A 72,089-nucleotide genomic window follows, 5' to 3' on the forward strand; every position below is an offset into this window, starting at 1 on the left:
TGAAGGGAAGATCAATGATTTTTCTAAAATAATACTTATAACTGTTTATGATTTGTAAACTTTAAGCTGCTGGAAGTCACAGTTTTCAAAAACTTGACCTCTTCGTCTACAATCTTAAATCTATGGTTGGCACGGCCTGCTCCACTCCATTTTTGTAATTTCCATTGCATAATGGCGTTACAAGCCAATGAAATGTTTTAAATATGTATTTTTTCCAACGAGATTGTCTTCCTCTGGCTGCATCGCTAATTTAATGGCAGATGTAAGAAATTTAAATAAATCAGGCCCTGGTTTACATAAGCCAAACTCTTTAAGTGTTATTTTGTATGCCATCATTTTATCAAACAAAATACAACACTGCACTAACACCAGGTTTATACAAGTAATGGCTTAAATTATAGTACAGCAACATTAAATAAAAACAAATGAAATCCATTATGCTTAAATAATTGCACCATTTGCCATCACTGTCTCCAACAGAGTGTTTAACCCCTCCCCATCTTGACTTCACAAAGACTCAGCCACTCTGCGATGCTCTTTTCATAATCAATGATATTCGGTTTTTCCAGCTTTAACCCTCTGGGGCTATAATTGGCCGATTTTGACTACTTTTGATTTTCTCTTTATATTTCATCTTAAAAACTGTTTATCTGGCCTTGTGTGGTATCATTTTTCAACACAACCTCACATATATGAATTTACAATTATTATTTCATTTTGACATGCTATATTAATTTTAAAAAAATCCCCCCCAAAAATTATAAAATCCGAGTATAAATAAACACAAACCTGAATAACAAACACTTTTCATAACTTTTGATGCAAATATAAATTGTGATCTTCAAAACTTATTTACAAGATTTACAAACAACAATGTTATATACAAGTATTTACACTAAAATACAGGCAATTCCTCAGGCGTTTTTTATGCAACTATTTACCGAACAATCAGGTGTCACAATAAACAAGTTATTTGTGCCACTCCATGAAACAGTAACTGTCCATCACAAGACAGAGAGGCACATCATGACCTGATTTTCAATTTGCGTGGATTTTGGCGCCCCCATGTGGACAGGTAGGTGGTGACTAGTCCTCTTTAGAGCCTCTCAGGGCAAACAATAGATTCATTCGGTTCATCCTTAAATGTCAACTGAATCACACTTAACATTTTAACTGCTCAATGATTAATAAACCTGTCATTCTTGTTTTATGTATGTTTAGGTGACGTCTTTTGTTGACCAACTGGTACAACGTCTCCAGGGACGGCACGTCAAGTGTGCATGTACGTCATCAATGCATTCAACCACCCCAATCTGAGATTGAGAGACGCTGTTGAATATCGTCTCCTGTAATCTGACTCATAAAAAAACATTCCACCTTTAAAATGTTGACAACAATCACAGTTCTCACCTGCAGCAGGTTCCTGTTTATTAGTATGAAGAACAACACAGTCAGCAGGAGCACGATGACACCGCCCTTCAGAAGCTTCATGTTGACTTTGTTACTTATTAATCCTTTTTTCAACATGGTTAGTCCTCCTCTGGTACTGGAAGGGAAAAAATGAGAAAAGAGAGTCTATGTTAAGTTTATAGTATTAATTTTCTATCAAACTACATCTATTCAATCAAGATGTTAGAATGACTGGTGTACCCAAACAGATTATTTGTGCTTGAGGTTTGACAGGAACGTCATAAAACTAAACTAAACAGATTTTTCAGTCAGGTGTACTAAGTTCACATGTCAGAAAACCTGATGCTACGAAACGTCCTAAAGTTTTTTGGATAAAAGATTTGGCGTGAAGTAGGATGAGGTTCCATGCAGGAAAAAAGTAATGCACACAATAAAGGAAACATGGGCATTTAGCCGAACTAAAGAACGACTTTAAGAAACCTTTTTAACTGGTACATTTATACTTCTTTATAATTCTGTTCAATTTATTCTTCAGTGTTTTTCTTCACATTCACTTGTTACTTTCTTAATCTAAAAACCAGTGAGTCTAAAAATCATGATACCGTAATTAACCCAATCAACTCTGTGTCTTTCAACTTTAATACATTGTCATATACAAACATGGAAAACAGAGAAAAGGAGGAGGAGCCATTTGCAGAAACTTAAAAAAAATATTAATTTGAACGAAAAGGCAAAACAAAATGTACTTTCAAAAAGTTCAACAAAAAAAATCCAAACAGTAAAACACGGGGAATCCGAAGAAGACAACTACCAGACTGACAACAAACATTCACTGTCCAACAAAGATGATCTGACACAGAGACTAAATAGACATGGTTATCAGACACAGTTAAGACTAATGATGAGGGCAATCAACACAGGAGTGAAACACACATCCAGGACAACTACGAGCGAGCGAGCGAGCGAGCGAGAGAGAGAGAGAGAGAGAGAGAGACTTTAGTGGTCTGAAATTCAAAGTAAATCATGGAACTATGAAGACACTCAGAGAATTGAATAATGTAACAAGACACACTAGAACATAAAGAAACACAACAATAACTAATGACTCAATAAAACAGGAAACACTGAAGAAGAAACTAGGAAATACTAACACACACAAGGGAAACAATCATTACTAGGATAGACACTCATCAAGTAAGACAACAAAGCAGCACTATGTAAGACTGAGGATTCACTCTCTGTTAAAGGACAGCAGCTTGTTAACATGAGCTTGACTTTGCATAAATGCTGCTTTGATAGGGAAATTTGACTCACCAGGTGAAGGTCAAGATTTGTCTCCAGATTTTTTTTTTTTTTCCTTTCAGAACTTCCCAATGACTATTTCAGAAAACAGTGTGTCCTGCGATCTCCTGGCTGACTGCAAGTGAAGCCGTCAATCAGGTGATTAGCTCACCTAAAACCTTTTTCAAACCAACCCCTACACACTCCCCCTCCGTGTCCGTCAGAAGTCACACATCCAGGTGTAGGGTAGAAATACAGCAGCAGGCATTGGGACAAACTTCCCTCTCTCAGGTGGAAACAGGAAGTGTGTGTTACCATGGTTTCTCAGCGGCATGGCTTAGTATTAATGTAGGCCTACGTTATGTAAAAGTCTTTATGTAGATTATTTTTCTCTAGTAAATTATATGCTATAAGTGTAGACTTATAGCAAAACGATCAGATGGAGCCCACATTCTTTATTGTAATTTATAATTTAATGTTTAGTTAATTTATTGTAATATCAAAGAACAAGTTGTCTTAAATGAAAGCACAGACAAGGAGACTATAAATGAACATCACAGCAGCAAAACGTTGATTTTTTTGTTGTAGCCGAAATTAAGTTTTACAAAGAAATCAAAAGTAGAACAATGATGAATAAGGAACAGTGAGAAGTTGTCTGTAACATGATTTAATATTCTTTAGTTTTTGTAACAGTCCATTTAAATATAAAACACGTCAACAGAAGGAAGTAAAGAAGAGGAGGCTTTTATTTGAACCTTTAAAACAATAAACGGGTGAAGTTGTAAACGTCTGTATGACAATATTAAATGTCCATCTTAGTTGGAGCAGTGTTTTGGTTTGTTCAAACACTTACACACAGAACTTACTTTAGTACAGGTCACTCCTTCCGTGACTACCGGACGCAATAGGCGTTACACGTGATCATCAAGTGGGCATCGGCGCAGACTCGCTGGCGGAGGGTTTTATGGCCCACTACCACTCCCCGCTAAGTGGTTTGAGACAGACTTAATACGGCGGGCCCTCCGCGTGGACGCGCAAACGGAGGGGTAGTGGGTAGGGTGTAGTGGACGGTTTGAAAAAGACCCCTAGAGTAAGGGAGGAGATGTTGGCTGCTCACTGCCTCCAATTGGCTCAGGTAATTTTATTGACAGCTACTTTGGTCCAATTGTAAGGACTATTTTTCCCTGGCCTAGCAGACACGAGAGATAACCCTGCCATGGTTCTTGATGATACATTTAAAAACACTGCGTGCTCTGTACATCAACCTCCCAGCGCCAGCTGTCCTCTGGAGGGACGTGACGCAGACATTGACCATGCCGCACGTAAACAAAAGTCTGATTTTCTTTAAAGGAAAACCATGCAAAGAGAATTTGGAACTTAAAGTCTAAACCAAAAGGAGTTCATGGTGGTCTCTTAAATATCCAGAGTATTGAGATCAAGTTCAACATCTCCTGATGGACTCTTATTTGGATTTCCTCGCTGTGGGGGAGACCTGGTTAAAGAGTAATATTCAAACAACTATGATTAATATCCCTGGGTACATCTGTAACAGGAGAGACAGACAATCCAGTAAAGGAGAGGAGTCCTGATTTATATATAATCCTTTTCTTCAGGGGAACACACAGTATGTAGTTTGTAATCTGCTTTTCCATCGCCGGCCGCAGCTTGTTAGAAAGGTACAGAAATGTTTTTTTAGACAAACTGAAGTTATGTACCCATTGTTTGTTTGTGTGTGTGTGTGTGTGTGTGTTTGTGTGAATCCTGGGACGACCACATCCCACCACTCATTGGCTCAGCTGAAGGCCCAAACTGTTGGTCTGCGGCGATGAGTAGCCAGTAGTTGAATTCCCTGGAAAACACAAGTTATTAGTACTGATAATAAAACAAATGAATATTTATTAATTACAATGTGAAATTATATTAACAATTCAATAAATCATAGCATGCATTTCTGAGTTAGTCTACTCAAATAAAGTGTCACTGCTGCAAAAACAGGCTATATTGTGGTATAACTGTTGCTCAAAATGAGGAAAAACTACATAACAAATACGTTTACTTTTAATAGTTTCGTATTGCATTGATCAATTGAAGATTTGTCAGGCAGAACAGGAGTACATTGAGAAACTTGAGAAACACATTGTAACTAAACGAAATGAAAGTAAGCTTACCTTTCTGTGTTGTCGTTTCTTTCGAGCCAATGTGCCGTTTAGACTGTTTACATTGGAAATCTTAAGTACCATGTCCGAAAGCTTTCTTGTTAATTTGGCTGTATTTCTACTCGCGGCAAGCAGCCTTCTCTGAAACAAAGCATATTGTTCTAGAGAGAGCCACATGCAAAGGAAAAAGATGCATTCCACTCTGTGTCGCGCTGCTATGATATCACGCTATTACGTAGCTGACGCCGTATATATATACTGTATATACCTTGTAACCCGGTATAATCCCCCATTATTGCAAAGAGTCTTTTTTTGTCATTATTTAAATTAGTTGTTTAACATCTCACATGATCACATTGATTTTTTTTTTTTATTATTATTTATAATTTTTTTCAATACAAAACAAAAACCTTGTGCACCACTTACACATACAGCAAAAATATACAAAGTCATTACATATGACGGTAGCACACTTATGCACACACAAACACACACTTTGTCTGCCCCACGGGGAGATAAAAAATGAGTGAAACCAAAAATGATAGAGTAATTGACTGACAAAGTGCATTACAAGCATTGTTTATACAGACCGGAAGGAGGAATTCCCAGAGATTTAAAATGATATATCCACAAAAATTACCAAGATAAATGAATACATGAAAATACATACTAACATGCTGGTGCTGGGGGTAAGAGGCTGAGAGCTCCTGACAGCTTGTTTAGTGATGCATTTAAAACTCACTGAAACGTTCTATAAATGATCTCACTTCCTGATGTCCGAAAGAAGAAACGACTAGAAATCCAATACCACCAAAACCAAAAAATACCATACACATACCAGAGCTGGACTCACTGGTGACGGTGGTGGAGAGGAGGACTCTGGACAAAATGCTCTCTATCATGGACAACACACACCACCCTCTGCACAGCACCTTCACCGGGCAGAGGAGCATGTTCAGTGACAGACTGCTGTCACAGTCGTGCTCCACGGACAGACTCAAGATAGATAGATGGATAGATGGATAGATGGATAGATGGATAGATGGATAGATGGATAGATAGATAGATAGATACTTTATTGATCCCGAGGGAAATTCAAGAACTCTTTTGTCCCCCTATAGGCCACAAGACTGTACAACACTTCACTGTCACGGCAGGGAAGAAGCACACGGTGAATCCTGGACTCATTTTTCACTTTTTTTCTCACTCCTCATCTGCACTGCTGACCTCAGAGTCAGCCTCCAGTTGGACACTTTAATGCATATTGATAGTCACCTTACTGAGCACTGGTCACATGGTTGACATGACCACCCTAACTAGGTCAAGTTTCACTCTATTGTCTTCAACACTTAATGCTAATCTGCTCCTCAATAGTTGGGTACTTAACGATAATCACCCTAAGCACTCCTGGTTTCACCTTATTGTTTTGGACACTTAATGCTAATCACTGCTCCTTTAAGTTGCTGAGCACTTTAATGGCCCAATTTGCATTCCTGCATTGACTGTTTAACAACTGTACTCACACCTCTGGCACTACCTCGAACACCTCTGCACATACGCATGCAACTAGTTTCTAGAAGGTCAGCACTTTGTTTCTAAGGCTCTTTAACTGTTTACAGGTCTCTTTTAATCAGCACGTTTTTCTCTCCTCACAGGTTATGTACATTATGCTATATAAGTTTTAAGTCTAATGCTAATGCTAACTGCACAGGTTTAACCTGTAATTATGTTTACTCTTAGTCACATAGGGGCTGCTAAATCTTGTTTGGGGGATTATTGTATATAGAGGGGGGGGACAGCGGGTGTGTATTGTAACTAATGTCTCGTGTCCTGCCTGTCTGTATACTGCTACTGGATGCCTTGAATTTCCCCCAGGATCAATAAAGTGTCTATCTATCTATCTCCCATGTGTTGGGTGTAAATGGAACCAATAATGTTACAGTTAAAGGTTGAATAATGTAGAACTCTATTTGATTTATTTAGTAGCTTGGACTGATAATTATCATAGAAGGAAGTTTTGTGAGCAGACAGGAATTTGTTCATGGCCTTGTATGGCCTTGTAAAAGCAACAAAGGCTAGATATTGTTCTTATAATAAATCAAGCTCATCCAAATGACATTCAAAACACTGAATCTACAGTTCTGTCATGATGCACAACATGTCAGTAATCTGAGACATGTGAAACTGCATATCCAGCTGTTAATGCGCAAGCTATGATTATACATTATATTAAGGCACATACCTTTGATCGTAATGCGTCTCCAAAAATAGTTTCTTTTTTTATTCACAGTATCAGAAATGAAAGGCAAAGTATGAAAGTTGTTATTGCATGGTTAGAAATGACAGAAAGGTTTTTGAATCTCTCGAAAGATAAGAACGTATTTTAATTGAGTACTTACTGTCTGTTTTTCTCTGAGTACTCAAAACAGTTGGCTACAGAGACTACTGTGTATTCTTTCCAACTGGGCGTCGACTTAGTTTGCAACTTGAAACCAGTAGAGAGTGGATTACACTATGATCCACCCACACACATGCTTAAATGAATGAGAGCTAGTTAAGGTTAAAGGACAACTGCAATGAAGACTGTGCATGCATCTAGAGTCAATGTGGCAGCACAAACGTCTGCAACAGTGACTCTGTTATCAGTCTGCAACAGTGACTCTGTTATCAGTCTGCAACAGTGACTCTGTTATCAGTCTGCAACAGTGACTCTGTAATCAGTCTGCAACAGTGACTCTGTTATCAGTCTGCAACAGTGACTCTGTTATCAGTCTGCAACAGTGACTCTGTTATCAGTCTGCAACAGTGACTCTGTTATCAGTCTGCAACAGTGACTCTGTTATCAGTCTGCAACAGTGACTCTGTTATCAGTCTGCAACAGTGACTGTTATCAGTCTGCAACAGTGACTCTGTTATCAGAAATATTGCAAAGTTGTCTGTTAGACACAACATTTAATAGTGTTCACCAACAGGTTATGGAGGGTCTGGGGATCCCCCTCAGAACATTTTGGACACCTAACATTATTTTTCCTGCATTCTGATCAGTTTTATGCCTTTTCTGAATTATTATGATCCAATATTTTAATTAACGTTCCAAGTGTTCATCGGATACAAGAATGCATTCATTTGAATACCTCCCTAAACATGTTGACTGGAGAGCTGTCATTTTTTGGGTCGGGATCATTCTTATATCAGACACACTTGCACTTGCCTGCATGTGCACTGAGCGTTGATACGGCACGGAAATAACTGCCAACAGTCAGGATGCACTGAACACAACGAGTGTGTGGCCATTTGAGGAAAAAAATCTGCACTTTGGAATAGCAACTTTAATCAACACTAATTCTAAGACTTCTAAATGCGCTATTGGGGACATGTGTGGGACAATATAATGTTAACTATATTCTTTATTATGGGAGGAAGTGGGTGAATGTTGTGAGGAAGGTGGTGGGCCAGAACCATCTCCCAGGCATCCACCAGATGAACATTAAGTCCTTTGAACACAGCCCTGACCGCCTTGTTCTGCTGCATTGCATACCAGTCATTAAAGACAAATACATAGGCAAGATATGAGCCTCTGAGGTTTGGAGTCCTGATGAACACCAGCGTGTCTGGAGCCCTGTTCAACAGACGAATCACCGCCCTGCGGATGCTCTGTAGCCTTCTGATGTAGAATCGAATTGGGAAAGGAGTGAGGTGAGCCCAGATGCCAAAAATTACAACTGTGTTGGGGCCACCAACTACATCATCTATTTCATTGGCAATATAATGAAGCTCGCTGACTGGGATATTGTCGGAAATACTAATAGGAGGACCATGGAAGTGGAACGTCACCAAGGTGTTTCTTGCATTGTCCCATGTCATGTAAGGTCCTGCTTTCCTTGGTTTATCCCGGTTTATCTCCTTAGCATCTGAAAGTGTGACAGAAAGAACAAGTTAAGCTGTGATATAAACACAATTAAACTGTTACCTGAAATCTCTGTGGATCAGCTACCTTTTAGTGAAGCCTTGAGGTACTCAAACCACTGCCTGACGGTGGAGTCTCCATACAGGTGGACCACCTTTCCTTTCAGACACTGAGTGATGGCAGAAGCGTTGAAGTGGTTGACTTTGGTGCCACCTAGTGATCTCCACATACCCTGGTAGTAATATCCAGAGGGTCCAGACGTCCCACTGCCTTGACTGACTGTGGACTGCTCTGAGAGTTACAGGTCAAAATAAGATTTAGTTTAGAAGAAAAATACACATTATGTGCTGTAGTGATCAGCAGCACAGCGTACGTCTCTGGTGCATGTATTTATTGTGCGGATGCATGACAGCCAGATTTCATGATCTCCGCTCTACAGCGAGGTTGGACACTGAAGCAGGCGCTCTGTAAAGCCTCCCAGATTTATTGTGGTTAGGTAAATGTTACCAAATGAATCTTACATGAAAATGTTAATTATTTAAAAGGTAAACATTTAGAGATGTTAAGTAGTTTAGTATTTTTAATAGCACACTGGTAATGAAAATTAATCTAGTTTTGAGTGTGAATGAAGTAAAGGCTTGCAGTTCTATCTCAGTGTTGTATAGAAGCTGGTTAATTTATTGATTGTTGCCTTATAATGGTATATCCTTTCTACAAGGCAAAGACAGTTCCAACAATGCTCTCGCTTAAAGAGGAAGGTTGAATGCATTTTCACATTTTTTATTTTCAAGGTCACATTGAGATTTCTTTCATAATGCAAAGTCACATCATATGCAGCAGTGCCAATGTGTGCAATATGTTTTATACCCGTCTTTTGTGTTTTTTTTTTTTTTGTTTTTTTTTACTTTTGCATCTCTGGCATTGTCTCAAGTGCTGTTTTATGTTTTGAGGGAAAAAAAGATACGTTTAGAAAAACTGTGCTTTACCTTTCTTTTCAGGCAGCACAGTAATATTGGTCGGTCCTGAAGCCTGAATGAAGACTTGCATGTTGACGTCACTGAAAAAAAAAAAAAAAAAACACATCCCATGATAAAGTACCTCTTACACTAACAATACAATATGAAAACCACAGTGAAATGGGATTTAAATGACTCTGCCTCCATATTTAGACTGAAAAGTTACACTTCAGATTTGTGGTGATGAGAGTCAACTTTAATTGTTCAGACTAAGTAACTGATATATTATCTTACACTGTAAACATCTGAAGATTTTATCTTTGCCTCCTGTAGTTACAAACTCAACATTTTCCACCAGGTGATACTTTACTCTTTGTTTACACTCATGACATGTAAAACTAGATGCATCATTTCTATTGCTCCGATCCCTCACCTTCGGAAAAGCTTTCCTTCATTGGCCTTTTGTCTGTTAGTCAATCCACCATTTATGTGGTTCATCCTGGCATCACAGCTCAGCGTCTTTGGCTTGTAGCAGAACCACGGGTCACCTGTGCGGAGGTCAGTGTAGTTGCACTGTGGCTGGCTGGTTTGACGAAGGCAAACATTACAGATGGTGCTTTCAGAGATATTGCCTGAGCGAAAGAGGCTCTTGTAGATAGCCCTATCAGGATGTTCTCTGTTTAGCCTATGAAGGACTGTGACAGCCTCGCTTGAGTGGACAAGCGTCACCTGATAGAACAGAGAACAAGAGTTTTAAAGGTATTGCATACAAGCCATGCCTGTTATTCATGAACTTAATAAGATGTCATTGTATTTTTTGGTGTTAGCTTACTGAAGTTGTTACTTTATTTAAATTAAAAGCTTAAGAGAGATTAATAGAAATTGCCAACTCCCCACTTGCGGGCCAGTAGAACCTGTTTTCTTCAATAACCAACAGGAAATGTTTGGAGGAGAGAGTAAGGGGATGGCATTCAAGGCAAAGGTCAGTTTTGAACATCAGACCACTGCAAAGAGGACTATACCCTTAGCCCAGCAGATAAGTGAAATATAGAAAAGGATGGTGGTGTTATAGATAAAAGCATGAAACTTGGCACACTGTTGTTTGTCCTGTGGGAGATTTGTATGACCAAGATGGCGGCGCGAGCGCATCGCGAGGCCCAGCGTCTCTCTCAGATTTGCAATTTTGCAGTAATTCTCCTGTTAATTTCCGGCTTGTTCGTACGGAACAGCCTCGCCTTAACATCCTACACCAGACAGGAACTTTTGGATATTGGAATACATCTCCCTGACGATCCAATCAACAATCTTCGACTCATCCCCGAGATCGCCAAAACACCCGAGGCTACGCACTCTCCCCGGCCGGGCGGAAGTGCTCGCAGGCGGCGTCGAGACCGTAAACAAAGGCGGGGGAAGTGCGGAGGTATAAGGGCTAAGCTAAAGCTAACACCGCACCGTCTCCCGTTACCCAGCATTTTCCTCGCTAATGTGCGGTCTTTGATGAACAAGATGGACGAGTTACGACTTCGCATCATGCACAGCAAGAGACTTATGAACTGTAATGTCATGATCTTCACAGAAACATGGCTAAACAATGGAGTACCGGACGATGCTATCAAGCTAGCCGGTCGCCACACACTCCGGGCAGATAGAACAGCAGAGGACTCCGGTAAGACCAGAGGAGGAGGACTGTGCATTTATATCAACAAAACTTGGTGTACAGACTCTGTCATTATTGGGAGACACTGCTCAGTTAACATTGAGTTTCTCATGGTTAAATGTAGACCTTTCTATCAGCCAAGGGAGCTCAGCTCCACTATTGTAACTGCAGCCTACATCCCCCGATGCAGATGCAAAAGCTGCTATGAAGGAACTTTACACAGCCATTAGTAAACAACAGACTGCTCACCCGGAGGCTGCATTTATAGTTGCAGGTGATTTTAATCACTCAAACTTAAAGACAGTGCTCCCTAAATTTCACCAGCATGTTTCCTGCAATACAAGAGGAAACAAAACTCTGGATCATGTTTACACTAACATTGCAGGAGCCTACACCACGACCCCCCTCCCCCACCTGGGACAGTCAGACCACCTTTCTTTGTTCCTCATCCCCAAGTACTCCCCACTCATCCAATGTGTGAAGCCATCAGTGACAACAATTAAAGTGTGGCCAGCGGGGACAGACTCTGTACTTCAGGACAAGTTCCATCACACAGACTGGAGTATGTTTGCCTCTCAGGCTACCTTGGGCTCTCACACAGACATTGACACCTACACTTCTTCTGTGCTGGATTATATCAACACCACCATCGACAGTGTGACAACATGGAAGCAGATCACCACGTACCCAAATCAGAAGCCATGGATGAACAAGGAGGTGCGTCTCCTGCTGAAGGCCCGCAACACCGCCTTTAGATCAGGTGATGCAATGGCCTACAGCGTGTCCAGGGCAAACCTGAGGAGGGGCATCATCAAGGCCAAGCACTGCTACAAGCTGAAGGTAGAGGAACACTTCTCCAACTCCGACCCCAGACGCATGTGGCAAGGCATCCAGGCCATCAGTGACTATAAACCCAGCAACTCCACCCCGATGACCACAGATGTCTCCTTCCTGAACGAGCTAAATCACTTTTATGCTCGTTTCGATAGAGACAACAAGGAGACGCAGACCACGACCAGACCTCCTGCAGACAACCAGCCCCTCTCATTCACCACCACAGACGTCCACGCTGCACTGAGCCGGATCAACGTCCGAAAGGCTGCTGGTCCAGACGGCACCCCTGGGCGCGTGCTTAGAGCATGTGCGGAGCAGCTCACTGGGGTTTTTACGGACATCTTCAACCTGTCCCTCGCCCAAGCAGCTGTGCCAGCATGCTTCAAAGCCACCTCCATTGTCCCAGTGCCGAAACACTCCAGCCCGACAGGCCTGAATGACTACCACCCTGTAGCACTCACACCCATCATTATGAAGTGCTTTGAGCGACTGGTCCTAGCACACCTGAAAATCTGCCTCCCACCCACACTGGACCCATACCAGTTTGCCTACCGCAGCAATAGGGGTACAGAGGATGCAGTCTCCACTGCGCTGCACTCTGTGCTCACACATCTGGACAATAACAACACATACGCACGAATGCTGTTTGTTGATTTCAGCTCAGCATTCAACACTGTCATCCCCTCCAAGTTGAACACTAAACTTGGAGACCTGGGCTTCAACACCTCCCTCCGTCACTGGATAATGGACTTTCTGACCAACAGACCCCAGTATGTTAGGTCAGGACACACCTGCTCCTCCACCATCACACTCAACACAGGCGTACCACAGGGCTGTGTGCTGAGCCCATTCCTCTACTCCCTCTTCACCCACGACTGCAGACCTGTACATGGATCCAACACCATCATCAAGTTTGCGGACGATACAGCGGTGATTGGCCTCATCAGCAACAACGATGACACAACCTACAGGGAGGAGGTACAGCATCTGGCCACCTGGTGCGCTGGCAACAACCTGCTTCTCAACACCAGCAAGACAAAGGAGCTCATCGTGGACTTCAGGAGAGAAAAGGGAAGCACGCACAACCCCATTCACATCAACGGGATGGCTGTTGAACGTGTCTCCAGCTTCAAGTGCCTGGGGACCCACATCACAGAGGACCTATCCTGGTCCACTAACACCTCCAGTCTGGTGAAGAAGGCTCATCAACGCCTCTTTTTCCTGAGGACACTGAAGAGACACCACCTGTCTTCAGCTGTACTGAGGAACTTCTACCGCTGTGTGATTGAGAGCATCCTAACCAGCAGTGTCACAGTCTGGTACGGAAACTGCTCTGTCACGGACCGTAAGGCGCTACAGCGGGTGGTTAAAACAGCCCAGCGCATCAGAAGGTGTCCACTTCCTGCCATTGAGGATGTCCAGAGGAAACGCTGTCTGCGGCGAGCTCACGGCATCCTTAAAGACTCCTCCCACCCTGCCCACAGACTGTTTACCCTCCTGCCCTCCGGTAGGCGCTTCAGAAGCCTCCGGACCAGAACCAGCAGACTGAGGAACAGCTTTTTCCCCAGAGCTGTCTCCCTACTGAACTCTACCCCCCGAACTCTGAACTCTGTCTCTCTCTCAAACTCCGCCCCCTCCTGACCCCCCCCCCCCAAATGGCAGCCATTATATTTACCGGTATCTTAGGTTCTAGACCCCCTCGGACCTTTAACATGATTAGGTCTTTCAAATAGCCTACCAAATCTGATTTGGTACCAGTTCTCAGCTTGCCCATTTGCAACAATACCAGCGGGCATGTCTGGTTTTTATTGCTCAACTTATTCATCCAGACTTCCTTCATGTATCTGTGATGCAATGTCCAACCAACAGAACAGAGAACAGTCATTCTTTAGGGACGAGTGCTTTTTTTGGGAGCTGGACTTCTCTCAGACTGGAGCCTAGCAGATAAAACGAGACTGCTCCTCTTGATGGGATCTTTGATGGGCTTTGTTTGGTTGGTGAGGTACTCACTGGCATAGGAGTCATATCGGTCCTGTCAAATTCAATTCATATAGTGTAAAACGTATGTATGGAACTATGATTGTTTATAGAATTAATTTCAGTGAAATATAGTGTTTAGTAGGAGAATTGATCTCTTTATGGGCTGATCACCACATAAGGTCTGATCCTAAACTTGTCCCTGCTCTGGAATACAACATCACAAGGACTTTTTATGTTGGATATTGTTGCTTGTTAGCAAAAGCAAGCCAAGGGGAATGATTTATATTTTACAAATCAAGTGATCTACAGGACAATAGCATTGCAATAGGTGAGTCATTTTGCTTTACTTGTTTCACAATATAATTTTAGAAGAAAGTCTTGAACTCTACCTCAACCTGTGCGCTTCCTTCCCAGAGTAAAGGGAATGCAGCAGAGTAGGAGCCATTAAGGTGATCCACCACTCGTCCAGCTACACCTGCTTCAAGCGCTCTGTTGTGCAACCGGGCAATTAAGAAATCTCCTCCAGATTTCTTGGGGTTACCTTGGAAGTCGTATATTTGTATAATGACGTCCAGCTGGTCTCCTACGTGCCGCTCTACTCCACCCCTCCCTGGAAGAATGGTGAAGGTGCTGTGGGCGGGATCACTTGTCCGGTTCAATAAAAAAGGAGCTGGCAGAGGTGGAGTTTCAGGCCAAGCAATGGAGTCCAATATGAGACGTTCCTCCTCAGCATCAGCAGAAGTCAGTGGCTTAAAGGTGCAGAAGACATCAGGCACGTGTGGAGCAGTGGGAGGAGTAGTGGGAGGAGCAGTGGGAGGAGCAGTGGGAGGGGCAGTGGGAGGAGCAGAGGAAGGAGCAGTGGGAGGAGCAGTGGGAGGAGCAGAGGTCACTTTCTTGAGGATGGCAGGTGTTTTTTCATAATTTAGCTGGCAAGGGGTTTAGAAAGAAAGATGGTGACAAAGACACATTAAATTAATTTACTGAACAAAATTATAATTTTATATTTAATTATCAAAACTTGAATAGTTAAATGTAAGCTGCTGGAAGTCACTGAAATGTTTCTAAACGATGGATAAAGACAATGGTCTTTTATGTTTCCTGATCAAACTGCATCATTGACCTGTTGACTGACATATTTTTAAGCAGCATGACCCCTTCTCTTTTCCTCATCTTAAATTCCATTTACATTGTATGAGCAAATGCACTGATACTTAACTGTAAGTCCCTGTGAGGCAACGATTATCAAGATGGTATTCTCTAATGTATGCACATCTTTTTATCAAACATGCGGTGCTTTAAATCGACCATGATGTGCTATTAACTGTAGACCAGGTTTGTTTAAGTGAAGTTGTATCATGCACTAAGAATGCAACTTAAATCACATTCCTATACAGTACTCAATTTCTAAGAGTCCCAGCTGTGAATCTTTTTGTAATGTTTAAAATGCTGGTGTTGCGACCAATTTTACTTTATATTTGCTTTCTCTGGGTAGTATTATGAGGAAAACGTCCATAATTGTTTATTTTTATGCAGATGATACCCAACTGTATGTATGATGGAAGCTTGAGGAGCCCAATCTGTAATGTAAACTAGAAGGATGCCTTGAGGACATTAGATATTATATTATAGATATTGCATATACATGAAGGCATACATACTTAATGGACAATATGTGGTGTCTTGCACATTTGAAAGATGCAATCCTGAGTGTATTAGTAGTTTGCAGGTAAAATCAAGTTGATACACATCTCAACACACAAATCAGGCCCTTTCACACTGCTCCTCACAACTACTTGGCTAACAAACCATAAAGTTTATTTGATTTAATATCCGACCTTTAGAATAGTAGTTTAGGATTGTTGATCTATGTGGACACTCAATATCCCACCACCCTCCCCCTGGGCAAACCGCTGTTTGTTTGAACAAGTAGATTGGAACACAGACATGAATTGGTCCTGTCATATCGAGTATGAAGCCATCAATATCCTTTAATTAGAGGATTTAGAAAATCACTGAGCAAAATGTTGTAAGCAATATAACCATCAGTTAAAATTGTTAAAATGTCTGCTGTAATCTGACTATCTGACTCAGATTCAAACATTCAAACTCCACCTTTAAAGTGTTACCAACAATCACAGTTCTCACCTGCAGCAGGCTCCTATTTCTCAGTATGAAGAACAATACAGTCAGCAGGAGCACGATGACACCGCCCTTCAGAAGCTTCATGTTGACTTTGTTACTTATTAATCCTTTTTTCAACATGGTTAGTCCTCCTCTGGTACTGGAAGGAAAAACATGAGTATGTATATATATATATATATATATATATATATATATATATATGTATATATATACGTGTATATATATATATACAGGAACGTCATTTAAAGCAGTGCAATGCCTGTTCAGAATGTGCTTGTTGGTAATGTGCTTGGTCAACATGTGGCTAGATACAATATGTAGTGTTGTGCTCAGCAAAAACAAACTTCACATGCAATATAGCACATCTTTAGTCACTGGAAAATACACCTGCCATGATATAGTGTATGTTCTAGCATTAGTAGAGGGTATGTGTCATGACAGGACAGACAAGTGGAGTTGCTAAGATTTAGGTGCAGTGATTCAAAAATATTAGAGTTGGACTGCATTGAAAATATGACATTATGGAGGATGATCTTATATACATAGGCTAACAGAAGGTTCACGATTCTGTTTAGAAAAGAAGACAGCTGTAAGGAAAACAATAAATAACAGCTAAGCTGTACTGTACAGTGTCAAATTAGCAAACAAAGTTACACAACATTGGCCGAGTGATTTCATCCCTCTTATGTTAACGATGGTTAACTAACATTAGTGGAATTTTAAAAGCTTGGCAGACCAACGTTAAATATTCAAAGTGAAAATGAGATACTTTTTACAGTCAAAGGGAAAGTCAGAGACTTTTTACTAAAGATGGCGTCTATTGGCAAAATGAAATGGTAACGTTAAACTTACGTTATAAGTTGATGTATCGTCGATTGTGTTGTGTCCTGTCCAGTCAGCTCAGTGACGCAAAAAAAAACTGGCCGAATGTCTCGGTGAGCAAATGTTTTATAGAAATCTTTTACTGAACTGACTGTATTGACTAGGTACACTGAAAACATTTACTTTGCCCTCCATATCCTCTCTGCATCAAAGGTGGATATCTATCAGGGAGAACAACTTTTTTAGAGCATTTCCTGAGGGGGACACCAAACTTGTCATAAAAAGTACTGTTTGTTGTGATATTCTGCATCCTTAGGAATACCATAATTAACAGAATTTTTCCAGTTAATGTTGAAAAGCATTAACTCAACCTTTTAAGTGAAAACAGATCTCAGAGAGCTCCCAAGGACTTGGAAAACTGATAACAACAGGATGTTGATTAACAAGCTTTCCTACTTTCAGTCAAAGACCAAACCAAGTTATTTATGCTTTGAAAGCTTTCCACATCCCAAACTTTGGACAACCTCTATCAATCCTCAAAAAGACAACCAGATATGCTTTGGTCCAGCAGACTGACTGTCTCTGTCTTTCTCAGTCAGGAGTTCGAGTTCACTTAAACCTGTTGATGTCTTCCGGACTTCCCGGAAAACAGAATAGTTAAACCATTATCTGTCTATATGATAAATGTATATGTTCGAGTGTCTAATATTTGAAACCATGCCTGTTGTTTGTCTAACTGTTCAAAGGAGAACAAAATTGAACTTTTCCCCTCCATCTGTCGTAAAGCCATAAAACTAGATTGACCTTTCATCAGGTCAAGATGACCATCTGGGAGTAATTAAGAGTACTACAGTCACTGTCCAGGACTTTGAAAAACTCCAATGTTGAAATCTGTATTAACGAAATGCAGATACATCTTTTCATATAGATATTCGAAAATGTCATTTAAAAGCAATTAAAATTATTCTTTTTTTTTGGTCGAAATCCGATGTGTAATAAAGGAATTATGCATAATTATTTTTTTAATAGGAATTGGACGTGGAACAACATTGCCATCAAGTGGACAAAAACCATTGTGGAATTGTGTAAGCTGTGTAATGCATAATTATAGATTGTGTTACAGAAGACGTTATTTAAAGACACTAAGTCTTCACATGTGATTAATCTGCGTTGTTAAAGGTTTTCTTATATAAATATTATTTTTCCAAACTTCAGGATGAAATGTATCGACCGATGATAACCACTCCTTTAAACCTGATATATGAACCTAAAATATATGATGTAACCTATATTGATGTGAATTTGAAAACAACTGATCCGAGTCCAAATTAAATCCCAGATTCTTTAATCCAGTTTATTCTTTATTCGGTTGCCGTCTAAAATACTTCAAACAATATTGCGTTGTATCTCGTTACTAAACAAATAATTTCACCATACAAGTCAAGTTATATATATAGTGTTCAGTATTACTTTTCCCTGCCATAACAATATATTATTTTTATTTTGTTTTATATTTGTTTTGTTTTGTTTCATTATTATCATTTATTAAAATTAACATAAAATTTAGTACTGTGTTCCGTGTCTCTCTTGATACGAAACTGCTCTAGAATTCACACTTATGATATGAGATTGATTTAATTAATAACTAATTAATTATTCATAATTAATATAGTTATTCCTGGAAAAGCCAGGTGGTGCCCTATCAACGAGGAACGTATTAGACTTATGTTTAATACACTTATTAGACTTTTACATATTTCTGAAGCATCCTATGTGAGGCTAGGAAATATTGTCTAATCAATTAAAATACGCAACATGTTTATCACGAAAGGCCGAACAAAGTGGTATTAAATGTATAGAGAGGAAATGCTGATTTATACTTTTAAAGTATACTGAATAATTATTGTCTACTTATCAGCTGGTCGTCTGTTTCAGAAAACTTAAACAATGTCCAATAAGATGGAAAACAAATAATGGGAGGGGAAATGTAATTATTGTAATATGCAAATTAAGTTTTTTGGAGCATTTTTCCTCCACTTTATTCTGTCGGACTGAATATAGTTGTAGCAATAGTGAACTGTAATCTCTGCAGACAGAAGAACAAACTGTGGTCTGTGACTCTGACCAGTCTTATTTCAACAGTAGTTTGTGTGGCTTAATGTTTTTAAGAGTATTTTTAACACGTTCTGAATCTGCAGAGCGTCAGCTTTCTAAAGAGACCTTAGCGGGGCTTGTAGTCCAAACGGTATAAGAACAGCGGTGACTTCCTCGGAGAAAGTCTGCAGAAAGTTGGCTATCATCACCAATGTTGCCAGTTCTCGTGAGAGAAACAAGCAACCAGCTCTATGAAAACAAGACCAAAAAAAGTGGCTCAAATGAATCAGATAAAACCCACCAGGTGACTTAACGCAGGGGTTCCCAAACTTTTCAGCCTGCAACCCCTAATATAACGGTGCACCTGCCCCCTCAGATGAGATTAATTTGGAGAGAACAAAAGAAGTAAGTAGTAAAAGGCAAGTGGAGGCAATTCAAATAATAATAAAGTGCACTCTTACAGAAAAATTCATCACAATGAGTTTTAGAAAACAAAAAAAAAAGATTAATTCTATAATCCATTTAGACAAACTATCATAACAGGAAGCATTAAGAAGTGAGGTGGAAGCAACACAAAGGCATTTAGATTCAGATGAAGATGTACAAGAATGTTGCCTCTGGAGAATATTTATCAGGGAAAGAGCAGCAGAATGTGCTCAAACGACAGGCTGGACATCAAACCAACATCCCAGTTAAGATAAAAGAGCCTTCAACTAGATAGTAAATTCTGTCTATGGTGTTTACACCACCAAACAGATGAACCTACCCTTACTTGTAATATTCAGAAATAAACATTCAAGTCTCAAGAAACGTTATTTCCATTCAAGTTCACAACATAAACTTTGCTCTCGTCCAAATATTGATCTGCTGCTGCAAGAGTCTTTCACATACTCTTACATTGATACAGACCTAAAAGAAGAATTCCCTTACATGGTGCATCTCATATTAACAGTGTACATGGTGCCTATGACAAGTGTAGAAGGAGTGGAAACAAAGACCAACAAGTACCTTCGAAAGTAGATGTGAATCCATCGTAGCTTAATTTATAGATAGATCAGGGATGCAGATTTTTACGACTATCTAAGGATGCAAGTGAGCAGTCAACACCTGTCACACAAGCAGCGAGCATGCTGATCGTGAAGTGTCGGTCGCGAACGAGCAGGTTCAAAGAGCCAGCTCTTTCAAGTAAACGATGGGAACCGGCCGCGAGCCATTTATTGTTTTGTTTTTTTATCAATTAATACAAGGCAGAATGCAGAAAGTGTTGAATTAAGCTGTCATATCGATCAGGGTCCACAAATAGAACTGTGCATTCAGCAGTTCAGTTGGAAGAAAAAAGGCAGGATAGCGTGCCTGCTACTGTCATTAGGGGTTTCAGAGAGGATCTGTTAATGGTACACCATTGCCAACAGAAATTTATTGATATGTATTTTTTTACTTTTGAAAACTTCAATATAATGGATGTATTGAATAACTTTAGTGGTATACAGTCTGTATACACACAAATCATAATTCAGAACAGCACTAAATTTGGCTGCCTAGAGATCAGCTCCGATCGTCGTGGCATTAAATTTTGTACATAAATAGTGTTTGAGCGGCATAAAGTTGATTTACTCAGAGTCTACTACAGACCTGACTTTGACAAAATGCCAGGCGGTAAAAATACTACAGGGAAAAGTTCGACGGCAAGGACTACCACCGCGTCTGTCTCAGAACAGTGACAAGGTGCTAAAAGCTGACCCGCCTGTGCCCCGGAGTGAGCTGGAGCTGCTCCACCAGCGGGTGGATGATCTTGACTCCCGAAGCCGCCGCAACAACCTTTTCTTCGTGGGCTGTCTCTGAACCGGAGAACTCCCTTTCTGCACAACTTAAAATGATAGATACATTCTCTCGCCTAACAGGCTATAAAGTTAACTGGTCGAAATCAGAAGCTCTCCCTTTAATATTAGACTGCCCTAGGAAGATCTTTTTGGGTGGAAATTTTTCCTGGCCTCGCCAGGCATTAAATATCTGGCTATCATTATTCCCCCTAGACTAGTGGACCTAGCTAAAGTCAACATGGACCCCCTGCAAGACCAACTCAAAGCAGATATTGTAAGATGGGTCCCTCTAGCTAATGTACTGAAAATGACTTGCGCACCCAAGATTTATTACCTTCTCCAGGCACTTCAATCAGAATCCCCCTAAAATATTTCAAGCAGCTAGATGTGCTTTTTAATAGATTCCTCTGGAATAGTAAGCATCCAAGGCTTCATTTATCGAAATTACAAAAACCAGTTGTAGAGGGAGGTTTGGGCATCCCGAATTTACTATTGTACTCTTATGCCTTTGGCCTTCGACACCTTGCACACTGGTGACTTCCCCCAGAATGTGTCCCTCCCTGGTTTCACATTGAAAAGGACCTTTGTCATCCAATGCCTCCCATCCACCTCATCACAGCTGCACTCCCTGGGGAGGCTCAATTCTTATGAATATGCAATGGATCTGGAAAAGGGTTTCTATTAAACTTAATATGAATCCCCACCTGAATTTGTCTGCAAGTCTCTGGTTGAATCCCAAGCTAAAAGTAGAAAATAAGCCATTCTTGTGGAGGCAGTGGGTGGAAAAAGGTATTCTGGTGCTCTGAGATCTATATGAGGGAGGCATACTGAAATCTTTTACAGCAGTTTGGCCTGCATTAGCAGCAGTTCTGGAGGTACCTCCAATTACGACATCTCCTTTCTTAAACCTTTGGTTCCACTTCAACAGCCCCCCCAAGCTCCAACATTCTCTCTTGTATAATAAAAATATTTGGTACAGGCCGAGAGGCCTCCAAATACTACTCTTTATTACTTAAAAGCACTACTAGCAAGAGCGCTAACCTAAAGTCGGCCTGGGAGTCTGATCTTAGACTGTCATTTACAGAGGAAGAATGGAGCAGTATTTTTAAAGAATTGTAAGAAGACATCGCGAGAACTTAGAACTAGACTGGTACAATTCAAAATACTAAACAGGGTGTACTGGTCGCCCTCTAGGCTGCATAGGGTGAAATTGAGGGATAGCCCGGATTGTTGGAGGTGTGGGAGGAGTATTGGTACACTCCTCCATATGTTGTGGTCCTGCCCGCTGGTACAAACATTCTGGCCAGCTATTCATGAAAACATTAAACTGATCCTCAAAGTAAATATTCCCTGATCCTCAAAGTAAATATTCCCTTCTACCCGAGCCTGTTCATCCTAGGCGATCCTTTCCCTCTGAAAGCCCTCCCTTCAGCACAAGCAGAGTGGGTACAAACAGCCCTCATGCTGGGAAGGAAACTTATAGTCACAGAATGGAAGACGACAACATTACCACCGGTCAGGGTGTGGTTCTCACAGTTGGGCATTGTGGCAGCTCATGAGCGTCTCTCTTTTAGATTACTAAACCAAGTTGAGAGATTTGGAGCCAAGTGGGAGGATTGCATCTCATTTATCAAGGGACCCTGACATTAATGTAGGCTTGATATCGTTTTTTCCTTCTTTTTTATTAATTCTCATATTATCTGCCATTTGTGTTGTGTTTTATGTAGTTTGGCTTTCTTGATGTGCGTGTATAGGCGCAGGTACATCGGTATGCCTATGTGTGAGCACTTGTATGTATTGTACATGCGCAGGTGTTTATGTATTTGAAAACTTTGTCATTTTACTTTCAGGTATGTTTGTCTTGTTGTATTGTTCATTGTTGGAAAAAATTGGAAAATGAATAAAAACTTTTAATCACAGAAATAGTTCATTAACATGGGCATGGACACAATCTCATAACATAGTGTATGTAGTGCAAACATAGCACAACGGATCTGAACAGTAAAGCCAGGTGAAAATGTCTTATCATATAACAGTAAAATAATTCATGTTTGAATGGAACGCATGTAGGCTACCCATGGGTTATAATCATTACAGGCAGGAACCAGCCTTCATTCATTATTATTGCAGAGACTGTGGGACTGTTTCTGCAGGATACAGTGCACAATGCACCACGAGAGAATCTTATCTTCATTCTCTTTAAAACACAAGTAACGAACACAATTATTGTTTCTTGCTATTTCCAAATGTGACTTTTATTGTCATCATGATTTAGCCTATGTTTTGGTTTAGGTGATATTACTGCAGCTTCTATCTCAGCAATCTAACATGGTGACACTTTGAATCCTACTTTAACATTCATGTGGACAGACAGCTCCAGTGTGTTGCTGGATGTAGGTTGTACTCTAGATGAAAGAGGTAAAGTCTGTCTGTGACTCGAAGACACACAATGTTTACATCCATTGTGGTATTCAGATAGCACAGATGTCATGAGATTAAATCCTTACACATGCACACACACACATGCACAAACACACACACACACGCACACACACACCTTGTCAGACCCATGGGGAGATAAAAAATGATAAAGAGTAATTGACTGACTAAATGAGTGAGCGTATTGTTAAAATATTCTTAAGGGATTTTACATAAAGTTACATTTCTATGGACCTAAAAGAGGACATTTACAACTCCTGAACAGAGCGGTAAACATCGTAATGGACAGCTGTCATCTGATCGACACGTTGCCCTATGACAGAGCTCAGACAAACAGGTTCAAGGACAGCTGACAGCTTCTTCCCCAGTGCTCACCCTCCCATTCTCTCCACACACACACAAACACACACACACACACACACACACACACACACACACACACACACACACACACACAAACAAACAAAAACACACAAACAAACAAACAAACAAACAAACAAACAAAAACACACACACACACACACACACACACACACACAGGTCCATGCAAATTGAAACAAATGCAATGCAATCTAACCTTTTCCAATACAAATACTCTATATTACCTGTTGCCTGGGATGTGCAATAACTACTTATGTATTTATTTAGTATCTGCAATCTGGCAAGACACTTTTTTTAAACTAAACCTCCGACCTAAGTAAATGCTGTACACATATGCAAATACACCTGGAGGAGAGTTTTTGGTGATTTTGTGGATGACCTTTTTGAATTTCCTTGTACAAATACATAATGACAATAAAGACAGTCTTTTCTACCTAGAAGAGTAACTCCCATATGTGGGAGACAGATTTAAAATGTTATATCCACAAAAATGACCAAGATAGATGAATACATGAAAATACACACTAACGTGTGTCGGACGGGCTGAGAGCTTCTTAAGTGATGCATTTAAAACTCACAATAAAGTAAATTATAAACTATATCAATAATCTCACTTCCTGATTCACAATCACTCGACAACAACACTTAGCTGATTTCTCTAAAGAAAAGAGTGTATTCAGGCCAGCTATGAAAAATCAACACAAAGAAAAACAAATATTTATGACACGATTGAGAAGAATGTCCACCTACCTCTCAGCCTAAATATTGACTTTGATTCAACAGGAATTTCAGTTCAGAGAAGGGGACAGAAGACTCCACAACCGCTCCGAAGTGCAACTTCGAAGGAAGATGCTACATCTACCTGGTATCCACAACCTGCATGAACCCTTACCCAGAGTCCACACCCACTATTCAAATATAATAGAAGATAGTAGAAGTCATATCATTGTGAATGATTAGTGTTGAAAGATCAGAGAGAGTGATGCATTTGTTGAATATGTTTTTTATTTTATTTGTTTTGTTACCATTTCATCCTTTTGTCGTTTTCATATTTAGATTTTATTACCATTTAATCCATTACTCATTTAACCTTTATATTATATAATCATAACTGCTTTTTATTTCTTTTACATAAACCATGATTTATGCAAACATATTTTTTGAATCCTTTACCTATGGTGATATAAAATGGATAAGCCTGGTACACCTGCTATAGCTCAAAATAAACCTTTTAGCTCTGCTGCCAGCAAGGCGCCTTCGGAGGTGTGAGGTCTGGTCAAGTGTATCATGTCTTGAACCAAAAAACACAACAAACCTGTGTGTGTAGTTGGGTGCATAACTGCTGTTGCAAATCTTCATGTTGATTGTTCTGCATTTACGGTTTGGTTATAAATAGGTATTGAAATGCTGAAATGCAGCTCAAATGAAGCGATAAGAAATGGAAGGGGAGTGGCCACTTTATTCAATAACAACTTCCAATGTACAGCTGATCTTTGGCATCTTTAATTCCTTTGAATATATTTAACACTTTAGCTGATATCCACCTGCCAAGTAATACTGGTAAATATCTACAGGAGCCCCAAGCATAATGCACACAGCTCTTTTATCATTTTACCAAACGTCTCTTTGTCATCTGCATTGACTTTCGTTGTGTTGTTGTAATTGGTGATTTATTTGGTGTTCATTTCCACCCGCTGCACGTTGTTGTGTTGTTGTCAGTGCTTAAGGAGGCTCGCGGTTGTGTTTTCTGCTGTAAAAAGAGTCCCATGGACATAATTTACATCTGACAGTGAGTTTCTTGTCATCTTTCCTTTGACAAAACTAAAGTCAGTTCATGTTGATTTGTGCTGCCTAACCTTTACTTCATTCACAATCTCCTCCATTTCTTCGTCTACACTCCGTGATCTGTGCCCTTGTCTGTATGAATTTTCATTCACAGGCTGCTTTGCATTGACCGTTTATGGAGGTTACAACATGTTGCTAACCACCACCATCCCCCCACTTCAGATTCTCTCGTATTCACACTCTGTCAAAGTCAAACAGATCAGTCGGGAACCTCTTTTCCATTTTCATCTTTCTCCTCGACTCTTGTCTCAGCCCATACCTCTGATAAAACCTATCAACTCTACGTATGCAGCTCAGGTCTCAACCTCAGGACAGGAAAATGGCGATCCGTTTCTGGTTCCAGAAACAATTTTCACAAAATGTAACGATATCAGTCTCACAGCTCAGATCCATTTGAATCGGACTCTTTTATGGGCCGTGATCAGTTCGGGGCAGAAACACGCTTGAGACGGTTCCCCCACTCTGAGTCTTCCTCTGTCCTGCAGTCACTTCATCCTTCCAGAGCAGCCAACCGACAACGTCCTCCTCCATCATAATCATTACCTTAGCATATCTACGTCAATGGTTGTGGCGTGGTCGATGCTCGTAAAGTAAAGTTTAATGATGAAACTGGAAATGCTGGCTGGGTGTGTGTTAGGGTGGAGGTTTCTGTGCACAATGAACTTCAGGAACATTGTGACACAGACCGTGGGTCATCTTAGATTTATTTAGCCGTGGTCAAACAGTGGTCCATGCTTGGCCAGGATCTTACAATGACTGTCAACATGCAAGTATTCATCTCAACAGTGTTGCTTATATGCTGCAGGAAAGTACAAACTCTTTACCCCTTGTGTACTTCTTTATTAGTGTAGAATAAGGACAGCACCTTGACTCATAAACATCAGACATCTTAGCAAATCTTCTCTTACAAAAGACAATTGGCTCTAATCCAAAGGTAACTTTACTAATGTAAGATGTATTTTACTCATATCAACCAACTTTATTTTTAAAGCACTTTTTATACAGATAAAATGTAATACAAAGTGCTTAACATTAAAATCAATGTAGTGAGAGACACGTATTAAACAGTCATTGTGTTAGCATGTCCAAACTTATGATTATAACAGGTATCTGTTCGAGTCAATACTAAGTATGAAAAAACAAATGAAAACGAGAACAAGCAAATTAAAACCAAGTACAGGAAAAACAGGCTGCGTAGTATTCTGTTACATTTGTTCCCAACATAAGCATCTTCTCTCAGGTTGTAGAGAAAACTGACAGATATGAAGAACACCCATCATACCAGACCTTCTTCATTGTAATGTCACTTAAACATTGCCCAACATGTGTGTATAACAGGCGTGCTCCCTACTAAACAAACCAATTACATGAGTACACCAACAAGAGATCGTCTTATGGAGAGCTAGGATGTGTACTCTGGGGGGGGGGGGGGGGATTGAATATTGATGCCTCTTACATTTTCTTGCCGTAACAATAAAACTTTACTGACAGATCCCTGACATCCTAATCAGTCTGTTACTCATATCAACCAACTTTATTTTTATAGCACTTTTTATACAGATAAAATGTAATACAAAGTGCTTAACATTAAAATCAATGTAGTGAGAGACACGTATTAAACAAGGTGTACTTAAACAAAATATGAAAAATGGAAAGGGCCACATTTGGGGGCCGTCCACAATGGCAGCGGCACAGCTTCTGACCAAAGGGGGGCGCCACCCCACAGACCCCCTTTGCCCAGGAATATCCCACAGGTGTCCAGAGCGGAGAGACCCGAGGAACCACACCACCGGCGGGGTAGCAGGCCACTGCCAGTGTAGTGACCCCCAAGTATTGATGCCTCTCACATTTTCTTTCAGTAACAATAAAACTTTACTGGCAGATCCGTGACGTCCTCATCATTGAAACCAACAGTTTTATTTGGGCTATAGAATACGTGCGCATGTAGTGAGCTGTTTTCAATAAGTAACATCCTGTATGACAAAACAAACATAAAGTAGTCTGTAGCTGTGCATGTGTGTGTGAGGGTGCCGGATCGGGTGCGTAAGCTTCCAAAATCAAACCCTTTTTGGCCGCTGAGAGTCTAAGGTTGGGTCCTTTGATTTCCAAATTTGTGACGCGCCAGGAGGTTATTATGACAGATCACGCTGAGATCCAGATGCGTTTGGTGCATTTATTATGAACAGACACAGAGCCGGATGGATAAACATAAAAAGGTGATGAAGTGAATGAATAGCGCTAGGTAGCAAGGCGTGGCGGTCAACAAAAATTATGGCTTCTAATCCAACCCTGACTCTCTCATCTGTGTGACAGGTGAGTGCGCACCTGTACACACACACTTGCACACGCCTACTCCCACGTGAGTCATCGCCTCTACAACACACACACACCGTGCAACTCATCCCCAACCTGTATGTCTCCTACCCTAACCAAGAAAACAGGGTTGTAGACGCCAGACAGTTCCTGAAAAAGGACAAACTAAATATCCTGTTTGTGTTTCCAATCAGTAGAAGTTCATACAGGGAGAAAAGCAAGTCCAAATAAGCAACTACACATAAGAAAACAAGACCAAAAACCTGCAACCTGCGACTGAAGATATTTTCAAGCTACTTTACAAAAAACTAGAACAAAGTAGCTTAAAACAAGCGACTTGGCAACACTGGTTTGCACCTGTAGTTATTCACGCAAATAATCTTAGTTGATCACCTGCAAAACGCCCACAAACCAATCCAGCATTTTTTTTGGAGTGAACACGCACTTTAGTACTCTTTAGTTGTGGATACATCTTTTAACATTGTCAACCATGTGAGAGTAATTCTTTTAGGTTTGTGAAGCTGTATTACATACATGTGTAAGAGTCAAAACCGTAGCAGAGTTTTCTTTGGTTTATAGCCAACTGTCTGTTGTCTGAGAGGTTTTGCTTCACATAGATGTTTGACATTTGAATCAAGGAGATGAGTTCTTCATGCCTCACACAGAGTCAAGTATGTGTAGGCTTTCTTTCTATCAGAATATAAGGAACACTGTGAAGAAGTATACTTTGCCAGTGACTGCAGAGTCCTGGTTCAGCATGCCAGTGACTGCAGAGTCCTGGTCCAGCATGCCAGTGACTGCAGAGTCCTGGTCCAGAAGGCCAGTGACTGCAGAGTCCTCGTCCAGAAGGCCAGTGACTGCAGAGTCCTGGTCCAGAAGGCCAGTGACTCCAGAGTCCTGGTCCAGAAGGCCAGTGACTGCAGGGTCCTGGTCCAGAAGGCCAGTGACTGCAGGGTCCTGGTCCAGAAGGCCAGTGACTGCAGAGTCCTGGTCCAGAAGGCCAGTGACTGCAGAGTCCTGGTCCAGAAGGCCAGTGACTGCAGGGTCCTGGTCCAGAGACCAGTGACGGCAAGGTTCTGGTCATCAAGCATGTTTAAGCTATTGACTGTGATGTAGTTATGTTATTTGACTATGGCTTAATAAGTCTAAGATGATCCACAGGTCTGTTTGACAATGTTCTCCTCATTCATTCAACACAGATATAGAAACCCACCTTACAGTAAATCAGGTCCAATCAGTCTTAAACCCAGTCGTGTCTTGACATCGCCACCATCTAATCTCTCTCTCTCGCTCTCTCTCTCTCTCTCTCTCTCTCTCTCTCCATATACAATACACTTAATAATTATATTAGTATTTAATTAATTAATTTGAGACTGATATTTTAATATTCGGTGGTATCCAGATTTCAGGGTGGTGTCCCTATAGGTTTGTTAAACTCAGCTTTTATATATAATTGTGTGTATGTATATGTCTGTGTTAACTATATAATTACATCCAAACAAAATAATGAATAATATGACTTACCTTATGTCGGTAGAGATTACTTTGAAGTTCACAGTGGTGAAGTCTTGATTGGATGTGGTGGGAATCCAAAAAATAAAACTTTAGTAGAAAAATAAAATAACTCACAAACATTCGACAGACAACCTAATTAAACATGATCTACAAGGTTGGCTCTGACAAGAATAAAGCCTCCCTGCAGTGATGATTCAGATATGTTTGTATCAACTTGTTCTACTTCTCCCCCTCCTTCTTTTCTTTTCTGTGTTTGTTTTTTTTATTGCTGCAGGTGTGTGAGTAGCAGGTTGTGACGCCGGTTTCTCCCTTCAGCTGTAGACACCTTCGGAGACCTCTGAGGTATCTGAGTTTGGAACAACTACATGTTTAAATCTGAACTCATTGAGTTACATGAAATATATACACTTGAATAGGTTGCCTTGGAAGAGAACACATCATAACTCTGAAAGACAACACTGGCATTAATTGCCCAAACCACAGGGAGGATTTGTACGCTTTTTTTTTTTTAGGAGTTTTGCTCAGCAAAAGCTCAACAATGTTCTTCTCCTACGTTTTTTTTTCTTTCCACAAGTATATTTATTGAAGTTTTTAGTGCGTGACAGGTTACGTAATAATGTTAGCTGTGGCTCAGTTGGTAGAGTTGTCGCCGATCCCCAGCTCCTGCGAGCAACATGTCCGATGTGTCCTTGGGCTCCCCCTGCTGCGTCTGGGGCGTATGAATGTGCATGAATGGATAGATACTGGATGGGCCACATATCCAGCCCATCAGTGTGAATGGGTGTGAATGGGTAGGTGTAAGAAGCGCTTTGAGTAGTCGGAAGACTAGAAAAGCGCTATACAAGCTCAAGTCCATTTACCACTTCAACATTCAAGATGACTTTATCGCCTCATAAAGTCATAAATGTGTCTTTAGCCATGCTGCAGCCATAAAAAGACAATGATCACCATCATTCACTTTAAACATTTAACGATAAAATGATTAAGAAATATCCAAACAAAAATGAAGGACACCAATAACATCCTATCTGAAGCCTCATTTATCAACAGCGCATACATGGATCTGTGCATAATGAGTACGTTGGAATTGATCGACTTAGTTAGAAACGTGTGTAAATGTAAGCACGTGGAGTCAGTTGGCTGGAGCCAAAAAGACTCGATCAACATTTTCAGAACCTTTTTACAGCCAATCGGTCTCTTTGTCTCTAACCTTCGAAAAACCCCTGTCTAAGTGAGGGTGCTTGTGTGTGTGTGTGTGGGGGGGGGGGTGTGTGTGTGTGTGTGTGTGTGGAGGTGCATCCATATCACCTTCAGGTTGCATGTGCCTGTGTTCAAGTGCTGCAGATGCAGGTACACTCAGGTACATTCACACCTTGATGCCACTTAAAGGTAACATACCTAAACCAAAAGCTCACCTTAAGGTCATTCATGCGTTTCCTGAGTTCAAACTAGTCAAACGGTAAATCTCAAAACCACACGGGATCATAAGTGTGCTCGTATGAGCAGTTATGATGATATGATAGGTTGAAAAGGATTAAGTGATTATCAAAATACAGAAACTGCAAAACAAATTCACCAAATTGCATAATCTTGTCTTGTTGCATTTTCTTTCTTCTTTCTGGAGGAGAGCGGCACGTAGGAGACCAGCTGGACGTCATTATACAAATATACGACTTCCAAGGTAACCCCAAGAAATCTGGAGGAGATGCAATAGTTGCCCGGTTGCACAACAGAGCGCTTGAAGCAGGTGTAGCTGGACGAGTGATGGATCACCTTAATGGCTCCTACTCTGCTGCATTCCCTTTACTCTGGGAAGGAAGCGCACAGGTTGAGGTAGAGTTCAAGATTTTCTTCTAAAATTATATTGTAAAACAAATAGGAAACGAAAGGACACTTTCACCAACACTTAAATGGTATTACTGTCAAATAACATTGCAGAAGAAAATACAATCTCACCAAAAATAACCTACATTTCATTGTAAGGCTGCTACGTTAAAACACATAGTTACTAACATTAGCTAGAAAACACCAGGAGGCTAAATCACTATGTTTTGCTAGTACTTAGGTATGTATAACTGATAATATTTGATATGGACACTTAATACTGGGCTGATGCTCTGCAGACTCCTGCTTCTCTAAAATCGTCTGTGGGCCAGTGATTGGTGTCTGGATTGTTGTTGGTTTTACACTGCAGAGTTGATGGTTGTGTTTAGTAGTAAAGAACTAGTTTTACTTAGACTCTGGGTATTATGTCTTGGTTTCATTTACAGAGGCTATAGTCCTTGTTGCAGCGGCCTGGGATTCAAATATAACTGTGGCCCTTTGCTGACATCCCCCACTCTGTCCTCCCAACATTTCCTGTCTGTCGTCAACTGTCTTGTCTCATTGGCATGGCTTGTATGTTTTACCTTTAAACTCCTGTTCTCTGTTCCATCAGGTGACGCTCGTCCACTCAAGTGAAGCTGTCACAGTCCTTCGTAGGGCGAACAGAGAACATCCTGATAGGGTTCTCTTTAAAAACACCTTTCGCTCCGGCAAAATCTCTGAAAGCACCATCTGTAATGTTTGCCTTCGTCAAACCAGCCAGCCACAGTGCAACTACACTGACCTCCGCACAGGTGACCCGTGGTTCTGCTACAAGCCAAAGAAGCTGAGCTGTGGTTCCAGGGTGAGCCACATGAACACAGGATATGGTTGTGATGTAGTTATATGACATGATATGGTTCTGGCCCATTACCTGCCGCACAGCATCCACCCATCGCCTCCTATCATTAAGAACATGGTTGACGTCCTGTTGTCCTACATATGCCCACAAAAGAAGACCTAGCTGTTAATTTCAATGAAGGAATATGGAGCAGTTAAGCACTGCAGAAAAACAAAGTTCTTGTTGGTAAGGGTTTGGCTTCTTGTGTGATATTAACATCAAGGGTATGATCGGATTGTCCCTCCTATCTACTTTCACTATCCACTTTACCTTAACACCGTGGAAAATGTCATGTGGTTGAGGAAAGGTGTTAGGAAAATTTCCCTTTGGTGACGTAATAAAGCCATGACGGTAGAGGTTAGTGATGTGAGTCTGCCGTGGTGAAAAAAATCTTTAACCCCGTGAAAACGTCACAGGGTTAAGGAAAGGTGTTCAGAGAATTCATAAAGGACCTAGGAAAAGGCGATCCCATTGTTTTGACAATCCGACCACACTTTCACCAGGTGACGTCATGATAATATGACGGCGGCGGAGGTTGGTGAAGCGAGTCTGCCATGGTGGAACTACAGTTTTCAGAAAATGGACTACAAAAAGCTCATCTAAAAATGTTTCCCCTGAGTCTTCTTACTTTTGAAATAATCCTAAAAACCACGGGGTGTGAACGAAAATACAAGGTAGGCTTTATTAGATACCAGGAAACTTCACTTTGATGGTTAATAAAAAGAAAATAAATTTAAAGGCTGTAACTAATTATGAGTCAAATAAATATTTAAACCAAATGCAGATTGTCTCCACATTTCTCCTCAAAGAGATCGTTAGTTTTCATGAACCTTCGGATGCACGAGTCGCTTTAAAAGATGCAGCTGCAAAGATTTGTGGGGCGGCACTTTCTTATCCCCGTTGGTAAAGGATGGTCCAGTGTTTCCTGTGCTAAAGAAGGTTATAAGCATTGACCCGACTTTCCTTAAATTTTAGAGAATTCAAACCGCTCTTTTCATGGTCGCCACTGAAATGCTTCAGTTGTGTTGTTTAAGGTGAAAAGGATAGAGAAAGGAGATCGGAGGGACAATCCAAACGAACCCCAAGTCCGCCATTTTTTCTGTCAATATGGTTCTGCTTTTTGATCAAATCTTGAAAAAACTCACTGATGATCACATGGTGTGTTTTAAAGGGAAATAAAAACAGGTTTGCAAATATATGACTTCAATGAATATTTATTTTATTCTGAAATACATTAAATATTCTGTAATAATTAAAATAAAAATCACATGGAGTAAATGGTTTGTGAAGAATGTGATTAGACTAACTTAAAGAGATTACTGCTAGCTGGGTATCCTTCATTATTAATGATTTGTGAAAGGATTACGTTGGCAATGACCTCGTCTGACACAGTTTTAACAAGATTAAAAGCAGAGTTTAACTTTGAACCGTTTTTATCGTCAGCCAAAAACAGAAAATCTTTATCTTTGTGGCTACTGTGGTGGTTGAATCTGCACGCACTGGGCCCTCAGTGTGTGCACCGTCTGTATTGACCATAATAATATGTACATATTAGGGAAATATAGTTATAAAGGCACCTAAACCCTGGAACACTTTCGCCGGGTGATTTTCACCCGAGCAAAAGTATTTACATGATTTTCATTATGTTGCGTTCGTCTGAGTGCCATGGGTCACTGGGTGATTTTCACCTGAAGTAGTTTCTCTCTCCTGCAGCTGATCATGTGTCAAGGAAACTGTGCCTTCACCAGGGAAGTCTCAAATGTGCCAGAAAAGGGTGGACCGATAATTTTTCTTTTTAGGTTTATGTTTTTTTTCCCCTTAATGTTTCTGTAATTTTGGAGCGTTTTTATAGGCTTCCCCCATGATGCTTCTTTTAATTTTGTTAGACATGGCTTACTTGGAACATTAAAGAACACTGTTCTAATTATATCATGAATTGTCATATTTTGATGAAAAGTAATTTTTCATTGGGTATATTACATCGGGTAAAAATCACCCAGCTTTAGTGATGATGTTACTAATTTAAGTGAGTGTTCGAAGGTTAATAGACATGAGTGGGAAAATGATTGATCAAGATCAATAGTTTAATGATGATTAATGATGTTTGTTAAACTCAAATGATAATACAGATCAATGAACTCAAAAACAATTACATATTTGACGATCATTTGACAGAGGCAAAATTGGAGGAAGAGGGTTCAACGATAATATAACTACTATACTAACTATATAAAACCGGGGACAGGCCTTATTTAATCAGAATATAACTGTCGCTCCTTCTTTGGCATAGAAGCAGCCTCAACTGCATCCAAAGAAGGGATTCCTGATGATCGGAATCGACCATTTCAATCGGCAGAGACTTAATTGAGAATGAACAATTATTTATTAACAATGAAATGTTACAATTATAGAATGAAATGTTCAGTCTTTTGGGGGCTAGACTCCATCATGACGACTTCATGACCTCTGAGGGGTGATGAGGCTGACACAGGATAGGATGCCCCCTTTGGACTCATTACACTGGTGGGGGTGAAGAGGATGGAGGCTGTGATGATGAGTGGGTTTCAGCCTGGCCTGGACTCTGCTGAGCTGGATGGAGGCGACTGGGGTGGAGCAGTATTGCAGTCTATGCCTGAAGCAACAGACTGACTTTGAAAGGGAGAGAGTTTTAAGCGTTTTGACAGCAGTAGGTTGATTGGTTGAGAAAGTTTGTGGCAGAGTCTGGCTGGTTAATTCCAGGCTGATACACGCCCATGATCAGCTGATCACCAGAGAGAGAGAGAGAGAGAGGTCGTAGTAGGGGGTGTGGTTTAAGAATAAATGAAGAGGAGAATAAATGAAATAATTACACCAGTCTTCCTGTCTGAACTTACATGGAGCTACATTAAAACACTTAGCAGCAGTACCTACTAAGATGCACAAGCCCTATGGTAAAAGAAGCCAGTTTTGTGTTGAATGACATGTAAAATAAAACTGGTGCCGTTTGAATACATTTTATGATTAGAAAAAGGTGTTATGTTGAAGAGGAAATGCTGTAAAATTTTGGTGTTGATGTCTTTATAAAGATTTGTATATTTTAGTATATTACATTTTGTAGAGGCCTTAAGTAAGCATAATTAGGAGCATGGCATATTATGCCAAAGATTGGTGAACAAATCTGTTTGCTCTGTGTACCATAGTATGATTAAGTGAACTTAATTTTGTGTTGTTGGTTCCTTTGGGAGATTTTCTTTCATTCATAAATTTTTCTAATAAATCTGGTGTTATATTATTTCAATGTTTGCACTTTTTATAGATTTATTCAACCGTACTGTTGTGTCTTACAGAAATGGTGGGATGTAATATCTCTTCAGTGAAAGAAAACCTACTGCCATGAGACACCCTACAACTGCAGCTCCTTATTGCCACCTACAGGCAGAATAGACAACACAGCAAGCCTTTTAGAGGTTAACACCCTGGCTTAAACACCACACATACATCGGCTCATTTGTACACACTTTTGAGTGAAAATTGTTTTCCGATGCTCCCCGGAGCCTAACTCTGACCCCTGTTTCCCTTTAAGGTCAACCCTTTCTTTTTATAAAGTTCAAGAATAATACAGTGATTAAGTTCTCTTAATCTGCTTTTGAACTGTAGCCACAAAAGGTGTAGCTACCTGTAACATGTTAGTTTACATCAGCTCTGTTGGCTGGTATATAAAAAGGTAAACAAAAATGTTAACTGCATATTACCTCTGCAAAACCCCGACATAATTGGTGCCCCGTGTGAGGCGTGAGATAGACTGGTATTCCTGAACGCCTAAAGCATTTTATTGTAATCTGATTTTAGCCAATCATTCTGACCCAAGAATTTTATTTGAGGTTTTGGAATCAATTACCACCTCCTCCCCTTCTTATTTTACTAATCCTTCCCAAGATCTTTCTGAGACGTTTTTATCTGATTTTACATAAACAGTCAAGGACATTAGGCAACAAATCATCCTCCCAGACCATATTTTAGACACCCCAGCAGGGCTTTCACAGTTATTTTAGCAGTTTAGGAGATAAGAAAGTGCCGCCCCACAATTCATTTCGAAAAAGGAAGGTGGGACTTAGTGATAAAATGACAGGAACCGATACAGAAATAAATTTAGTGTGGGTCTTTTTATTCCCCGACTATATAGCATGGCTTGTAAGAAACTCACATTTCAATAAATGCTTCAAACAATTCACCTAAGTCAAGGTCGGAGTCTAGACATTAAAGAAAAATGTAAAGACAACAGTAGTGGCTCGTTTCTGAACAAAGAAAACAAATGCAATTCACATTTTTAAGCCACATCATTCCCCGCAACCTCCGTGAAGTGCATTACTTCAAAAGATATTCATAATGACAATGATTGAAATACATCTTTAACAGTGTATACCGTTTCATATGAGCATAAAATACAGTACATAGCATAAACAAATAAACTCACTTTAATTCCAGTGTGCAGCCTGCACCTAAAGACACACACTCGCTGATCTCAACTCCGCTTATGTTCCCTCTAACAGGTATTACCAGGTAAGTGCTGATGTAATTTTCATAGCATCTGATGTAAATTCATTATTAACAGGTACGGTCAGGTACAATAACCAATGTAAACAAAGTCATTTACAGGAACATTCTATCTAAACAGGAAATAATAAATAAAGCATGTACTGTGAAAACATAAAGCTATGATAACTGACAGAGTTATGTTGAATTAATCGGTAAAGAATGAGGTGTTTTTAGGAGATTGTTGCCTCGTTTCCTGGAATGTACACAATGAATTATTACCATCTTAAACCAGTGTTTATTACAGGATACTTGACTGAAGTTCTCAGTTATAATAGAGGTTTTTCTTTGTCATTCAGCTGTAGATTCACTACACTTACCTCCTTATTTCCAATGGTACTACATACAGTAATAATGAACCACAAATACCATGCAATGACAGGACATACAACAACAATAGCTGACAGAGAAACAATGATGAAAACTAAACAGGTCCGAGCATTGAACCCTGAGGGACCCCACAGAAAGGGGAGCTTTTTTAGTATTTTCAGTTGTAGTGTGAGCAAATGCATTCCAACCGCATGAATGTTTAAAATATCTGGGGGGGTTTAAGTACTTGGACATACTTATTGGTCATTCCTTGTTGTTAAAAAAGTTTTTGTTTTTTTTAAATCGTTATTTTGTAAAAGATAAACATTTTCAAAGCACAAAGAGTAAGGCCTTAAACCTGCTCATTTGTAATGAATTGGCTCTATATACAAATAAAGATTAATTGATTGACCTATTAACCCCCTCACTGAACAATGCACATCTATTATCCCTATTGGGTGCATACGTAGGACAAGAGACTGTCAATCATATTCTTAATAATGGGATGTCCTGGGTGAATGTTGTGAGGAAGGTGGTGGGCCAAAGTCATCCCCCAAGCGTCCACTAGTCGAACGTTAAGCCCTCTGAACATAGCTCTGAGCACCTTGTCCAGTTGAAGTGCGTACCAGTCACTGTAGTTTAATGCTATAGAAGGTGATACCTCTCTGAGGTTGGCAGACTTGATGACCACCTGCGTGTCTGGAGCCCTGCTCAACAGACGAATCACCGCCCTGCGGATGCTCTGAAGCCTTCTGATGTAGAATTGATTTGGGAAAGGATTGAGGTGGGCCCAGATGCCAAAAATTACAACTGTGTTGGTGCCACCTACTAACTCATCTATTTCATTGGAAATGTAATGCAGCTCACTTGTTGGAACGTAGATGAAACTAAGAGGAGGACCATGGACACGGAACGTCACCAAGGTGTTTCTTTCATTGTCCCATATCATGTAAGGTCCTGTTTGCTTCGGCTTATCCCGGTTTATCTCCTTAGCATCTGAAAGTGTGACAGAAAGAACAAGTTAAGCTGTGATATAAACAATTAAACTGTTACCTGAAATCTCTGTGGATCAGCTACCTTTTAGTGAAGCCTTGAGGTACTCAAACCACTGCCTGACGGTAGAGTCTCCATACAGGTGGACCACCTTTCCTTTCAGACACTGAGTGATGGCAGAAGCGTTGAAGTGGTTGACTTTGGTGCCACCTAGTGATCTCCACATACCCTGGTAGTAATATCCAGTGGGTCCAGACGTCCCACTGCCTTGACTGACTGTGGACCGCTCTGAGAGTTACAGATCAAAATAAGATTTAGGTTATTAAACTCATTGTTGTATCATTTATTGTTAACAGATCCCCTAAAAAGACCAACACAAGGTGTCGCCTTTACTTTGCTTATTTTACTTGACACTCAAGATGACGTCATACATTTACACAAAAAAGCATCCATTCAATTTTTTCCCCTGTGCAGTTTAGTGTATTTATTGGACTTGTTATAGCTGTCGAAAAATACACATTATGTGCTGTAGTGATCAGCAGCACAGCGTACGTCTCTGGTGCATGTGTTTATTGTGATTAGGTAAATCAATCTTACATGAAAATGTTAATTATTTAAAAGGTAAACATTTAGAGATGTTAAGTAGTTTAGTATTTTTAATAGTACACTGGTAATGAAAATTAATCTAGTTTTGAGTGTGAATGAAGTAAAGGCTTGCAGTTCTATCTCAGTGTTGTATAGAAGCTGGTTAATTTATTGATTGTTGCCTTATAATGGTATATCCTTTCTACAAGGCAAAAACTGTTCCAACAATGCTCTCGCTTAAAGAGGAAGGTTGTGGATGTTTTTTTTGTTCAGACATATGTGTAAGGGTAGATGTTCCCTATACAGATCTTAACAGCCAGCACCCAGCTGAGCCGTGAGATCCACCAGGCCTGCCACACCTACACCAAAATGCCCTGTTGTGACAAGCCCAATAGACAGCCAGGCGTACTGCGCCCAGCGCCGACTGACGCGTCACATGCTGTCAGTGAGACGCTTCTGAAGAAGGCGAGAAACATGATGAACGTTTTTGAGCTGCAAAGAGGAAGGTTGTATGCATTGCTTTTTTTCAAGGTCACATTGAGACTTTTTATTTAAGGTGGAAGTAGAAAAACTTTTACCTTTCCTTTGAGGCAGCACAGTAAGACTGGCCGGTCCTGAAGCCTGAATGAAGACTTTCAGGTTGACATTGCTGGATGGAAAAACTCAGATGATAAAGTATCTTACACACAATGCAATATGTAAACTACTGTTAAATGGGATTTATCAAAAGGTAAAACTTTAGTTTTATTAAAAGACTCTGCCTCCATATTTAGACTGAAAAGTTACACTTCAGATTTGTGGTGATGAGAGTCAACTTTAATTGTTCAGACTAAGTAACTGATATATTATCTTACACTGTAAACATCTGAAGCTGCCTCCTGTAGTTACAAACTCAACATTTTCCACCAGGTGATACTTTACTCTTTGTTTACACTCATCACATGTAAAACTAGATGCATCATTTCTATTGCTCCGATCCCTCACCTTTGGAAAAGTTTCTCCTCATTGTCCTTGAGTCTTACTTTGAATCCGGCTCTCATGTGGCCAACTCTGGTATCACAGCTCAAAGTCTTTGGCTTGTAGCAGAACCACGGGTCACCTGTGCGGAGGTCAGTGTAGTCGCACTGTGGCTGGCTGGTTTGACGAAGGCAAACATTACAGATGGTGCTTTCAGAGATATTGCCTGAGCGAAAGGTGTTTTTAAAGAGAACCCTATCAGGATTTTCTCTTTTCAGCCTGCGGAGGACTGTGACAGCTTCGCTTGAGTGGACAAGCGTCACCTGACAAAACAAAACACAAGGGTGTTTAAGTTATAGCAAACATCCCAGGCCATAGTATTGCTCCTTGAAACTGGAGCTCCTTGATTTGTGTATCCACTTGTTTTTGTTGTGATCCAGCACCCTCTTAGATGTGTGTCTGTCAGTCATCTGTACAGTCACGTGCTATTGGCCCTGGGAACAAGTGGAGTTCTAACAAAGGCTCTCATTGGCTGTTATAGGCTGACATGAGGTGTCATTTAAAAGGTCAGCAAAACAAGAAGTAAGTCGGGAGAAATGGTTTAGATTCCATGAATTAAATGGCCCACAGGACAATAGCATTGCAATAGGTGAGTCATTTTGCTTTACTTGTTTTACAATATAATTTTAGGAGAAAATCTTGAACTCTACCTCAACCTGTGCGCTTCCTTCCCAGAGTAAAGGGAATGCAGCAGAGTAGGAGCCATTAAGGTGATCCACCACTCGTCCAGCTACACCTGCTTCAAGCGTTCTGTTGTGCAACCGGGCAATTAAGAAATCTCCTCCAGATTTCTTGGGGTTACCTTGGAAGTCATATATTTGTATAATGACGTCCAGCTGGTCTCCTACGTGCCACTCTACTCCACCCCTCCCTGGAAGAATGGTGAAGGTGCTGTGGGCGGGATCACTTGTCTGGTTCAATAAAAAAGGAGCTGGCAGAGGTGGAGTTTCAGGCCAAGCAATGGAGTCCAATATGAGACGTTCCTCCTCAGCATCAGCAGAAGTCAGTGGCTTGAAGGTGCAGAAGGCATCAGGCACGTGTGGAGCAGTGGGAGGAGCAGTGGGAGGAGCCGTGGGAGGAGCAGTGGGAGGAGCAGAGGAAGGAGCAGAAGGAGGAGCAGAGGTCACTTTCTTGGGGACGATGGCAGAGTTCTCTTTAAAACGTACCTGGCAAGGAGTTGAAAAAGAAAGATGGTGACAAAGATGCATCAAAAAAAATTCACTAACATAAAATAAACTGAAGGGAAGATCAATGATTTTTCTAAAATAATACTTATAACTGTTTATGATTTGTAAACTTTAAGCTGCTGGAAGTCACAGTTTTCAAAAACTTGACCTCTTCGTCTACAATCTTAAATCTGTGGTTGGCACGGCCTGCTCCACTCCATTTTTGTAATTTCCATTGCATAATGGCGTTACAAGCCAATGAAATGTTTTAAATATGTATTTTTTCCAACGAGATTGTCTTCCTCTGGCTGCATTGCTAATTTAATGGCAGATGTAAGAAATTTAAATAAATCAGGCCCTGGTTTACATAAGCCAAACTCTTTAAGTGTTATTTTGTATGCCATCATTTTATCAAACAAAATACAACACTGCACTAACACCAGGTTTATACAAGTAATGGCTTAAATTATAGTACAGCAACATTAAATAAAAACAAATGAAATCCATTATGCTTAAATAATTGCACCATTTGCCATCACTGTCTCCAACAGAGTGTTTAACCCCTCCCCATCTTGACTTCACAAAGACTCAGCCACTCTGCGATGCTCTTTTCATAATCAATGATATTCGGTTTTTCCAGCTTTAACCCTCTGGGGCTATAATTGGCCGATTTTGACTACTTTTGATTTTCTCTTTATATTTCATCTTAAAAACTGTTTATCTGGCCTTGTGTGGTATCATTTTTCAACACAACCTCACATATATGAATTTACAATTATTATTTCATTTTGACATGCTATATTAATTTTAAAAAAATCCCCCCCAAAAATTATAAAATCCGAGTATAAATAAACACAAACCTGAATAACAAACACTTTTCATAACTTTTGATGCAAATATAAATTGTGATCTTCAAAATTTATTTACAAGATTTACAAACAACAATGTTATATACAAGTATTTACACTAAAATACAGGCAATTCCTCAGGCGTTTTTTATGCAACTATTTACCGAACAATCAGGTGTCACAATAAACAAGCTATTTGTGCCACTCCATGAAACAGTAACTGTCCATCACAAGACAGAGAGGCACATCATGACCTGTTTTTCAATTTGCGTGGATTTTGGCGCCCTCATGTGGACAGGTAGGTGGTGACTAGTCCTCTTTAGAGCCTCTCAGGGCAAACAATAGATTCATTCGGTTCATCCTTAAATGTCAACTGAATCACACTTAACATTTTAACTGCTCAATGATTAATAAACCTGTCATTCTTGTTTTATGTATGTTTAGGTGACGTCTTTTGTTGACCAACTGGTACAACGTCTCCAGGGACGGCACGTCAAGTGTGCATGTACGTCATCAATGCATTCAACCACCCCAATCTGAGATTGAGAGACGCTGTTGAATATCGTCTCCTGTAATCTGACTCATAAAAAAACATTCCACCTTTAAAATGTTGACAACAATCACAGTTCTCACCTGCAGCAGGTTCCTGTTTATTAGTATGAAGAACAACACAGTCAGCAGGAGCACGATGACACCGCCCTTCAGAATCTTCATGTTGACTTTGTTACTTATTAATCCTTTTTTCAACATGGTTAGTCCTCCTCTGGTACTGGAAGGGAAAAAATGAGAAAAGAGAGTCTATGTTAAGTTTATAGTATTAATTTTCTATCAAACTACATCTATTCAATCAAGATGTTAGAATGACTGGTGTACCCAAACAGATTATTTGTGCTTGAGGTTTGACAGGAACGTCATAAAACTAAACTAAACAGATTTTTCAGTCAGGTGTACTAAGTTCACATGTCAGAAAACCTGATGCTACGAAACGTCCTAAAGTTTTTTGGATAAAAGATTTGGCGTGAAGTAGGATGAGGTTCCATGCAGGAAAAAAGTAATGCACACAATAAAGGAAACATGGGCATTTAGCCGAACTAAAGAACGACTTTAAGAAACCTTTTTAACTGGTACATTTATACTTCTTTATAATTCTGTTCAATTTATTCTTCAGTGTTTTTCTTCACATTCACTTGTTACTTTCTTAATCTAAAAACCAGTGAGTCTAAAAATCATGATACCGTAATTAACCCAATCAACTCTGTGTCTTTCAACTTTAATACATTGTCATATACAAACATGGAAAACAGAGAAAAGGAGGAGGAGCCATTTGCAGAAACTTAAAAAAAATATTAATTTGAACGAAAAGGCAAGACAAAATGTACTTTCAAAAAGTTCAACAAAAAAAATCCAAACAGTAAAACACGGGGAATCCGAAGAAGACAACTACCAGACTGACAACAAACATTCACTGTCCAACAAAGATGATCTGACACAGAGACTAAATAGACATGGTTATCAGACACAGTTAAGACTAATGATGAGGGCAATCAACACAGGAGTGAAACACACATCCAGGACAACTACGAGCGAGCGAGCGAGCGAGCGAGAGAGAGAGAGAGAGAGAGAGAGAGACTTTAGTGGTCTGAAATTCAAAGTAAATCATGGAACTATGAAGACACTCAGAGAATTGAATAATGTAACAAGACACACTAGAACATAAAGAAACACAACAATAACTAATGACTCAATAAAACAGGAAACACTGAAGAAGAAACTAGGAAATACTAACACACACAAGGGAAACAATCATTACTAGGATAGACACTCATCAAGTAAGACAACAAAGCAGCACTATGTAAGACTGAGGATTCACTCTCTGTTAAAGGACAGCAGCTTGTTAACATGAGCTTGACTTTGCATAAATGCTGCTTTGATAGGGAAATTTGACTCACCAGGTGAAGGTCAAGATTTGTCTCCAGATTTATTTTTTTTTTCCTTTCAGAACTTCCCAATGACTATTTCAGAAAACAGTGTGTCCTGCGATCTCCTGGCTGACTGCAAGTGAAGCCGTCAATCAGGTGATTAGCTCACCTAAAACCTTTTTCAAACCAACCCCTACACACTCCCCCTCCGTGTCCGTCAGAAGTCACACATCCAGGTGTAGGGTAGAAATACAGCAGCAGGCATTGGGACAAACTTCCCTCTCTCAGGTGGAAACAGGAAGTGTGTGTTACCATGGTTTCTCAGCGGCATGGCTTAGTATTAATGTAGGCCTACGTTATGTAAAAGTCTTTATGTAGATTATTTTTCTCTAGTAAATTATATGCTATAAGTGTAGACTTATAGCAAAACGATCAGATGGAGCCCACATTCTTTATTGTAATTTATAATTTAATGTTTAGTTAATTTATTGTAATATCAAAGAACAAGTTGTCTTAAATGAAAGCACAGACAAGGAGACTATAAATGAACATCACAGCAGCAAAACGTTGATTTTTTTGTTGTAGCCGAAATTAAGTTTTACAAAGAAATCAAAAGTAGAACAATGATGAATAAGTAACAGTGAGAAGTTGTCTGTAACATGATTTAATATTCTTTAGTTTTTGTAACAGTCCATTTAAATATAAAACACGTCAACAGAAGGAAGTAAAGAAGAGGAGGCTTTTATTTGAACCTTTAAAACAATAAACGGGTGAAGTTGTAAACGTCTGTATGACAATATTAAATGTCCATCTTAGTTGGAGCAGTGTTTTGGTTTGTTCAAACACTTACACACAGAACTTACTTTAGTACAGGTCACTCCTTCCGTGACTACCGGACGCAATAGGCGTTACACGTGATCATCAAGTGGGCATCGGCGCAGACTCGCTGGCGGAGGGTTTTATGGCCCACTACCACTCCCCGCTAAGTGGTTTGAGACAGACTTAATACGGCGGGCCCTCCGCGTGGACGCGCAAACGGAGGGGTAGTGGGTAGGGTGTAGTGGACGGTTTGAAAAAGACCCCTAGAGTAAGGGAGGAGATGTTGGCTGCTCACTGCCTCCAATTGGCTCAGGTAATTTTATTGACAGCTACTTTGGTCCAATTGTAAGGACTATTTTTCCCTGGCCTAGCAGACACGAGAGATAACCCTGCCATGGTTCTTGATGATACATTTAAAAACACTGCGTGCTCTGTACATCAACCTCCCAGCGCCAGCTGTCCTCTGGAGGGACGTGACGCAGACATTGACCATGCCGCACGTAAACAAAAGTCTGATTTTCTTTAAAGGAAAACCATGCAAAGAGAATTTGGAACTTAAAGTCTAAACCAAAAGGAGTTCATGGTGGTCTCTTAAATATCCAGAGTATTGAGATCAAGTTCAACATCTCCTGATGGACTCTTATTTGGATTTCCTCGCTGTGGGGGAGACCTGGTTAAAGAGTAATATTCAAACAACTATGATTAATATCCCTGGGTACATCTGTAACAGGAGAGACAGACAATCCAGTAAAGGAGAGGAGTCCTGATTTATATATAATCCTTTTCTTCAGGGGAACACACAGTATGTAGTTTGTAATCTGCTTTTCCATCGCCGGCCGCAGCTTGTTAGAAAGGTACAGAAATGTTTTTTTAGACAAACTGAAGTTATGTACCCATTGTTTGTTTGTGTGTGTGTGTGTGTGTGTGTTTGTGTGAATCCTGGGACGACCACATCCCACCACTCATTGGCTCAGCTGAAGGCCCAAACTGTTGGTCTGCGGCGATGAGTAGCCAGTAGTTGAATTCCCTGGAAAACACAAGTTATTAGTACTGATAATAAAACAAATGAATATTTATTAATTACAATGTGAAATTATATTAACAATTCAATAAATCATAGCATGCATTTCTGAGTTAGTCTACTCAAATAAAGTGTCACTGCTGCAAAAACAGGCTATATTGTGGGATAACTGTTGCTCAAAATGAGGAAAAACTACATAACAAATACGTTTACTTTTAATAGTTTCGTATTGCATTGATCAATTGAAGATTTGTCAGGCAGAACAGGAGTACATTGAGAAACTTGAGAAACACATTGTAACTAAACGAAATGAAAGTAAGCTTACCTTTCTGTGTTGTCGTTTCTTTCGAGCCAATGTGCCGTTTAGACTGTTTACATTGGAAATCTTAAGTACCATGTCCGAAAGCTTTCTTGTTAATTTGGCTGTATTTCTACTCGCGGCACGCAGCCTTCTCTGAAACAAAGCATATTGTTCTAGAGAGAGCCACATGCAAAGGAAAAAGATGCATTCCACTCTGTGTCGCGCTGCTATGATATCACGCTATTACGTAGCTGACGCCGTATATATATACTGTATATACCTTGTAACCCGGTATAATCCCCCATTATTGCAAAGAGTCTTTTTTTGTCATTATTTAAATTAGTTGTTTAACATCTCACATGATCACATTGATTTTTTTTTTTTATTATTATTTATAATTTTTTTCACTACAAAACAAAAACCTTGTGCACCACTTACACATACAGCAAAAATATACAAAGTCATTACATATGACGGTAGCACACTTATGCACACACAAACACACACTTTGTCTGCCCCACGGGGAGATAAAAAATGAGTGAAACCAAAAATGATAGAGTAATTGACTGACAAAGTGCATTACAAGCATTGTTTATACAGACCGGAAAGAGGAATTCCCAGAGATTTAAAATGATATATCCACAAAAATTACCAAGATAAATGAATACATGAAAATCCATACTAACATGCTGGTGCTGGGGGTAAGAGGCTGAGAGCTCCTGACAGCTTGTTTAGTGATGCATTTAAAACTCACTGAAACGTTCTATAAATGATCTCACTTCCTGATGTCCGAAAGAAGAAACGACTAGAAATCCAATACCACCAAAACCAAAAAATACCATACACATACCAGAGCTGGACTCACTGGTGACGGTGGTGGAGAGGAGGACTCTGGACAAAATGCTCTCTATCATGGACAACACACACCACCCTCTGCACAGCACCTTCACCGGGCAGAGGAGCATGTTCAGTGACAGACTGCTGTCACAGTCGTGCTCCACGGACAGACTCTAGATAGATAGATAGATGGATGGATGGATGGATGGATGGATGGATGGATGGATGGATGGATAGATGGATAGATGGATAGATGGATAGATGGATAGATGGATAGATGGATAGATGGATAGATGGATAGATGGATAGATGGATAGATGGATAGATGGATAGATAGATAGATAGATAGATAGATAGATACTTTATTGATCCCGAGGGAAATTCAAGAACTCTTTTGTCCCCCTATAGGCCACAAGACTGTACAACACTTCACTGTCACGGCAGGGAAGAAGCACACGGTGAATCCTGGACTCATTTTTCACTTTTTTTCTCACTCCTCATCTGCACTGCTGACCTCAGAGTCAGCCTCCAGTTGGACACTTTAATGCATATTGATAGTCACCTTACTGAGCACTGGTCACATGGTTGACATGACCACCCTAACTAGGTCAAGTTTCACTCTATTGTCTTCAACACTTAATGCTAATCTGCTCCTCAATAGTTGGGTACTTAACGATAATCACCCTAAGCACTCCTGGTTTCACCTTATTGTTTTGGACACTTAATGCAAATCACTGCTCCTTTAAGTTGCTGAGCACTTTAATGGCCCAATTTGCATTCCTGCATTGACTGTTTAACAACTGTACTCACACCTCTGGCACTACCTCGAACACCTCTGCACATACGCATGCAACTAGTTTCTAGAAGGTCAGCACTTTGTTTCTAAGGCTCTTTAACTGTTTACAGGTCTCTTTTAATCAGCACGTTTTTCTCTCCTCACAGGTTATGTACATTATGCTATATAAGTTTTAAGTCTAATGCTAATGCTAACTGCACAGGTTTAACCTGTAATTATGTTTACTCTTAGTCACATAGGGGCTGCTAAATCTTGTTTGGGGGATTATTGTATATAGAGGGGGGGGACAGCGGGTGTGTATTGTAACTAATGTCTCGTGTCCTGCCTGTCTGTATACTGCTACTGGATGCCTTGAATTTCCCCCAGGATCAATAAAGTGTCTATCTATCTATCTCCCATGTGTTGGGTGTAAATGGAACCAATAATGTTACAGTTAAAGGTTGAATAATGTAGAACTCTATTTGATTTATTTAGTAGCTTGGACTGATAATTATCATAGAAGGAAGTTTTGTGAGCAGACAGGAATTTGTTCATGGCCTTGTATGGCCTTGTAAAAGCAACAAAGGCTAGATATTGTTCTTATAATAAATCAAGCTCATCCAAATGACATTCAAAACACTGAATCTACAGTTCTGTCATGATGCACAACATGTCAGTAATCTGAGACATGTGAAACTGCATATCCAGCTGTTAATGCGCAAGCTATGATTATACATTATATTAAGGCACATACCTTTGATCGTAATGCGTCTCCAAAAATAGTTTCTTTTTTTATTCACAGTATCAGAAATGAAAGGCAAAGTATGAAAGTTGTTATTGCATGGTTAGAAATGACAGAAAGGTTTTTGAATCTCTCGAAAGATAAGAACGTATTTTAATTGAGTACTTACTGTCTGTTTTTCTCTGAGTACTCAAAACAGTTGGCTACAGAGACTACTGTGTATTCTTTCCAACTGGGCGTCGACTTAGTTTGCAACTTGAAACCAGTAGAGAGTGGATTACACTATGATCCACCCACACACATGCTTAAATGAATGAGAGCTAGTTAAGGTTAAAGGACAACTGCAATGAAGACTGTGCATGCATCTAGAGTCAATGTGGCAGCACAAACGTCTGCAACAGTGACTCTGTTATCAGTCTGCAACAGTGACTCTGTTATCAGTCTGCAACAGTGACTCTGTAATCAGTCTGCAACAGTGACTCTGTTATCAGTCTGCAACAGTGACTCTGTTATCAGTCTGCAACAGTGACTCTGTTATCAGTCTGCAACAGTGACTCTGTTATCAGAAATATTGCAAAGTTGTCTGTTAGACACAACATTTAATAGTGTTCACCAACAGGTTATGGAGGGTCTGGGGATCCCCCTCAGAACATTTTGGACACCTAACATTATTTTTCCTGCATTCTGATCAGTTTTATGCCTTTTCTGAATTATTATGATCCAATATTTTAATTAACGTTCCAAGTGTTCATCGGATACAAGAATGCATTCATTTGAATACCTCCCTAAACATGTTGACTGGAGAGCTGTCATTTTTTGGGTCGGGATCATTCTTATATCAGACACACTTGCACTTGCCTGCATGTGCACTGAGCGTTGATACGGCACGGAAATAACTGCCAACAGTCAGGATGCACTGAACACAACGAGTGTGTGGCCATTTGAGGAAAAAAATCTGCACTTTGGAATAGCAACTTTAATCAACACTAATTCTAAGACTTCTAAATGCGCTATTGGGGACATGTGTGGGACAATATAATGTTAACTATATTCTTTATTATGGGAGGAAGTGGGTGAATGTTGTGAGGAAGGTGGTGGGCCAGAACCATCTCCCAGGCATCCACCAGATGAACATTAAGTCCTTTGAACACAGCCCTGACCGCCTTGTTCTGCTGCATTGCATACCAGTCATTAAAGACAAATACATAGGCAAGATATGAGCCTCTGAGGTTTGGAGTCCTGATGAACACCAGCGTGTCTGGAGCCCTGTTCAACAGACGAATCACCGCCCTGCGGATGCTCTGTAGCCTTCTGATGTAGAATCGAATTGGGAAAGGAGTGAGGTGAGCCCAGATGCCAAAAATTACAACTGTGTTGGGGCCACCAACTACATCATCTATTTCATTGGCAATATAATGAAGCTCGCTGACTGGGATATTGTCGGAAATACTAATAGGAGGACCATGGAAGTGGAACGTCACCAAGGTGTTTCTTGCATTGTCCCATGTCATGTAAGGTCCTGCTTTCCTTGGTTTATCCCGGTTTATCTCCTTAGCATCTGAAAGTGTGACAGAAAGAACAAGTTAAGCTGTGATATAAACACAATTAAACTGTTACCTGAAATCTCTGTGGATCAGCTACCTTTTAGTGAAGCCTTGAGGTACTCAAACCACTGCCTGACGGTGGAGTCTCCATACAGGTGGACCACCTTTCCTTTCAGACACTGAGTGATGGCAGAAGCGTTGAAGTGGTTGACTTTGGTGCCACCTAGTGATCTCCACATACCCTGGTAGTAATATCCAGAGGGTCCAGACGTCCCACTGCCTTGACTGACTGTGGACTGCTCTGAGAGTTACAGGTCAAAATAAGATTTAGTTTAGAAGAAAAATACACATTATGTGCTGTAGTGATCAGCAGCACAGCGTACGTCTCTGGTGCATGTATTTATTGTGCGGATGCATGACAGCCAGATTTCATGATCTCCGCTCTACAGCGAGGTTGGACACTGAAGCAGGCGCTCTGTAAAGCCTCCCAGATTTATTGTGGTTAGGTAAATGTTACCAAATGAATCTTACATGAAAATGTTAATTATTTAAAAGGTAAACATTTAGAGATGTTAAGTAGTTTAGTATTTTTAATAGCACACTGGTAATGAAAATTAATCTAGTTTTGAGTGTGAATGAAGTAAAGGCTTGCAGTTCTATCTCAGTGTTGTATAGAAGCTGGTTAATTTATTGATTGTTGCCTTATAATGGTATATCCTTTCTACAAGGCAAAGACAGTTCCAACAATGCTCTCGCTTAAAGAGGAAGGTTGAATGCATTTTCACATTTTTTATTTTCAAGGTCACATTGAGATTTCTTTCATAATGCAAAGTCACATCATATGCAGCAGTGCCAATGTGTGCAATATGTTTTATACCCGTCTTTTGTGTTTTGTTTTGTTTTTTTTTTTTTTAACTTTTGCATCTCTGGCCTTGTCTCAAGTGCTGTTTTATGTTTTGAGGGAAAAAAAGATACGTTTAGAAAAACTGTGCTTTACCTTTCTTTTCAGGCAGCACAGTAATATTGGTCGGTCCTGAAGCCTGAATGAAGACTTGCATGTTGACGTCACTGAAAAAAAAAAAAAAAAAACACATCCCATGATAAAGTACCTCTTACACTAACAATACAATATGAAAACCACAGTGAAATGGGATTTAAATGACTCTGCCTCCATATTTAGACTGAAAAGTTACACTTCAGATTTGTGGTGATGAGAGTCAACTTTAATTGTTCAGACTAAGTAACTGATATATTATCTTACACTGTAAACATCTGAAGATTTTTTTGCCTCCTGTAGTTACAAACTCAACATTTTCCACCAGGTGATACTTTACTCTTTGTTTACACTCATGACATGTAAAACTAGATGCATCATTTCTATTGCTCCGATCCCTCACCTTCGGAAAAGCTTTCCTTCATTGGCCTTTTGTCTGTTAGTCAATCCACCATTTATGTGGTTCATCCTGGCATCACAGCTCAGCGTCTTTGGCTTGTAGCAGAACCACGGGTCACCTGTGCGGAGGTCAGTGTAGTTGCACTGTGGCTGGCTGGTTTGACGAAGGCAAACATTACAGATGGTGCTTTCAGAGATATTGCCTGAGCGAAAGAGGCTCTTGTAGATAGCCCTATCAGGATGTTCTCTGTTTAGCCTATGAAGGACTGTGACAGCCTCGCTTGAGTGGACAAGCGTCACCTGATAGAACAGAGAACAAGAGTTTTAAAGGTATTGCATACAAGCCATGCCTGTTATTCATGAACTTAATAAGATGTCATTGTATTTTTTGGTGTTAGCTTACTGAAGTTGTTACTTTATTTAAATTAAAAGCTTAAGAGAGATTAATAGAAATTGCCAACTCCCCACTTGCGGGCCAGTAGAACCTGTTTTCTTCAATTACCAACAGGAAATGTTTGGAGGAGAGAGTAGGGGATGGCATTCAAGGCAAAGGTCAGTTTTGAACATCAGACCACTGCAAAGAGGACTATACCCTTAGCCCAGCAGATAAGTGAAATATAGAAAAGGATGGTGGTGTTATAGATAAAAGCATGAAACTTGGCACACTGTTGTTTGTCCTGTGGGAGATTTGTATGACCAAGATGGCGGCGCGAGCGCATCGCGAGGCCCAGCGTCTCTCTCAGATTTGCAATTTTGCAGTAATTCTCCTGTTAATTTCCGGCTTGTTCGTACGGAACAGCCTCGCCTTAACATCCTACACCAGACAGGAACTTTTGGATATTGGAATACATCTCCCTGACGATCCAATCAACAATCTTCGACTCATCCCCGAGATCGCCAAAACACCCGAGGCTACGCACTCTCCCCGGCCGGGCGGAAGTGCTCGCAGGCGGCGTCGAGACCGTAAACAAAGGCGGGGGAAGCGCGGAGGTATAAGGGCTAAGCTAAAGCTAACACCGCACCGTCTCCCGTTACCCAGCATTTTCCTCGCTAATGTGCGGTCTTTGATGAACAAGATGGACGAGTTACGACTTCGCATCATGCACAGCAAGAGACTTATGGACTGTAATGTCATGATCTTCACAGAAACATGGCTAAACAATGGAGTACCGGACAATGCTATCAAGCTAGCCGGTCGCCACACACTCCGGGCAGATAGAACAGCAGAGGACTCCGGTAAGACCAGAGGAGGAGGACTGTGCATTTATATCAACAAAACTTGGTGTACAGACTCTGTCATTATTGGGAGACACTGCTCAGTTAACATTGAGTTTCTCATGGTTAAATGTAGACCTTTCTATCAGCCAAGGGAGCTCAGCTCCACTATTGTAACTGCAGCCTACATCCCCCGATGCAGATGCAAAAGCTGCTATGAAGGAACTTTACACAGCCATTAGTAAACAACAGACTGCTCACCCGGAGGCTGCATTTATAGTTGCAGGTGATTTTAATCACTCAAACTTAAAGACAGTGCTCCCTAAATTTCACCAGCATGTTTCCTGCAATACAAGAGGAAACAAAACTCTGGATCATGTTTACACTAACATTGCAGGAGCCTACACCACGACCCCCCTCCCCCACCTGGGACAGTCAGACCACCTTTCTTTGTTCCTCATCCCCAAGTACTCCCCACTCATCCAACGTGTGAAGCCATCAGTGACAACAATTAAAGTGTGGCCAGCGGGGACAGACTCTGTACTTCAGGACAAGTTCCATCACACAGACTGGAGTATGTTTGCCTCTCAGGCTACCTTGGGCTCTCACACAGACATTGACACCTACACTTCTTCTGTGCTGGATTATATCAACACCACCATCGACAGTGTGACAACATGGAAGCAGATCACCACGTACCCAAATCAGAAGCCATGGATGAACAAGGAGGTGCGTCTCCTGCTGAAGGCCCGCAACACCGCCTTTAGATCAGGTGATGCAATGGCCTACAGCGTGTCCAGGGCAAACCTGAGGAGGGGCATCATCAAGGCCAAGCACTGCTACAAGCTGAAGGTAGAGGAACACTTCTCCAACTCCGACCCCAGACGCATGTGGCAAGGCATCCAGGCCATCAGTGACTATAAACCCAGCAACTCCACCCCGATGACCACAGATGTCTCCTTCCTGAACGAGCTAAATCACTTTTATGCTCGTTTCGATAGAGACAACAAGGAGACGCAGACCACGACCAGACCTCCTGCAGACAACCAGCCCCTCTCATTCACCACCACAGACGTCCACGCTGCACTGAGCCGGATCAACGTCCGAAAGGCTGCTGGTCCAGACGGCACCCCTGGGCGCGTGCTTAGAGCATGTGCGGAGCAGCTCACTGGGGTTTTTACGGACATCTTCAACCTGTCCCTCGCCCAAGCAGCTGTGCCAGCATGCTTCAAAGCCACCTCCATTGTCCCAGTGCCGAAACACTCCAGCCCGACAGGCCTGAATGACTACCACCCTGTAGCACTCACACCCATCATTATGAAGTGCTTTGAGCGACTGGTCCTAGCACACCTGAAAATCTGCCTCCCACCCACACTGGACCCATACCAGTTTGCCTACCGCAGCAATAGGGGTACAGAGGATGCAGTCTCCACTGCGCTGCACTCTGTGCTCACACATCTGGACAATAACAACACATACGCACGAATGCTGTTTGTTGATTTCAGCTCAGCATTCAACACTGTCATCCCCTCCAAGTTGAACACTAAACTTGGAGACCTGGGCTTCAACACCTCCCTCCGTCACTGGATAATGGACTTTCTGACCAACAGACCCCAGTATGTTAGGTCAGGACACACCTGCTCCTCCACCATCACACTCAACACAGGCGTACCACAGGGCTGTGTGCTGAGCCCATTCCTCTACTCCCTCTTCACCCACGACTGCAGACCTGTACATGGATCAAACACCATCATCAAGTTTGCGGACGATACAGCGGTGATTGGCCTCATCAGCAACAACGATGACACAACCTACAGGGAGGAGGTACAGCATCTGGCCACCTGGTGCGCTGGCAACAACCTGCTTCTCAACACCAGCAAGACAAAGGAGCTCATCGTGGACTTCAGGAGAGAAAAGGGAAGCACGCACAACCCCATTCACATCAACGGGATGGCTGTTGAACGTGTCTCCAGCTTCAAGTGCCTGGGGACCCACATCACAGAGGACCTATCCTGGTCCACTAACACCTCCAGTCTGGTGAAGAAGGCTCATCAACGCCTCTTTTTCCTGAGGACACTGAAGAGACACCACCTGTCTTCAGCTGTACTGAGGAACTTCTACCGCTGTGTGATTGAGAGCATCCTAACCAGCAGTGTCACAGTCTGGTACGGAAACTGCTCTGTCACGGACCGTAAGGCGCTACAGCGGGTGGTTAAAACAGCCCAGCACATCAGAAGGTGTCCACTTCCTGCCATTGAGGATGTCCAGAGGAAACGCTGTCTGCGGCGAGCTCACGGCATCCTAAAAGACTCCTCCCACCCTGCCCACAGACTGTTTACCCTCCTGCCCTCCGGTAGGCGCTTCAGAAGCCTCCGGACCAGAACCAGCAGACTGAGGAACAGCTTTTTCCCCAGAGCTGTCTCCCTACTGAACTCTACCCCCCGAACTCTGAACTCTGTCTCTCTCTCAAACTCCGCCCCCTCCTGACCCCCCCCCCCCAAATGGCAGCCATTATATTTACCGGTATCTTAGGTTCTAGACCCCCTCGGACCTTTAACATGATTAGGTCTTTCAAATAGCCTACCAAATCTGATTTGGTACCAGTTCTCAGCTTGCCCATTTGCAACAATACCAGCGGGCATGTCTGGTTTTTATTGCTCAACTTATTCATCCAGACTTCCTTCATGTATCTGTGATGCAATGTCCAACCAACAGAACAGAGAACAGTCATTCTTTAGGGACGAGTGCTTTTTTTGGGAGCTGGACTTCTCTCAGACTGGAGCCTAGCAGATAAAACGAGACTGCTCCTCTTGATGGGATCTTTGATGGGCTTTGTTTGGTTGGTGAGGTACTCACTGGCATAGGAGTCATATCGGTCCTGTCAAATTCAATTCATATAGTGTAAAACGTATGTATGGAACTATGATTGTTTATAGAATTAATTTCAGTGAAATATAGTGTTTAGTAGGAGAATTGATCTCTTTATGGGCTGATCACCACATAAGGTCTGATCCTAAACTTGTCCCTGCTCTGGAATACAACATCACAAGGACTTTTTATGTTGGATATTGTTGCTTGTTAGCAAAAGCAAGCCAAGGGGAATGATTTATATTTTACAAATCAAGTGATCTACAGGACAATAGCATTGCAATAGGTGAGTCATTTTGCTTTACTTGTTTCACAATATAATTTTAGAAGAAAGTCTTGAACTCTACCTCAACCTGTGCGCTTCCTTCCCAGAGTAAAGGGAATGCAGCAGAGTAGGAGCCATTAAGGTGATCCACCACTCGTCCAGCTACACCTGCTTCAAGCGCTCTGTTGTGCAACCGGGCAATTAAGAAATCTCCTCCAGATTTCTTGGGGTTACCTTGGAAGTTATATATTTGTATAATGACGTCCAGCTGGTCTCCTACGTGCCGCTCTTCTCCACCCCTCCCTGGAAGAATGGTGAAGGTGCTGTGGGCGGGATCACTTGTCCGGTTCAATAAAAAAGGAGCTGGCAGAGGTGGAGTTTCAGGCCAAGCAATGGAGTCCAATATGAGACGTTCCTCCTCAGCATCAGCAGAAGTCAGTGGCTTAAAGGTGCAGAAGACATCAGGCACGTGTGGAGCAGTGGGAGGAGTAGTGGGAGGAGCAGTGGGAGGAGCAGTGGGAGGGGCAGTGGGAGGAGCAGAGGAAGGAGCAGTGGGAGGAGCAGTGGGAGGAGCAGAGGTCACTTTCTTGAGGATGGCAGGTGTTTTTTCATAATTTAGCTGGCAAGGGGTTTAGAAAGAAAGATGGTGACAAAGACACATTAAATTAATTTACTGAACAAAATTATAATTTTATATTTAATTATCAAAACTTGAATAGTTAAATGTAAGCTGCTGGAAGTCACTGAAATGTTTCTAAACGATGGATAAAGACAATGGTCTTTTATGTTTCCTGATCAAACTGCATCATTGACCTGTTGACTGACATATTTTTAAGCAGCATGACCCCTTCTCTTTTCCTCATCTTAAATTCCATTTACATTGTATGAGCAAATGCACTGATACTTAACTGTAAGTCCCTGTGAGGCAACGATTATCAAGATGGTATTCTCTAATGTATGCACATCTTTTTATCAAACATGCGGTGCTTTAAATCGACCATGATGTGCTATTAACTGTAGACCAGGTTTGTTTAAGTGAAGTCGTATCATGCACTAAGAATGCAACTTAAATCACATTCCTATACAGTACTCAATTTCTAAGAGTCCCAGCTGTGAATCTTTTTGTAATGTTTAAAATGCTGGTGTTTCGACCAATTTTACTTTATATTTGCTTTCTCTGGGTAGTATTATGAGGAAAACGTCCATAATTGTTTATTTTTATGCAGATGATACCCAACTGTATGTATGATGGAAGCTTGAGGAGCCCAATCTGTAATGTAAACTAGAAGGATGCCTTGAGGACATTAGATATTATATTATAGATATTGCATATACATGAAGGCATACATACTTAATGGACAATATGTGGTGTCTTGCACATTTGAAAGATGCAATCCTGAGTGTATTAGTAGTTTGCAGGTAAAATCAAGTTGATACACATCTCAACACACAAATCAGGCCCTTTCACACTGCTCCTCACAACTACTTGGCTAACAAACCATAAAGTTTATTTGATTTAATATCCGACCTTTAGAATAGTAGTTTAGGATTTTTGATCTATGTGGACACTCAATATCCCACCACCCTCCCCCTGGGCAAACCGCTGTTTGTTTGAACAAGTAGATTGGAACACAGACATGAATTGGTCCTGTCATATCGAGTATGAAGCCATCAATATCCTTTAATTAGAGGATTTAGAAAATCACTGAGCAAAATGTTGTAAGCAATATAACCATCAGTTAAAATTGTTAAAATGTCTGCTGTAATCTGACTATCTGACTCAGATTCAAACATTCAATTTCCACCTTTAAAGTGTTACCAACAATCACAGTTCTCACCTGCAGCAGGCTCCTATTTCTCAGTATGAAGAACAATACAGTCAGCAGGAGCACGATGACACCGCCCTTCAGAAGCTTCATGTTGACTTTGTTACTTATTAATCCTGTATTCAACATGGTTAGTCCTCCTCTGGTACTGGAAGGAAAAACATGAGTATGTATATATATATATATATATATATATATATGTATATATATACGTGTATATATATATATACAGGAACGTCATTTAAAGCAGTGCAATGCCTGTTCAGAATGTGCTTGTTGGTAATGTGCTTGGTCAACATGTGGCTAGATACAATATGTAGTGTTGTGCTCAGCAAAAACAAACTTCACATGCAATATAGCACATCTTTAGTCACTGGAAAATACACCTGCCATGATATAGTGTATGTTCTAGCATTAGTAGAGGGTATGTGTCATGACAGGACAGACAAGTGGAGTTGCTAAGATTTAGGTGCAGTGATTCAAAAATATTAGAGTTGGACTGCATTGAAAATATGACATTATGGAGGATGATCTTATATACATAGGCTAACAGAAGGTTCACGATTCTGTTTAGAAAAGAAGACAGCTGTAAGGAAAACAATAAATAACAGCTAAGCTGTACTGTACAGTGTCAAATTAGCAAACAAAGTTACACAACATTGGCCGAGTGATTTCATCCCTCTTATGTTAACGATGGTTAACTAACATTAGTGGAATTTTAAAAGCTTGGCAGACCAACGTTAAATATTCAAAGTGAAAATGAGATACTTTTTACAGTCAAAGGGAAAGTCAGAGACTTTTTACTAAAGATGGCGTCTATTTAGCAAAATGAAATGGTAACGTTAAACTTACGTTATAAGTTGATGTATCGTCGATTGTGTTGTGTCCTGTCCAGTCAGCTCAGTGACGCAAAAAAAAACTGGCCGAATGTCTCGGTGAGCAAATGTTTTATAGAAATCTTTTACTGAAATGGAGCTCAGCGTAAGTTCAGACAGGAAGACTGGTGTTATTCTTTCATTCATTCACCTCTTCATTAATTCTTAAACCACACCCCCTACTACCACCTGTATCTCTCTCTGGCAAGCAGGTGATCATGGGCGTGTATCCTGGAATTAACCAACCAGACTCTGCTACTAACTTTCTCTACCAATCAATGGCTTGCTGTCAATAGTTTAAAAACTCTCTCTCTTCCAGTCATCCTGTAGCTGCAGGCATATGCCGCAACCCTCCTCCACCCCAGTCACCTCCTTCCAGCTCAGCAGAGTCCAGGCCCCGGCTGAAACCCACTCCTCTTCTCAGCCTCCATCCTTTTCACCACCACCAGTGTCTAGACTCCACAGGGGGGCATCCTATCCCGCGTCGGCCTCACTACCCCTCGGAGCTCATGAAGTCGTCATGACGGAGTCTAGCCCCCAAAAGACTTTGCACATTTCATTCTACAATTGTTGCACATTTCATTGTAATAAATAATTGTTCATTCTTAATTAAGTCTCTCCTGATTGAACTGACTGTATTGACTAGGTACACTGAAAACATTTACTTTGCCCTCCATATCCTCTCTGCATCAAAGGTGGATATCTATCAGGGAGAACAACTTTTTTAGAGCATTTCCTGAGGGGGACACCAAACTTGTCATAAAAAGTACTGTTTGTTGTGATATTCTGCATCCTTAGGAATACCATAATTAACAGAATTTTTCCAGTTAATGTTGAAAAGCATTAACTCAACCTTTTAAGTGAAAACAGATCTCAGAGAGCTCCCAAGGACTTGGAAAACTGATAACAACAGGATGTTGATTAACAAGCTTTCCTACTTTCAGTCAAAGACCAAACCAAGTTATTTATGCTTTGAAAGCTTTCCACATCCCAAACTTTGGACAACCTCTATCAATCCTCAAAAAGACAACCAGATATGCTTTGGTCCAGCAGACTGACTGTCTCTGTCTTTCTCAGTCAGGAGTTCGAGTTCACTTAAACCTGTTGATATATAACAGAATAGTTAAACCATTATCTGTCTATATGATAAATGTATATGTTCGAGTGTCTAAGATTTGAAACCATGCCTGTTGTTTGTCTAACTGTTCAAAGGAGAACAAAATTGAACTTTTCCCCTCCATCTGTCGTAAAGCCATAAAACTAGATTGACCTTTCATCAGGTCAAGATGACCATCTGGGAGTAATTAAGAGTACTACAGTCACTGTCCAGGACTTTGAAAAACTCCAATGTTGAAATCTGTATTAACGAAACGCAGATACATCTTTTTATATAGATATTCGAAAATGTCATTTAAAAGCAATTAAAATTATTCTTTTTTTTTGGTCGAAATCCGATGTGTAATAAAGGAATTATGCATAATTATTTTTTTAATAGGAATTGGACGTGGAATAACATTGCCATCAAGTGGACAAAAACCATTGTGGAATTGTGTAAGCTGTGTAATGCATAATTATAGATTGTGTTACAGAAGACGTTATTTAAAGACACTAAGTCTTCACATGTTTCATCCTTTAACAATCTGCGTTGTTAAAGGTTTTCTTATATAAATATTATTTTTCCAAACTTCAGGATGAAATGTATCGACCGATGATAACCACTCCTTTAAACCTGATATATGAACCTAAAATATATGATGTAACCTATATTGATGTGAATTTGAAAACAACTGATCCGAGTCCAAATTAAATCCCAGATTCTTTAATCCAGTTTATTCTTTATTCGGTTGCCGTCTAAAATACTTCAAACAATATTGCGTTGTATCTCGTTACTAAACAAATAATTTCACCATACAAGTCAAGTTATATATATAGTGTTCAGTATTACTTTTCCCTGCCATAACAATATATTATTTTTATTTTGTTTTATATTTGTTTTGTTTTGTTTCATTATTATCATTTATTAAAATTAACATAAAATTCAGTACTGTGTTCTGTGTCTCTCTTGATACAAAACTGCTCTAGAATTCACACTTATGATATGAGATTGATTTAATTAATAACTAATTAATTATTCATAATTAATATAGTTATTCCTGGAAAAGCCAGGTGGTGCCCTATCAATGAGGAACGTATTAGACTTATGTTTAATACACTTATTAGACTTTTACATATTTCTGAAGCATCCTATGTGAGGCTAGGAAATATTGTCTAATCAATTAAAATACGCAACATGTTTATCACGAAAGGCCGAACAAAGTGGTATTAAATGTATAAAGAGGAAATGCTGATTTATACTTTTAAACTATACTGAATAATTAATATCTACTTAAACTATCAGCTGGTCGTCTGTTTCAGAAAACTTAAACAATGTCCAATAAGATGGAAAACAAATAATGGGAGGGGAAATGTAATTATTGTAATATGCAAATTAAGTTTTTTGGAGCATTTTTCCTCCACTTTATTCTGTCGGACTGAATATAGTTGTAGCAATAGTGAACTGTAATCTCTGCAGACAGAAGAACAAACTGTGGTCTGTGTCTCTGACCAGTCTTATTTCAACAGTAGTTTGTGTGGCTTAATGTTTTTAAGAGTATTTTAACACGTTCTGAATCTGCAGAGTGTCAGCTTTCTAAAGAATTTCCTTCCCAGTCCTCATGCTGGGAAGGAAACTTATAGTCACAGAATGGAAGACGACAACATTACCACCGGTCAGGGTGTGGTTCTCACAGTTGGGCATTGTGGCAGCTCATGAGCGTCTCTCTTTTAGATTACTAAACCAAGTTGAGAGATTTGGAGCCAAGTGGGAGGATTGCATCTCATTTATCAAGGGACCCTGACATTAATGTAGGCTTGATATCGTTTTTTCTTTCTTTTTTATTAATTCTCATACTATCTGCCATTTTTGTGTTTTATGTAATTTGGCTTTCTTGATGTGCGTGAATAGGCGCAGGTACATCGGTATGCCTATGTGTGAGCACTTGTATGTATTGTACATGCGCAGGTGTTTATGTATTTGAAAACTTTGTCATTTTACTTTCAGGTATGTTTGTCTTGTTGTATTGTTCATTGTTGGAAAAAATTGGAAAATGAATAAAAACTTTTAATCACAGAAATAGTTCATTAACATGGGCATGGACACAATCTCATAACATAGTGTATGTAGTGCATACATAGCACAATGGATCTGAACAGTAAAGCCAAGTGAAAATGTCTTGCTAACACATAACAGTAAAGTAATTCATGTTTGAATGGAACGCATGTAGGCTACCCATGGGTTATAATAATTACAGGCAGGAACCAGCCTTCATTCATTATTATTGCAGAGACTGTGGGACTGTTTCTGCAGGATACAGTGCACAATGCACCACGAGAGAATCTTATCTTCATTCTCTTTAAAACACAAGTAACGAACACAATTATTGTTTCTTGCTATTTCCAAATGTGACTTTTATTGTCATCATGATTTAGCCTATGTTTTGGTTTAGGTGATATTACTGCAGCTTCTATCTCAGCAATCTAACATGGTGACACTTTGAATCCTATTTTAACATTCATGTGGACATGAATTTACTGCTCCAGTGTGTTGCAGTATGTAGGCTGTACTCGAGATGAAAGAGTTTAAGTAGTTAGGCTGACATTGTTTGCCCTTTGTCTGTGACTCGAAGACACACAATGTTCAGATCCGTTGTGGTATTCAGTTAGCACAGACATAATTAGATGATATCCTTACACACACACACACACACACACACACACACACACCTCCTGAACAGAGCGGCAAACATCGTAATGGACAGCTGTCATCTGATCGACACGTTGCCCTATGACAGAGCTCAGACAAACAGGTTCAAGGACAGCTGACAGCTTCTTCCTATCTTGAAGAGTTAATTGTACCGTACTATCCGACAAGAACATTACGTTCCCAGAATGCAGGCCTGCTCGTGGTGCCTATAGTCTCTAAAAGTACTATGGAAGGTAGAGCCTTTAGTTATCAGGCACCGCTCCTTTGGAATCGTCTACCAGTCGGGGTGCGGGAGGCAGACACACTAGGTACTTTTAAGAATAGACTTAAAACTTTTCTTTTTGATAAATCTTATAGTAAGGGCTGGCTTAGGACCAGCTCATAGTTATGCTGCTATAGGCCTAGACTACCGGGGGAACTGGCACCAGGATCTCTAATCTCTCCCTCCCTCTTTCTCTCCCAGCTTTCATATCTTATTACTGCTTGTCACTATCTATATATTCTAACCTCTCCTTTTTCTGGGAGCTCCTGAGCTCTCTTAGGTTCCTTGCAATCTGGCAAGACACTTTTTTTATGCTATACCTCCAACCTAAGTAAATGCTGTACACATATGCAAATACACCTGAAGGAGAGTTTTTGGTGATTTTGTGGATGACCTTTTTGAATTTCCTTGTACAAATACATAATGACAATAAAGACAGTCTTTTCTACCTAGAAGAGTAACTCCCATATGTGGGAGACAGATTTAAAATGTTATATCCACAAAAATGACCAAGATAGATGAATACATGAAAATACACACTAACGTGTGCAGCATCAGAGGTCGGATAACTGCTTTTTAGTTGTTTCACATAAACCATGATTTATGCAAAAATCTATTTTGAATCCTTTACCTATGGTGATATGGAATGGATAAGCCTGGTACACCTGCTATAGCTCAAAATAAACTTTTTAGATCTGCTGCCAGCAAGTCGCCTTTGGAGCTGTGAGGTCTGGTAAAGTTTATCATGTCTTGAACCAAAAAACATAACTAACCTGTTTGTGTGGTTGGCTGTGTGACCATTTATGCAAATCTTCATGTTGATAGTTATGCATTTACAGTGTGTTTATGAATAGGCATTGAAATGCAGTCCAGCAGGATCCAATCTGCTTCTCAAGCGTTTCTATTGAGGTTCAAGTTTAGGCATTGTATGGGACAGTGATCCTCCCACAGCCACAGGTGAAGTTCACTACGAACAAAAGATAGAAACATTTCCAGCTGCTGAATGCTGAATGTTATTTTGTGCTTCCATCTTGCCAAGCGAGCCAGGGTTGCCAGCTATGGGTCAAAACCACAGACAAAACAAACCCAACGGTATAACAATTGGCTATAATCCAAAGGTAACTTTACTAATGTAATATGTATTTTACTCATATCAACCAACTTTTTTTTTAAAGCACTTTTTATACAGATAAAATGTAATACAAAGTGCTCAACATTAAAATCAATGTAGTGAGAGACACGAATTAAACAGTCATTGTGTTAGCATGTCCAAACTTATGATTATAACAGGTATCTGTTCGAGTCAATACTAAGTATGAAATAACAAATAAAAACGAATTGAACGGATTGAATATTGATGCCTCTCACATGTTCTTGCCGTAAACTTTACTGACAGATCCGTGACGTCCTAATCAGTCTGTTACTCATATCAACCAACTTTATTTTTATAGCACTTTTTATACAGATAAAATGTAATACAAAGTGCTTAACATCAAAATCAATGTAGTGAGAGACACTTATTAAACAAGGTGTACTTAAACAAAATGTAAAAATGGAAAGGGCTACATTTGGGGGCCGTCCACAATGGCAGATCCGTGACGTCCTCATCATTGAAACCAACAGTTTTATTTGGGCTATAGGATACGTGCGCATGTAGTGAGCTGTTTTCAATAAGTAACGTCCTGTATGACAAAGTAGTCTGTAGCTGTGCATGTGTGTGAGGGTGCCGGATCGGGTGCGTAAGCTAACCAAGAAAACAGGGTTGTAGACGCCAGACAGTTCCTGAAAAAGGACAAACTAAATATCCTGTTTGTGTTTCCAATCAGTAGAAGTTCATACAGGGAGAGAAGCAAGTCCAAATAAGCAACTACACATAAGAAAACAAGACCAAAAACCTGCAACCTGCGACTGAAGATATTTTCAAGCTACTTTACAAAAAACTAGAACAAAGTAGCTTAAAACAAGCGACTTGGCAACACTGGTTTAATAAATAGCAATAATCTTAGTTGATCACCTGCAAAACGCCCACAAACCAAACCATCATTTTTTTTGGAGTGAACACGTACTTTAGTACTCTTTAGTTGTGGATACATCTTTTAACTGTGTCAACCATGTTGGACCATGTGAAGCTGTATTACATACATGTGTAAGAGATGTCAAAACCGTAGCAGAGTTTTCTTTGGTTTATAGCCAACTGTCTGTTGTCTGAGAGGTTTTGCTTCACATAGATGTTTGACATTTGAATCAAGGAGATGAGTTCTTCATGCCTCACACAGAGTCAAGTATTTGTGGGCTTTCTTTCTATCAGAATATAAGAAACACTGTGAAGAAGTATACTTTGCCAGTGACTGCAGAGTCCTGGTCCAGAAGGCCAGTGACTGCAGAGTCCTGGTCCAGAAGGCCAGTGACTGCAGAGTCCTGGTCCAGAAGGCCAGTGACTGCAGAGTCCTGGTCCAGCATGCCAGTGACTGCAGGGTCCTGGTCCAGAAGGCCAGTGACTGCAGGGTCCTGGTCCAGAAGGCCAGTGACTGCAGAGTCCTGGTTCAGAATGCCAGTGACTGCAGATTGCTGGTTCAGCATGCCAGTGACTGCAGAGTCCTGGTCCAGAAGGCCAGTGACTGCAGAGTCCTGGTCCAGAAGGCCAGTGACTGCAGGGTCCTGGTCCAGAAGGCCAGTGACTGCAGAGTCCTGGTCCAGCATGCCAGTGACTGCAGAGTGCTGGTTCAGCTTGCCAGTGACTGCAGAGTCCTGGTCCAGCATGCCAGTGACTGCAGGGTCCTGGTCCAGAAGGCCAGTGACTGCAGGGTCCTGGTCCAGAAGGCCAGTGACTGCAGAGTCCTGGTCCAGCATGCCAGTGACTGCAGAGTGCTGGTTCAGCTTGCCAGTGACTGCAGAGTCCTGGTCCAGCATGCCAGTGACTGCAGGGTCCTGGTCCAGAAGGCCAGTGACTGCAGGGTCCTGGTCCAGAAGGCCAGTGACTGCAGAGTCCTGGTTCAGCATGCCAGTGACTGCAGATTGCTGGTTCAGCATGCCAGTGACTGCAGAGTCCTGGTCCAGCATGCCAGTGACTGCAGAGTCCTGGTCCAGAAGGCCAGTGACTGCAGGGTCCTGGTCCAGAGACCAGTGACGGCAAGGTTCTGGTCATCAAGCATGTTTGAGCTATTGTCTGTGATGTAGTTATGTTATTTGACTATGGCTTAATAAGTCTAAGATGATCCACAGGTCTGTTTGACAATGTTCTCCTCATTCATTCAACACAGATATAGAAACCCACCTTACAGTAAATCAGGTCCAATCAGTCTTAAACCCAGTCTTGTCTTGACATCGCCTCTGTCTGTCTGTCTGTCTGTCTGTCTGTCTGTCTGTCTGTCTGTCTCTCTCTCTATATATATATATACAATACACTTAATAATTATATTAGTATTTAATTAATTAATTTGAGACTGATATTTTAATATTCGGTGGTATCCAGATTTCAGGGTGGTGTCCCTATAGGTTTGTTAAACTCAGCTTTTATATATAATTGTGTATGTATATGTCTGTGTTAACTATATAATTACATCCAAACAAAATAATGAATATTATGACTTACCTTTTGTCGGTAGAGATTACTTTGAAGTTCACAGTGGTGAAGTCTTGATTGGATGTGGTGGGAATCCAAAAAATAAAACTTTTGTAGAAAAATAAAATAACTCACAAACATTCGACAGACAACCTAATTAAACATGATCTACAAGGTTGGCTCTGACAAGAATAAAGCCCCCCTGCAGTGATGGTTCAACTTGTACTACTTCTCCCCCTCCTTCTTTTCTGGGTTTTTTTCTTTTTTTTCTGCTGCAGGCGTGTGATTAGCAGGTTGTGAAGCCGGTTTCTCCTGTTGTGGAAGACCCCTCTCTGACACGGTGAGGAGAGAAAGAGGCCCTGAGAAAAGGCAAACTCGAAAACTTATACATTTCCATCACATTACACAGATCACTCCCCCATCACGCCACATAGAGCCACTGCCCACCTGGCAGGGCACCATCCATCCCCTAGTGTGAGAAAAGACACTACATGGCTATTTACCATCTCCCAAGGCTGAGAAGGAGATGGAGTCCAGTGAGACAGAGTCTGGGTGACTCTTCCCACATGTACAGAGTGTGAGAAACAGAATAAAGGGAACGAAATGATGGGAAACAAAACACCCGATAGGCTGTGCATGTAGTATTATAAGACATTTCAGATACATTTTATATGACAGATTCTATGAGACCTTCGTAGTACAAATGGAGTAACATTTTACCTCATAGACCTCTGAGGTATCTGAGTTTGGAACAACTACATGTTTAAATCTGAACTCATTGAGGACAAAGGCTGACGTGTTGCTCCTTGAGTTACATGAAATATATTTATTTTTATATTTGAATAGGTTGCCTTGGAAGAGAACACATCATAACTCTGAAAGACAAGCCATTTTGTACTGTGTGTTCAGGTCATTTCCTGATTGCCACAGGAGGTGGTGTATTGGACAGCAGTAATGTGGAAAGGGGATAAGTAGAAGAAGAGGTAATTGTTCCTCAGGTGTGCTGCTTACCGGGGAGAAGCAGACAGTTTTATTGAACTAAAACTGTGTGCTTCTGAAGGCTAATAATTGAACCTTTTTTTTTTTCCGTTTCATCAAAGTTAGTAATGGAAGTGCGTGTAAACAGTGTCTTTATTGGTGGTGGTAAATAAATACATCTTGAACAAGTGCGCAGATGTTTGATTTACAACTTGGAGCTGCCGAAGGACGACGTGTCAGTTACAAATATCCCGGGAGCAGCAGCTCACTGTGGCCTAGGTTTCTTTTCTTTTTTTAGTTTCGGCAAAATCAAGTCACAACAGACAACACTGGCATTAATTGCCCAAACCACAGGGAGGATTTGGACGCTTTTTTAAAAAAAATTTTTAGGAGTTTTGCTCAGCAAAAGCTCAACAATGTTCTTCTCCTACGGTTTTTTTTCTTTCCACAAGTATATTTATTGAAGTTTTTAGTGTGTGACAGGTGACGTAATAATGTTAACATTTAGAAAGTCCTGCACATCCCATTACAACCAGGATGCGTGTCCTCCCTATATGGTTTGTTTGTCCTGTGAAAGCGGATATTGATTTTAGTGGTGCAGGTAAGTTTAGAAAAAAAAGCCCTTATATGAGGTATTCTGGGAAGATGCATTGATGGTTTCATGATAAAACACAAACAAGATTCTTATTTTGTGTTTAATAATACGTAGCTTTCAAGAGGAAACACTTCATCCACCATCCTATCTCCATGTTACTTTTGACTGCAACAGAATTTTTACATATATTTGTGTAATTGAAACTCAACTTCACGGTCACAACAGACGATTCTCTCCTCCCGGTGCAAACCCCAAATAGAAAATATGAGACCGCTCAAACAACCTGTCAATCTTAATGTCATGCATAGTAAACCAGTGCCATATAATAGAGAGGACACTAGATTAAATTCATACCACAAATTAAACGAAAGCCAGCCTAACGCTTCATGACTACGACTCCCACAATCCTCTGCGGTGCCTCCATTCAGCACGTCACAACGTCAGCTGATGATGTTTAGAATGAGTTTCTCCGGTGAAACATGGAGGTGACAGCAGCTCGCAGGTCGTTTCTGTGTGATATTGGTGAGCTCTGTTAACCATTTTCACAACAGCAACTTTCATGTTAGCAATTGTCGCTCATTTTATAGGCTCGTGCTCGCGCTTTGCTCGTGACACTGGCTAAAACGGATGTAAACACCAAAACAACATCAGCTCTCAGAGCCGTATCTGTCCGCTGTCACCGGGACCAACAGGCTCATAAACGAGGTGAAGTGGGCTGCGTGATAATCATCATTCATTTGATTTAAGTCCTCGGAAAACACATTGAGGGAGAAAACCTCATTTGCAATGGTGCCGAGGTCCAAGATCCCGATAAAACAAGCAACGGCAGGAAATGAAACAAGAAAAACAACTGAAAGTGCAGTCAGTTTTAAAAATAGCAAGAAAATACAATAGCCTATATGTTAAAAAAAATTGAGTAAAAGTAATAGGTAACTATTTGTATAATGTTAAGAGCAAAAACAGCTAAAATCAATGAAATGATAAATGAAACGTTTGTGAGTCAGTGTTATTAATGAGTTGATCTTAAAATGTCTCTGAAGGTGTTTGGTGCACAGTAACTAAAAGCAGAGCGTCCTTACTCTGTGTGGATTCTTGGAACCTGCTACCCCCTCATGTGTTCATGTAATGACACGATTACTAATTATATGGTTTATATCCCAAGTTACAAAATTCACTTCAACAGTCAAGATGACTTTATCGCCTCATAAAGTCATAAATGTGTCTTTAGCCATGCTGCAGCCATAAAAAGACAATGATCACCATCATTCACTTTAAACATTTAACGATAAAATGATTAAGAAATATCCAAACAAAAACTAAGGACACCAATAACATCCTATCTGTCTTATTTGTCACTATTTAAAAGCCAGGGATAAATGACTTTTTGAACCTGTTCAGTCTACGACGGGGCGCTCTGAACGTCGTACCAGAGGAGCTCGTACTGTTTGTGTAGAACATGACACGGCTCACTGACAGTCTTATCAGCAACTCTTTTATGGTACACATGAAATAACATCAAAAACGACGTCTGTTCGAGGTTTCTGGGCAGACCGGACCGCGCTGCATGAAGCGGCGTCTCACGGCAGAGCGCTGCAGCTGAAACAGCTGATTGAGGGCGGCTCATCGGTCAACATGGTGACGGTGGACAACATCACGCCGCTCCACGAAGCCTGCATACAGGCTCGTCCGAACTGTGCACGTCTTCTGCTGGAGGCTGGAGCACAGGTGAGATAAACCAAGCTTGTATTGATAACCCTGAATTACATTTGGATGCCTTGCTATGGTTCAAAATGTTGCAATCGGAGAGGATTTAAGACCCTTTTACGGTGTACCAAACAAAATCCTTAGCTGCTGTCATCCAGCACACCTTGGGAATACTCAGGAACTCCCTTTAAGTCACAACATCTTGGTCTCTGTCAGAGCCCTTTGCTTCACATTGGACTTGTTGACTCAGCATTGTGGCCTTGCACCTCTCATTCTTCAAAACCAGGTCCCACCGAGATTTGAACTCGGATCGCTGGATTCAGAGTCCAGAGTGCTAACCATTACACCATGGAACCACACCTCTGCATGACGACGGAGCAGTCAAATCCCTTCTTACATGCCATCACCATGTATGGCTGCAGATAATATTACATAGAAGGCTTGAGGGGCATAGCGACAGAGGAAGGTGCTGTGCTGGCTTTCACATGTGGTCAGCTAAAAATAATAAACCCCTGCCCAGTGCAAGAACACAAAGTCACATGGTCCCAGCGTATTCAAAGGCTCCAGCTGCCCTACGACCTCTTCATAGTCTTGTCCTCACATCTCCTGACATGCAGAGGCTTAGAATAGTCCTTCCCTGCATCATGTTACAGACAACACTTTCTAGGAAAAGCACAGCGCGTTGTCAGAAGTGGGATTCGAACCCACGCCTCCAGGGGAGACTGCGACCTGAACGCAGCGCCTTAGACCGCTCGGCCATCCTGACTGCACAACCTCAAAAAGTCTTTGTGGACGTACGTTGACGTACAGCTGCCAGCTCAAAAGGAACTGCGAGAACGTTTTAGCTCCTGTTCGTCATTTAGAGCCCAAAAGTTCAGATGAACAAAAAGCTTTATGGTTTCTGTGTTTCTTCCAGGTGGACGTACGGACCGTCCATGGCAGCACTCCTCTGTGTAACGCCTGCGCTTCTGGAAGCCTGGAGTGCGTGAAGCTGCTTTTAGAGCATGGAGCCAAAGTGAATCCTTCGCTCACAGCTCTCACTGCGTCGCCGCTCCACGAGGCGTGCATACAAGGTGAACCTGCAGCAGCGTCACGAACACCACATCATACCAGGAGAGGCTCTCCAGCGCCTCCTCGTCCTCTGTGCACACAGAGCGCTGCAGAATACTTTTTACATTTAATAGACTTCGCACGATATAGACACATCGAGCTGTCTGTCTGTTTTATTTAACAATTCATGCAGCTATTGAGAATTTTCTTCCCTGAAAAACAAAACACACAACCTTTGAAGGATTTCTAACAAGCATTAAAAAATTTTTTTGCTTTGTTTTTGCACCTCGCTCCATGTCGTTTATGTTTGAAAGTTATTTTGGGGGCTTTTTGCCTTCATTGGATAGAGGGCTTGACAGAGACAGGAAAGGTTTGCAGGAGAGATAAGGGGGTTGACATACAGCAAAGGGCAGAGGTCAGATTCAAACCGACAGCCGCTGCAATGAGGACCTCAGCTGCAAGCGGCACAACTGCCTATCAGCGCCCCCTGGTGCTGATATGCATCTGTTGTGACAGATTCAATCAGATCAAATGTTTGTTTATCTGACATTAAGTTAAATTCTTTTATCTGATACCCTTGAGAACCCTGTGAGACTTTGTTCTGAATAAGTCTGTTGTTCCTCTCAGGTAATGTTGAAGTGGTGAAGTTGATAATAGCCAGCGGAGCGCTGCTGGAGGCGTATGACGTCCACTTTGGTCCCCCGCTTCACATTGCGTGTGCTAAAGGACACGTGGACTGTGTGAAGGAGCTGCTGACTGCAGGTCAGGACGTGCGTTTGAAAAAAGAATCCATGCTTAAAAAATGAGGAAAAAGAGAGAGGACGTGGTGGACGTGCTCTGTTCTCCGATTTAAGCTCTGTATGAAAAGATCCAAATGCAACACATTTGAGTTGGCATAAAAATTAAATATCCTGCAGCCTCATTTATCAACAGCGCATACATGGATCTGTGCATAATGAGTACGTTGGAATTGATCGACTTAGTTAGAAACGTGTGTAAATGTAAGCACGTGGAGTCAGTTGGCCGGAGCCAAAAAGACTCGATCAACATTTTCAGAACCTTTTTACAGCCAATCGGTCTCTTTGTCTCTAACCTTCGAAAAACCCCTGTCTGAGTGAGGGTGCTTGTGTGTGTGTGTGTGTGTGTGTGTGTGTGTGTGTGTGTGTGTGTGTGTGTGTGTGTGTGTGTGTGTGTGTGTGTGTGTGTGTGTGTGTGTGGAGGTGCATCCATGTCACCTTCAGGTTGCATGTGCCTGTGTTCAAGTGCTGCAGATGCAGGTACACTCAGGTACATTCACACCTTGATGCCACTTAAAGGTAACATACCTAAACCAAAAGCTCACCTTAAGTTCATTCATGCGTTTCCTGAGTTCAAACGACGACGTTCGACTTTTTGCATTTTATTCTAATTTTCATTTGTAAAACTGAATTTAGAAAACTTTCTTTGCACTGTTGATAAATGAGGCCCCTGTTGTTGTTTTTTGAGTTTTACATGCTTAGCTCATTTAAATAAAGGTCTGCAGCTTTGTTTTCAAATTTAGCTTTATTCTTAATATGATGAAAAATTAGACAAATAAGTTCCTTAAAGTAGCAATGAAATGCTCATCCGAACGTCCTGCAGGTGCCAAAGTGAACTCAGTGAAGTTCCATGAGACGGCTCTGCACCACGCGGCTCGGGTCAACATGGTGGACATGATCGAGCTGCTGCTGGAGTTTGGAGCTGACGTTTACGCCAGCGACAATGTGGGAAGGAAACCTGTGGACTACACAGCACCTGCGTCTCCAACTCACAACTGCCTCGCGTCTTATGAAAGTGAGTTCACGCACTCGTCTTCTTGCTTTCCAATCGATGGACCGCTTATCTTTTTCTCCTGCAGGTAATCCTCTGAGCCTGCAGCAGCTGTGCAGAATCACGGTGAGGAAGTTTCTCGGTACCAGAGCCTCAGTGGTCATACATCAGCTGGACGTATCTCACCGCATCGAGAGCTACC

General features: G+C 40.9%; 3 protein-coding genes across 3 annotated transcripts in view; 1 reads left to right on the forward strand and 2 right to left on the reverse strand.

Annotated features, from left to right (window-relative positions):
- Nucleotides 1-8,161: 8,161 nt before the first annotated feature.
- Nucleotides 8,162-14,987, reverse strand: LOC306818108 (NXPE family member 3-like; the record flags this gene model as incomplete). The annotated part of the gene is made up of 5 exons (XM_079335481.1): nucleotides 8,162-8,758; nucleotides 8,842-9,045; nucleotides 9,741-9,811; nucleotides 10,144-10,439; nucleotides 14,571-14,987. Coding segments are annotated over 5 exons (1,536 nt in total), but the record flags the coding sequence as incomplete, so codon positions are not given.
- Nucleotides 14,988-37,522: 22,535 nt separating this feature from the next.
- LOC306818148 (NXPE family member 3-like) lies at nucleotides 37,523-55,944 on the reverse strand (the record flags this gene model as incomplete). Its single annotated transcript, XM_079335523.1, has 10 exons — nucleotides 37,523-38,133; nucleotides 38,215-38,418; nucleotides 39,294-39,364; nucleotides 39,700-39,995; nucleotides 42,380-42,515; nucleotides 49,193-49,718; nucleotides 49,802-50,005; nucleotides 50,702-50,772; nucleotides 51,102-51,397; nucleotides 55,528-55,944. Coding segments are annotated over 10 exons (2,766 nt in total), but the record flags the coding sequence as incomplete, so codon positions are not given.
- Nucleotides 55,945-67,762: 11,818 nt separating this feature from the next.
- Nucleotides 67,763-72,089, forward strand: part of LOC306818110 (uncharacterized protein) — a 12,182-nt gene continuing 7,855 nt past the window's right edge. The window contains exons 1-6 of the mRNA XM_079335483.1: nucleotides 67,763-67,867; nucleotides 68,883-69,070; nucleotides 69,966-70,122; nucleotides 70,727-70,861; nucleotides 71,720-71,911; nucleotides 71,976-72,089. The exon at nucleotides 71,976-72,089 is cut by the window's right edge and continues 32 nt beyond it. Coding sequence (XP_079191609.1) covers nucleotides 67,825-67,867; nucleotides 68,883-69,070; nucleotides 69,966-70,122; nucleotides 70,727-70,861; nucleotides 71,720-71,911; nucleotides 71,976-72,089 — 829 coding nt within the window. The 5' untranslated portion in view covers nucleotides 67,763-67,824. The remainder of the gene's footprint in view (nucleotides 67,868-68,882; nucleotides 69,071-69,965; nucleotides 70,123-70,726; nucleotides 70,862-71,719; nucleotides 71,912-71,975) is intronic.

Source organism: Symphodus melops (genome assembly GCF_947650265.1).
Source record: "Symphodus melops genome assembly, chromosome: 22".
Taxonomy (NCBI): domain Eukaryota; kingdom Metazoa; phylum Chordata; class Actinopteri; order Labriformes; family Labridae; genus Symphodus; species Symphodus melops.